Source organism: Helianthus annuus, chromosome 17 (assembly GCF_002127325.2).
Source record: "Helianthus annuus cultivar XRQ/B chromosome 17, HanXRQr2.0-SUNRISE, whole genome shotgun sequence".
Lineage (NCBI taxonomy): Eukaryota > Viridiplantae > Streptophyta > Magnoliopsida > Asterales > Asteraceae > Helianthus > Helianthus annuus.
Genome location: NC_035449.2, coordinates 189,426,849 through 189,498,937, shown reverse-complemented (window position 1 = coordinate 189,498,937; position 72,089 = coordinate 189,426,849). Strand labels below are relative to the sequence as shown.

Sequence of the window (72,089 nt, the reverse complement as noted above, 5' to 3'; positions counted from 1 at the left end):
CCGGTTCTCTCTCCCGCCTCGTTATCTCTCTCTCTCTCTCTCTCCGACTTTCTCCCTCTCTCGTCTGATATGATGATGAACCGGCTGTGGTGGCGGTGGTGGCAGGGCTGTGGTGGTGGTGGCAGGGCTGTGGTGGCGGTGGTGGTGGTGGTGGCAGCGGAGTGGTGGTGGTGGCAGGGCTGTGGTGGCGGTGGTGGTGGCAGCGGAGTGGTGGTGGTGTTTAATATTTACTTAAATGGTCCTTTATGTTACAAATTTATACAATCAGTCCTTATTTACTAACTGACTTAACTGGGTTATGATTTTTGGACTGAAATGGCACCTTTCCAGAACGTGGGGGACGAAAATGGCGCATTTTTGAAAAATGGACTGAAATGGCCAAAGTGACCAAACCACAGGGACGAAAATGGCAGTTAACTCTAATAATAATAAAAGAGGGGTATGTTTAGCAGCCCCGCTGCAAAATGGCCATATTAAGTTTGTAGACTAAAGTTTTAGGGGATACGGTGTGGATGCGGCAAGGGAGCGGCAAAGACGTTTGCCGCGCGGCAAACACCGCCGCGCGGCAAAGTTTGGTCGCGGCAAAAGTTTAAGAACGGTAAAGGTTTACCGAGTCGGGAAAATAAGAGAGAGAGGGTAGTGAGAGAGAGAGGGGGTATTGTGGGTGGGGTCCATTCCTATCTCAACCAATCACACCTTTTTCCTTTTTTTTTTTAAAAAATAGTTTACCACTTCACCAAGTGTTTAAACCATTGCCAACATTTTTCACCAAAGTTTAAACACTTTTGCCTAATTGACATGGCGCGCTCTCATTAGTCGGTTTTTTGGTTTGCCACTTTAAAGTGTTTAACCACTCCTTATACCCTTATATGCAAAAAAGTGATCTAGACAGAAAACACATGGCGGCAGGAGGTAAGAGACCTTTAAGAAGTTGACAATCCAATCATTGTGATTTGAAATGGATAATCATTGTTGGACATTTAGGCTTTAGCCCAAAAAAAACAGTAAATATGTTTATTGAAAATAATTATTTTTATAGTTGTAAAATATGTGAAAAATAACGAATTAGAATCGTCACAAAATGTTTTGAAATTACACGCTTTGCACTTTAAAAGAAAACTATAAGTAAGAAAAGAAATAAATAATATACTTAGAAAAAGGGGCCAGATATTGTACTTTCGAAATTTACTAGGATTTTGACCCGCCACGCGTTGCGGCGGCGTCGAAAGTTAAAGTAACTCGTATTTATACTGTATATTTGACCCGACTCTTTACTTAAAAAAATTACATCGCCATCGAATGAAAACGTATTATATTTGACCCGACTTGCTTTCCAATACAGTTTACGAACGTACACAAAATAAGTATATATATGGCTCGCTCGTTGCAGTGTAAAGTTGTAACAATATTTTAGACAACCGTGTATAATCGTAAAAGTAATTTAGACATTAATATGGTTAGACATAGATAAAAAAAAGTATACTAATGTGTGACGCTATGATCTAAAGTCGTAAAAACAATTCAAATAAAATGAGACGTTAAGTTATTAAGTAGAAAAAAGTTGGCAGATTAAAGTTATCAATTACCAAAAGTTAAAAGTGAATGCTTAAGTTAACTAGTTTGAAAGTGTGAATTGAAAGAACTAAAAGTATCGGGGTTAAAAAGTAAAAATGTAGGGATTATAATTGTAATATATGAAAATTGAAAGGAGATAAATGTATAGGGGCTAAGTGTGTATTTTTGTAAAAATTGAGGACTTAAAGACAAAGACCCTCCACCGACCTTTGTCTTTAACATTATACATAGATAAAAAAAAGTATAATAATTTGTCCATCTTGCGGTGTAAAGTCGTAAAAGTAATTTAAACAAAAGGAGGTCTCAAATTATTAAGTAGAAGAAGGTTAAGAAGGTTAAAGTTGTCAATTACTGAAAATTAAAAATGAATATGAAACTTAGTTAAAGAGAATGATTAATAGTGTTTCATAATAAAAAAAAAATTAAAAGCGTAAAATGAAAAAAGTTGAAAGTGTAGAAGTCAAAACTTTAATATATATATCATGTGTTCTTTTAGAAGTAGACTGTAGTAATTAATTGATAGTTGAATTCAAATAAAAGTCGTACAACTTTAAAGAAAAGAAATGTAGAAGTCAAAAAGTCAAAAACTTGATGCTTAAAAGAGAAAGGTCACCACCGACCTTTCTCTTTAATATATATATAATTTATTTATGAATACCAAGAAATTTCACAAAATCTTTATGCCTACTTCATGGTTGTATGGATGATAAAATTGTCTAAAAAATACATGTCATACTTTTTCTAAAAATTCATGGTTGTATGGATGATAAAATTGTCTAGAAAATACAGTATGATATTTTTTAAAAGGCGGCATTTCATTCAAACAGACAATAAACTAGTAAGACGTTAGACTTAGAAACAAAGACTTAAGAGAAAACAATAAAGCCCAACATGGCAACAAAATTAACAAAATTCAAAATTCTTCCGTCGCGACTCCTCTAAAGAATTAAGCTTAGATTGGCTTTTAACCTATACGAAGCTTAGCACCTTGGTCTCTTCAATAACATAGCTGACAAGCGTCTTTTATTTATTGAAGATCAAATTGTTACAATCTTTCCAGATAGCCTAACCGACTACAAACACAATATCATAGGTAATAACTACACAAAAAATAGATATGTTTATAGTTATAATTTCTCTAAATCAAAACATGTATACTCTTACAAGCATTACAAATTTTAGTATCTTAATAAAATAACCATTACCTGAAAATAGAAGAAATAAATAACATCGTAGATCATTTTAATATAGAAAGTAGACTTTTCTAACAAAACATTTTAATGCACACTACTTACCTTCAAGAGATTACACTCTAATAAATGTCAAATCATGTCAAGAATCCTTACTAGTGACCCGATTATGTCAAATCATGTTGGGGATCCCACAAACGAGTGAAGTTTATGTCGAATGGACGTGGAAACTTGCTCATTCAATTTACTTAAGCTCATATTTTTTTGACACTTACAAATTAAATATGAAAAAGTATCACTTTAAATAAAAAATACTACATAAGAAGTTTGATTGCCATTGGCATTAATTTTATACTTGGTCACCATTAAGCGCATATTTAATCCCATTAATCAAGGATTAGTTATACTGGTTCGACTAATTAGAGCTTGATACCTATCTTAGAAGAAAAAGTTAAGTATTCTCTAACTAGTGGATTATGAAAAGTGATAGAGACAAAAATTACAAGAAAAAAATATTAGGCAACATAAAGTTTAAGTAAAGGATCTCTCTCCTCCATCCAAGTTGGAGTAAAACCATATAAAAAGCAAGCTACAAACAAAAATTGTAAAGCATTGTGTTTTATTTATATTAATGTTTGATAGATGACCAATTTTAAGTATAAAAATTGTAATAACTCGTAGTGCCATAATATATTATGTAATTAGTTTTTTTTTAACAACCAAACGAAAACATATATTCCACCAAACAGGCCTCCTAATAGCATGGAGCTAAACAAAGGCCAAACACCAAATAGAAGCCAGTAAAACAGAAAAAAAAAAAAAAAAAAAAAAACAAAAGAACATGCCCACCCCAGATACCACACCAGGCAAACTAACCAAAATATAAATCGGAAAAAGAGGACCAGTTAACAATATCTGCACCCCTGATCTTCGATCTCTTAAGCACCTACCATAAAGTGTTCTCCTTGATATCTTGGAACATTTTAGATTGGGATGTATTAGACCCTTTAAACACCTTATCGTTTCTCCTTAGCCAAAGCCTCCATATCGTCATAAAAAAAAACGCTTGAATCACCTTTGTTTTTTTTCCTGACCCACCTTGGTTTAGCGAAAATTCTAGGACCTGCTGAAGTGATTCAAACCGAACAGGAATTGAGACCTTAAGCCACATACAAATCTGCCACCACAAGGATCTCGCCACAGAATAAGAAGCGAAAAGATGGTCCACTGTTCCAAAGAAATTCCGCAACCCACGCAACTACCATCCCCAAATACTATGCCTCTGTCTGCTAACGCCCCTGCTGTTGGGATCCTATTATTGACAACCCTCCATACAAAGTAGTTTATTTTAGGAGTTTCAATATAGTTCCATCCAAAACCCCCTATAGACCGAGCGACATTATTATACCTGAAGCATTCTTCCCTAACCTGTTTCAATGAGAACTCTTTCAGTCTCCCATCCGATTTCCACCACCACTCATCTTTATCTTCGGTTAATGTAATTAAATTATATACATCATAATTTTTATCAACAACTTTGCCGAAAAAGACGTTACATGTCGTCAAATGTTTGTCAAAAAGTTCTATTGATTTCTCAATTCTTCACTGAAGAAGAGCGCGTAAGCGTTGGAGGGAGCACTAGTTTTGGTAGGAGTGCTCGCGAGTGTAAGTTATGTGTTTCTAACACGTGTTAGTGAGCTTGTAATGTAATGAAGCTTGCGCATATAACATCTTACGAGCTGTAATGTAACGTAACCTATGCATATAGCGGTTTTACGAGCCGATGATGCAATCATCATAACAGATGCGTAGTCGTGGTCTTACCTTAATGTCATGCCAGATGTGTGGTCGAATAATGATGTGCCATGAAATGTAGTCCATAAATGATGGTACGAATATCCAAACAATAATGTAGTGTGTCCCAATAATTGTGCAACACTTCCTCATATGAAGATGTACTATGCATCCAGATAAAGATGTGGTGCACGACCCCATGATACTATGGCATGTAGCCAAATAAAGGTGTAGCGCGTATAATCAAATGAATACGATAGACACAACTTGATATATTGCACGACCCGTTATATATTTCACAGGTACACTATGTTGTATGCGCGGGGGTATGCAAACTGCGTTTAATGTTGGTCCAAGTAATGTTGCCAACACGCGGGAGGCATGCTCGGTGCGCCTCTTGCTAACTATCTCTCACTGACACGTGGGAGACATGCTCGTCGCATGTCGTGTAGACTAAGTGTAACCGGCACGCGGGAGGCATGCTCGTCGTGCGTCTTGCTGGCTAACTTCGCTCACAGGCAGGAGATGTGCTTGCCGCGTCTCGTATAGGCCAAGTGTCACGCACACGGGAGGCATGCTTGTCGCACGTCTTGCTGGTTAACTGTCATTGATACATGGGCGACATGTTCGCCACGTGTCCTATAGGCTAAGTGCCACCGGCACGCGGAAGCATCCTTGTCATGCGTGTTACTGACTAACTGTTACTTATAATGCTTCGCAGTTCTGCATTTTCCGTATATAGAAAGTTGTATTTGTATTTCTGTTATTGGAAACTTGTAATCGCATTCTATTTTCAACTCTTGTAACCTCGAGACTTTGATCATAATGGAAATACCTTTTATACATACACTTTTTATACATATACTTGTTTTATACGCGATATATCGTCAATTGCATGCTTATGTGTGAAACCAATACTTATAATGCTCAATACTATCATACATACATACAATATACTTATACTATGTTTACACATACTTAGAATACACTAAAACAAAAATCCATAACCCAAAATCCACCCTTTGAGCTGAAGGTGCACGAAGGCAACCTTCGTGGCCACCTTCGTCGTCCAAACGCACGAAGGTGACCTTCGTGGCCACCTTCGCCTCCCAAACCCACGAAGGAGTAACCTTCATGGTCACTTTCGTCCTTCAAGTGCATGAAGGTGCACGAAAGTGCCACCTTCGTGGACACCTTCACGGACAGACGCTGATGACGGGTTTCAGCAGAATGTGTTTTTTTAAAACACTCTTTTTCACCTTTTTCAACTTCCAAATACCAACTAATTTCATTTATTACCTAAACCCTAATCCCACCTTATAAATAGGTGTCTTCTACACCTTCTAAGCACTTTCCACACATCAAATCCTCTCTCAAACTCCCAAATTCTCTCAAAATCCTCAAGCAAGGCAGAAAGTTCTAAGTGATTTTAAGTGAGTTTTCACTCACTTTTCTTCTTCTTTCCTTCTCTCAGACTACATGGATAACCTCTAGGAAGGTTTCCACAAGTTTGCCTATAGCACGACTATAGGAGTAGCACACCGCCCTTGTTGGGTCTATGTTAAGTAATCATACACAACGGTCTTGTCGTTACGATGACAAGATTACGCTAGTGGAATCTTTGGGTTAACACGTATGTGATGCATGCTAGTTCGTATTATGTTATGCCTTAGTATACGTTTTTGCCATGTGGATTTCGTTGAAACTCGTTTATACATATGCTAGTACACTAAACTTGTATGCTCACCAATGATTTTGTGTTGACATGTTACTCTAATATATATTGCAGGAGCTTGATGTTGATGCGTTGAAAGAAATCTAGTATGATGGACTAGAAACGCACTTAGTTAAAATCTATGTTTTTGTTGTTTAAATTGTTACGCTCTAATCGTTGAAATTTCCTTTGAAACAATGTATTTCTTTTAGTATAAAATGAAAATCGTTACTTTAAATACTTGACACAAATAGTCGTTATGAAGTCTCTTGCAATCTCGTTTTCATCTCACTCTGATGTTTCCGCCATTGGTTGGGGTGTGACAAGTTGGTATCAGAGCCATAACTATAGGGAATTAAGCAAAATTGCCATGATTTGACCCAGTCTATAGTTTAAGAACCGACACTTGACCATTCTCGTGCTTATGCTTAAATTACTTAAATTCTCCCTACTTTGCTTTTTATCTTATCTTTTGTCTTAAAATATACAAGTCTTCCCTAAGATTAAAACAGTACACACATGAAGATGTGAAGACATTCTTATAATCACAAATGAGGCGATCTCACCAAAATAGGCGTGAAACCCCTCCCTTTTGGTGAGATTAATTTCTCACGAAATTACACACTCAAGTTAGGAGTGATTGCCACACCTTGATGGAGAATTTTCCATTCTTACTCTAGTGGACCCTTACCAACAAGTCGGAAACTTATTTCCTTATCTCGTTCGGTAAGTACTAACCACACTTAGGGTACGACGTTGTCAAGCTAGGGGTGATACCCGCATCTTGATAACTAGTCCTACTGTTTAATTTTCAATCCCGCCAAAGTCTCGAATTTCCGATTGACTAGGGCTATGTAGTAACCGGAAGGGTGAATATTGTTAACCAAAATTTCGGCGAGATTATTCTACCTATTAGGCCAAAGCATGTTTCTCTAACTCAAAAGTATTGTCGACCACTTTGGAATACTCTTAATTTTGTTCCGAGACACTCCAAGATTTTACATCGAATCTTTTTTATGCTATGTCCATCATAATGTGTTTTTATACTTGATACCTCGTTCATTTCAAATTCGAAGAACCAAATCGCACGTTACTCGCAATCTAAAACAATACTAATGTTCGAGAACAAACTAAATTTACAGCTCTTTCATTGTTGCTTGATTTTGCACATGATAATACGTGATATGCTTATGTGAACTACGTGAAACATACGTGCTATGTGACAAACTACCATGCCTATTTACACAGAGAAAATATTATTTTTCTAAACACTTTATGATTAAGTCTCATCCTTTACCCTTATTCAATCTAGTATACGTTTTTGCCATGTGGATTTCATTAAAACTCGTTTATATATATGCTAGTACACTAAACTTGTATGCTCACCAGTGCTTTTGTGTTGACATGTTACTTTATTATATATTACATGAGCTTGATGTTGATGTGTTGAAAGAAATCTAGTAGGATGGACTAGAAACGCACTTAGTTAAAATCTATGTTTTTTGTTGTTTAAATTGTTATGTTCTAATTGTTGTAACTTCCATTGAAACAATGTATTTCTTTTAGTATGAAATGAAAATCGTTACTTTAAATACTTGTCACTAATAGTCGTTATGAAGTCTCTTGCAATCTCGTTTTTGTCTCACTCTGATGTTTCTGCCATCGGTTGGGGTGTGACACCACTGATATGAGGGAGACATGCGCACTGCATGCCGTATAGGCTAAGTGTCATCGACACACGTAAGGCATACTTGGCGCGCGTCTTACCGGCCAACTGTTGTGACACGCGAGTGACATGTTGCCGCATCCATATAGGCTAACTTTCACCGGCACGCGAAAGTCATGTTCATCGCACGTCTTACCAGCTAAGTGTCACCGGCTTGCGGGAGGCATATGTCACCGGCACGTGGGAGGCATGTTAGTTGCGCGTCTTACAGGTTAATTGTCGCTGACACACGGGAGACATGCTTGACATGTGTCGTATAGGCTAAGTGTCATTCGCACGCAGTGTAGGATCATGTACGGACCCGAAACGAGTCGTTCAGAGGCGTTCTACTCAATATGAAAGGCGGAAACAAACATATCGAGTTTGATTCAGCTAGAATATCACTTTAAATGTCTTTCTAATTGAATTCACAAAGTTTTACAGCAAGACGACACTTCGGCAGCACTTCGGCTCCAGAAACACACATACATGACTGATTCAAACGAAATTACATGTCAGCTATTTATAGACAACTAATTCCGTACCAAACATGTTCAAGCGGAATTAGATCTCACACGGAATTATAGCTTCAAACGGAATTACATGCTAATTCCGTACGGAATTACTGGATGACCATTACAAGCGGAATTAGCTATCTCATGCGGAATTAGATTCTTGACTTGTTTTCTCGAACTTCGTGCCCTGAACCTTGCAAGACTCGATACAAGACGTAGTCGACAGACGTATGCACCAACAGACTCCCCCTCGGAGGTTGACGAGTCGTAAGTGTCAAGTCTTCAACGTCTTCAGTCTTTATCAGTCTGACTACTCTCTTTGAAGTATCTTGACAGTGTAAACCTTCTTCAATCTTCTCTTTACTCTCCTCTTCAGCACCAACACACTCCCCTCGAACGAATCCTTGGATGTTGATCTTCAAAGAGTTTCACAGGATCAGGATCGTGACCTGGCTCTATACTCAGACTCAGAATCCAGGCTATCCTGCACATTCTCTACCTAACAATAAATTTCACAAATTTAACATTTGACAAATTTATATATCTAGACTCCCTCTCAAATGTATCTAGAATGATTTGTCAATGATAATATCTGATGAACCACTTGAAAACAAACATTCAAAATATAATTGTTTAAGAACATAGACTCCCCCTCACAAAATGATCATCATGTTTAGCACTTGGAATTTTGAAAATCAGCTTTTCAACATCAGTTGTCGAATTTTTTTTTGAATTTTTCAAAAATTTTATGCTAAAACACACTGAAAATCTTTTTGAATTTTGCTTTAAATGAAATGCAGTAAAGAAATATTTACCGACAATATATTTGTGAGTTTGTGTAAGAGAATCATATAAGTTTTTGAGACAAATCACCAACACCGTTAAGCTTTAAGCATTTAAAGTTCTAAACAATTCACTTAGATTGTCAGTATACTAATCCGCTTAAATTTCCACACAAAGTTCCATTTTTTCGAGATACGAGATTAGTGTTTTAATGGACTTAAACTTATTCGCGCGTCCCACCACTTGAATATACTCCCGTATCCAGATCCCAATATTCAGTCTTACAGGTGAATATACCTAGATGATATCTGTAAAGGGTTAAATGCGAAACTGTGAGAGCTCAGGTCAGAACTTCCGTTCAGCAAAGAGATGACGACTCATCTGTTGGTGTGTTCCCTTTAGAGAATCTTTTCTTCAACAACACATGATTAGCATTTTTCAATGTTTCATCATTTTTGTACTGAGGGCAGCGCTATATTTCAAGCAAGTAGAAAGTATTATACGGGGACTAGGCCATTGCTTCCGCAAAATCAGAAGTCCCAGGATAATACCCCAGATATCACTGAGTATAAAGACCTAGTATCTCAGAAAGAGGGGCCTTTCAAACAAGATTTCGGGGGTTACCCATATATCCAAGAAATATTCCCCACGAGATAAGCAAGTTTGAAATTTAGGTTTATATCTCGAAAACAATTTACTGAATGTGCATAAACCTACTGGCACATCCACAGTGAGATTGCTTATCACATTTTCGACTTTCCAATTCTTTAGCGTGTTGTGATAGTCCACTGATGTGCTATCATTTCCTCTTTTTCTTCAACAAAACTCAGTTTTGAATTTTATCATGTTTTTGGCTTTTTCATTTTTCTAATGTTTTTGGATTTTCTGAAATTTTCTTACTCCCCCTAAAATTCAAAAACATTTAAAGAAACTTGAAAAACAAACTATACAAGTAAAATGACAATTGTTGTGAATTGCTTCAATTCGCCATTCACTTGGCATAAACAATCAGAACTCCCCCTTACAACAAACTATTTTCCTATTATGATTTCAAAACACTTAAGTTTGTTTTAATCAAAATGGTTTTTCCGGAAAATAAGTTTTGTTGATTTTCACAAACCATTTGTAGATTAGGGGATAAACTCATTATTTTGTTTTATTAACCACTTGGAAACATTTAACAATTTTAGGATTCATCAACACAATCACTTGTAGAAAATCAAGTACAACTTAATGTCCCTGATTTACCACTTGAATATCGAAAATATCACAGTTACCAACCTGTGAATTTCTTAAGAAAGATGCTGATTCCTATTCCCCAATTACCAACCTGGGAGTTCCGGCTAGTCAGGATTTTACTTGTGAAAAACTGCCATCCAAGCCTGACCAAAATTGGATGTTTCCTCCTCAACTTCACTTGGGTAATAAGTTGCTTTCTTTGTTTCATAAAAGTCCTTTACCCCTTTAGCCTTTCCCTCGACCATTTTTCCAAAAATCTTTCTAACATTTCCATTAAACACTTTCTCAACATCAAATTCATTCTTCTCGGAATAGAATTGATTAGAGATCTCAACCTTACCAACTTTTGATTTAAAATTCTCAGCCCTCAATGGTGGAAAATTAACATCATCCACTAGAGGCACTGAGTTTTCTTCTTTAACCTCAACTTGTGGCTCCTCTGACTTTGTGGAATCAGATTCATTACCAAATTTCTCAACAAACTTCTTAACAACCCACATTTGGTTGTCATGCTTAGCTCTCTTTTTATAAAATCTTGTCTTTGAACACTCACCAACTTCATATGTTGAATTTTCAAAAATTTTAAATTTGTCAGTTGATGGTTCATTTTTCTCAACAACTTTTTCTTTGAGTTTTTTAGAGACTTCCTGTTTTGTTTTTGTTGCTTGAGAACAGCTCCATGCAATGTGACCAACTTCATTGCATTTGTAACAGGTTCTTGTTTCCTTTCTTTGATAAGCTCCATTCTTCACTTTCTCTTGCTTCTTGGCAAGAAATTCTCTGTTCGATTGCTTCCAGAATGAGCTTTTTGATTCCTCTTCACAGCTTGTCCCTAGAACAATTTTTGTATTTGTTTTAGAAGTTTTTTCATGTTTATAATTTTCAGGTGGAATAAAACCAAGACCTTTCTTTTTGAAATTACCATTATGGTTTGGTTTCTGTTGAAAACCAGAATCAGAACTGTAACCTTTTTTCTTGTTTAACCGTTGTTGAACTCTTGAAGTGTATTTTTTAGGTTTTTCAGTAAGATTTACATCTTTTATTTCAGAAATATTAATTTCTGTTAGTTTGAAAACCTTTTTGATCTTGTCAACTTGAACACTTCTTATTGGAAATTCTTCATCAGAATATAATTTGTCAGAATCTATCAAAGTATATGCCACTTTGATTAGTTCGTCATTCAAATTAGATTTTGATAACAAAAACTCTTTACTATAAACCCGTTTAACCAACGTCTTTGAACAATTGACCAACGAACTCGAACTTCCAGACTTGGGGTTTGACTCAGACTCCTCATCTTTATCCAACACCTGATCGACCACCTTTTTTATTAACTCGGACTCATGATCAGTATCAGATGATGTAAAAGTAACGTCAATGTTTTCTGGTAAATCCTCAGTTATTTCAGACTTTAACTTTATATTGACTGCCTTTTGAACTTGTTCCTCATTTGGTTTTCTGGGAGAATATCCTTCCCAGATCAGATGCGAACACTTGTTATAACTAACACTCTGTTTCTTACCAGTATCCTTCTTCTTTGGTTTCTCATCATCTTGAAATGCTTCAAAACCTGCAACAGTTGGATAGATTCGATCAATCAAATAATCAGAACTAGAATAACTTTGCAGTAAACGTCTGATTCTTTCATTCTCAATCTTCTCTGTTTCCAACTCTTGTTTTAGCTTTGCACATTCCTCAATTTAATGGTTGATAGCTTTTTGCTTCGACATCATCACTGCATTCATCATAGTCAATGCATCTTATCTTTCAGAATTTGTCTTCTATAGACCAGTCACTGTTCTGTTTAACACGTCATACGACTCTTTCACATAATTGAGATTGAGCAGTAATTGTTCTTTCATCTTCTCAAACTCAGCCAACTTTTCATCTTTCTCTACACATAGCTTACAAGATTCCAAGCATTTTAGACACGGTTTGATGATCTCAACAATCTTTTCTACTTCAATGATCTTTTCAACTTCAACAACTTTCTCAACTTCAATCACCTTTTCTTCTTCAACTACTTGCTCAGCAAATTTAACTTCCTCACTATGTTCAGAATTCCTTTCTTGATCAACACTTTCACATTTCTTCTTTTTCTGTTCTTTTGCTGCTTGTCTCTCCTTCAGCTTCTCCAAGCGATCCGCAAAATAAAATTGAAAACTTTCAGGAGATAAATTTTTTTTTTGCAACATTAATATGCTTTTCTTCCTCTTCATCACCACTGTCATCAGTTGGTGATTGATCAAACTCTATCGTTTTTTCTGAATTATCATCTGAAGAACTAGAATCTGATGGTGATTGATAAAAAACTGTTGTTCTTTCTGAACTTTCATCTGATGAAACAGACTCTTTATCTTGATTCTTTTCATTAACACCAACCACTTTTATCCATTCTGTAAACAAATATGGTTCTTTAACAATTTTTGCAATAAGTGCTACTGTTTTTGAATCAGGTGGAATGTATTTATCCCAACTGAATCCTTCTGCCACTTTTTCATCATCTTGATTAATGATACCATAATAAGCTTTCTTATTTGCATCTTCGATCATTCTAGCATGAGCAGTTTGTGGTTTTTTTTGTTGATGCGGTTGATGAGCAACTTGTTGATATATGGCTTTCCGATAGTAATCATCTTTTCCAAACGGATTCTTTGCTCCACTAGCCTCTTGATTTTTGCATTCTCTCTTGAAATGACCTTTCTCCCTGCATCGAAAACAAATAACTTTAGATTTATCAAAACCCAAAGTAGAAACATGTGCATCCAAAAAATCATTTCTTCCTGTAATCATTTTGAACTTTTTTGCTCTCCTCAAGACACTAGCTAAGCACCATTTGATGTCCATGAGCTCCATCTCTTCTGCATCTATCTGATCGTAATCCTCTTTCGTCAGCATAGGATTTCCGATCCTTCCTGCAACCAATCCTTCATAAGATTCTAGCACTGTAGCAAGTAGTGCCATGTGATCTTTAGCAACGTCTTCAGAAAAACTTTGGCCATTTGGAAGATTCAATGCAATGTTGCATTGTATCACACAACCATTTCCACTTTTTGAGCTTTGAGACTGAAAACTTGAAGTTGAATTCTTTGGATTAACACTTGGATATGAAGAAACTCCACTGCTGCTGCTTGTACTTTGATTGATTGTTCCAGATGAATTTTCAGCACTAAGGCAATTTGAATTTTCGGACTTGCTTCAATATCCTGAACACCCCCTTTGAAGTACATCTTAACATCTTGTTGTGCACTTGGATTGCTCATTCTAGTAATATTCTGTTGCTCTAGATCTTGTCCTTCAATATTTTCGATGAACTGAGAAATTGTCAATCCATCATATTCTCCGGTGTTCTTTAAGATCATCAAAAATGTACCCCACTCTTTTTGTGGTAACGCATTAGCCAATTTGTCGACCCATTCATCTCGCTCTTTGGTGATATCTAACAATGACATTGACCATACTAAGTGACAGTATCTTTCAATCAATTTCTTTGTGTCTTCTCCCGGCAAACTTGTAAACAAATCAAATTCTTTCTTTAGCAACGCCTTTTTACTTTTGATCATTTTTTCACTTCCCGCAAACTTAATTCGAAGTGCTTCCCAAATTGAACGAGAAGTCTTATCATGTTGAAGCAATATGAAGATGTCTTCTTTAATAGCTTGCTGAAGTAAACTTATCATCATCTTTTCAGCTTTGTACATATCACGTTCTTTGTCTGTAAATTCAGAAATCTTCTTCTCAACTCCCAAATCTGTCCGTGGTAGCACATACTTTTTCTCGATACACTCCGAAGATCTCAAGTGATTTGCCTGAACACAATTCTCAAAACGATCTTTCCATCCATAGTACTCTTCAATGCCCATAAGCTTCGGGGGTTTTTGCATTGTTCCGGTTTCGTTTTCCATGTTCATGCTTTTAGCAATGGCAGCCGGAGTAGTCGGGGATGTGGCGAATGCGTTGTAGAATTCTTCTTCCATGATTCGGTAATAAAGTTATCAACACAAACACTTTCAAACGAAATTAGTGCTTTCAAACGAAATTACTTCAAGCGAAAATAACCTTCCCAAGCGAAATTACCTGCACAATCAACTTCAAACGGAATTATGACCTTCAAACGAAATTAGGAATTTCAAACGAAATTACCCAACGAAATTTAATTTCGTACGGAATTATCCACAAGTTCAAACGAAATTAAACTTTTGAAATGAAATTACAATTTCGTATGAAAACACTCAAGCGAAATTATAATTCCACGCGGAATTAGATGCAATTTCAAGCGAAATTAACTCTATAACGTAATTCCGTGCGAAATTAGATAACAATTTCAAACAAAATTATGCTGACATCATCTTGTTCGAACTGATTTTCAAGCGAAATTATAAATCTTATCAGTTTTAGCTCGAATTATAGTCCAATTCTCTCAATGCTTTGTTAAAACACTGTTCCGATTATAATGTGTGAAATTCAAACCATTTTAACCATGAAAACTTGTTCAATTTAGAAAAGAAGGTGTAGAAAATAGAAAATCTGATGAAATCAAGCTGAAATCGGTTGAACTCCTCCTCCTGTGCTCTGATACCACTTGTAGGATCGTGTACGGACCCGAAACGAGTCGTTCAGAGGCGTTCTACTCAATATGAAAGGCGGAAACAGACATATTGAGTTTGATTTAGCTAGAATGTCACTTTAGATGTCTTTCTGATTGAATTGACAAAGTTTTACAGCAAGACGACACTTCGGCAGCACTTCGGCTCCGGAAACACACATACATGACTGATTCAAACGAAATTACAAGTCAACTATTTATAGAAAACTAATTCCGCACCAAACATGTTCAAGCGGAATTACATCTCACACGGAATTATAGCTTCAAACGGAATTACATGCTAATTCCGTACAGAATTACTGGATAACCATTACAAGCGGAATTAGCTATCTCATGCGGAATTAGATTCTTGACTTGTTTTCTCGAACTTCGTGCCCTGAACCTTGCAAGACTCGATACAAGACGAAGTCGACAGACGTATGCACCAACACGCATGAGGCATTCTCGCCACACGTTTTACTGGCTAAGTTTCACGGACATGAGGGAGACATGCTTGTCGCATGCCATATATGCTAACTGATGTGTGTGAATGTGTACTCAAAGTCGGACCATGTTTTAAAGGATGGAATTACCTAAAAACTACACATAAATGGCAAGTGTACCAAACATGTATAGTATAGAAAGCAAGACTGGATATCGAACCTAGGGACTCTAATTTAGCAACTCTAAAATTCAACCTAAACCGAATTAATAGCCTAAAATTGATTTGATTTTTTTAATTGTGATTTCTAATTAACAAATAACCTAAAATTAACCTAACGAAAATGAAAACAAAGATGAGAGCAAAGAACACGCAAGATTGAGATCAGTCATGACAAACAGACTACCTAGGCAAGAATCCCTAATCACATGCAAGACCTCTATTGTTGAGAATTACCAAGTTTTCTGATTAGACCGACTACCTTCTAATTAAAGAAGAAAAATCCTATAGTAATTAGACTAGATGAATGTGACCCACACACAAAATCCTAGGAACCGATCTATGACGTGCAATCAGTCAGTGAATACAGTGCTAGATAGAAACGACTCGAGCAATCTAAACAAAATCACATAACTAAAGACATGAAAAGCAACACACTTTAACACTTTTTAACTATGATGATTGTAACGCCCAGCGTCCCTAAACTTTAGACACTTGGCAAGAACAGTCCCTGAACTTCTAATTAATTATCAATATTGGTCCCTGTAGTTTTATGGAGTTGATGTTTGACACTTTTGGTATGAATCTTGTTGATACTTGATGCTTGACACTATGATACTTGACTCTTTATTCTAAATGCTTGATTCTTGACACTTGAACTATGAGACTTGATACTAAATCTAGATACTTGACTCTTGATGCTTAATCTAGACACTTGATTCTAGATGATTAAACTAGATACTTAATTCTTGATTCATATGATTCTTGATACTTGATACTTGGACTCTTGATTATTGATGCTTGAGAAACAATGATTCTTGACCCTTGAGTCTTAAATTGGTGCTTGACCCCTTAGACTCGTGAAACTTGATTCTTGGTTGAACGAGAGACTGGAGCCTTATCACCGACGGAATCTATGAAACTTGGAAACTTTTGGATTCTAATATAATCTAGATACTTTACATAAACTATATGCAACACAACGCCTAACCTAACGCGTAAAACGAATCAAAATCGGGAACGCGAAAAAGATGGATTGGACAGAGTGGCCGTCCGATCGGATGACCACCCCAACGAGTGACCACCCTATCCATCTTGCACCGCCTTAACTCCCTTCCTCACTATAAATAGGCCTGTCATATCGCCATTTTGAGTGATGTGACAGCTCTGTTCGACCAGACACACGCACTCTTCATTTTCTTCCTATTCTTGCTGATTTCGGTACGTTTTAGACTAGATTCTTGTACTTTCTTGCTCTACACATCATTCTCTACGTGATTCTCACTTGAAATCACACTTCTCACCGTGAAATCTCTTGGATCTGAGTTCTTGAGGGTGATGTCATCATGTAGGTTTGTACAAACTGACATGTGACGGCATTTTAAGCAAGATCTAGCTCAGATCTAAGATGATTCATGCGTTTTTACACTAAATCTAAGCTAAATCTATACTCTTCATATAAAACTTGGGTTATTTTTCATCTTTTCATCAACTTTTGCCTTATTTTGGTAGAAACCAGATCTAAACAGGCTGTGGACTTGATGCATAGTATAAAGTCGGCTTGGATCTGAGTCATACCGGAGAAGACGAGCATGGGATGGATTCCAACATAATTTCGTTAAGGATAGGCGACTGATTGGACAGGGGTGATTCCCACCCGATCAGGACGGCCTTGTGCTAACAAGTTTACTGTTGTCAAAGTGCGTGTTATGCCGTCACCATTAAGCTAGAAACTTAGAGATTTTGCAAAATGATAAACAAGAACAAGGGTCGCCCGATCGAATGGCAACCCGATCGAACAGCAATCCGATCGGACAGCCACCCTCTCGAGTGACACTTGCCTTCTGTCTTGAAACTTTCAACACTTTGTAAACAAACAAAACTTGGAAGTCTGATCGCATGGCAACCCGATCGGACAGCCGTCCGATCGAGCAGCCATCCGATTGGATAATCAGAATACCTACACTCGGATCGAGCTGCTATCCGATCGGACAACCACCCCCCTTTCACTTATGCTTTCCACTCAAGTGGTAACCCAATCGGATGGCCATCCGATCGGGCAGCCATCTGTCTATTCACTACTACGTCATCCGACCGACTAGCACTCCGATCGGATAACCCTCCGATCGGACAGCCATCCGATCCAGTGACATGGATTGACACTTTATCCAATCTCGTTACTCTGCTCGACTCTTATCCTATTGTAATCTAATCAGGCTAAGTCTAAAAAGAGCTCCCTTTGATCCAATAACAGTTGCGACTGTTAAGCAATCACTGTGAGTATACTCGATCCCCTTTTACTTTAAACTTTTGGGGTGTAACATGTATTCTATGAAACTTATACTTGAATCTTTGAAACTCATACTCTATCCTATGTGAAACTTGTGATTCTTGATTCTTGATTCTTTGTGCTATGTGACGTTTAATCCAGAGTGTGTAGTTCCGCCTTAACAATAATAGCGCTATAGGAGATGCACCTCCCCCATTATTCTCGGGGGGTATTGTTAGGAGGATTCTAGTTTACCTTGAGTATTGGGTGAACATTAAAGCATCGGGATACTTGGGCTATCACTGGGTGGACTGCGACACTAGCACGGCTCAAACTATTCTAGTGTTTACACTCTGGATATGAGTTGTTTTAACCTATTATTCTATTATTAAACTTGTATACTCGCCAATACTTTTGTATTGATATTTTAATACATGTTGCAGGCTGATAGGATGCTTTGGAATGCATGGAATCAAGCTAGGAGATACTTAGAAATGTCGCCTAGTTAATTTAGTCTTTTGAACAATTCGAACAATTCATGATTTGGTTTGTAATGTGATACTTGTGATGACAAGGCTAGACAATTGCATGAAAACAATTAATCTCTATTGAAACAATAGTGTTATGGAAATTCTCATGAGCAATCTGAACGCTTAGTGCTCACACCCCCGATGTTTCCGCCATCGGTTGGGGTATGACAACGATAGTTCTAAATTGATACACCGAAAACCTAGAGTCACCTGGACGCGAATAAATAAGAAGACCTCGAGTTATCAAGAGCCTAACACTACCAGACAACGACTAGACAAACCCTAGCAACCCCAAATCATATCTCTAATCAATGGGAGTTGGATGCACACTTATTTCTACTGATTTTTGCTGATTAATTAACCTATATTATCTCTAATGACAGGGTTAAAAAGATAATTGGCCGGATTAACGTGTTAACTAGTGATTTTAATGTGTTTATGGTGAATCTCTTCTTTACAAACACATAAATTATAACAACCAACCAATATCAATCAGAAAACAATAACATACATGATCATAATAAGTAATAATAAGAACTATTTTACTTCAAACACATGAACAAGGTAAAAGTCAAACCGAAAAGTCAAACAATGTGAATTAGTTCATCAAAACCTAAAGAGGTTAAAAAACTTAGCCTTTAATCATGTTCACAAGAGTAAAACATAGTTTAGAAGTAGAAGACATGATGTTCATCAACTTGAAAAACAAAAAAAAACTAAGAACTTTGATGATACTAACCGAAAAGCAACTTCAAATCTCGAATCTCTAGCTCCCAATGCTTCCAATTAGCTCCAAGGTCTCTCTCCTATGCTCTTAGATTGTCTATGATGTTGTTATGTCGATTTAGGTTTTGCCTATGCTTAAATACCCAAAGATTGGCTCAAAACCGACTTAAACAAGTTTTTTCCCGATACTGATACCTGTCGCGTCGTGCAACAACATATCCTTCCCCTTTCGTGTGATCCCTTCCCTTAGACTTCTTCCTTGGCTCCCGATTCTTTGTTTCTTCATCGTTTTAGATCGTTTCTAACTTTTTTCCTCCCGAGACCTGCATATTCACCAACTAATCAAATACAAGCTAAAAACCTAACAAAACGACTCTAAAACTATACGAAATTATACAAAATATACAAGATAAATGCATGTGTTTTACAACACATCACTAACTGTCACTAACACACGAGAGACATGCTTATCGCATGCCATATAAGCTAATTATCGTTGACAGGCGAGAGACATGCTTGCCGCGTTCCATATAGGCTAAGTGTCATTGGTGCCTGGTGGGCTTTCAAACATGGGCTTGCCCAGGTTAGGCTTGTCTGACTTAAGCTTATCATGTTGGGCTTTTACCCATTTTGGACGGTACCTCTACGAATGAAGAAACAAATACCGAATTGGGTATGTTCTCCAGTGGTGATGAAGATGAACATGACCGCACTTTGTCTTCCCCGTATCGATCCAGATATGCAAGACATGAAGAACTCGTTAGAAGGGGTCAAAGACCGAGGTTTCTGGACCACCATCCAACGCTCAAGTTAGTATGCGATTCACCATGAATATGTATGTATATGTATGAAGGTGGTGGTGTGTAGAGACAAAGTTTTAGGGAGGATGAACCACCCCTTATGTTGATTAGCTCCCTATTTATTGGGGTGTGATGAATGTAAACCTAATGGGTCTTTCAACTAGGGGTTAATTGACTTAAACTCATCATGGTGGGCTTTTACCTATTTAGAACGGTAATTCTACAATCACAACATGGAAACATGTTAAATATACAATCAATGTAGTGAACTGCAACAACTGCTTATTAGATAAGTGAGGGAAAGAAAGTGAGACGTTTATACGTTAATTTAAAAAATTATTTTTTAAATCTAACGAGATTTTTTCTAATCTCATGTAATTAAACAACTACATTAACAATATTAGTAAACCAAGGAGTATGTCACAAGGAAGGTGTATATTTGTTTTTAATAGAAGTAGATTAGAAGTATGTTTAGTTTTTCGTTAAAAAACACTTTACAATATTAATGTTTGATTTGCTGGGGTTTTAAACACCAGAAATTTTGTAGGATCATATTAAATTTGTTTTCAAAAAGCCTTGTGGTTATTGATGTTAATAGTAATATAGATAAAGATGGGAGTTGAATGTGTGAATGGCCATTAGGCTTAGTGTGGGATAATATGACTCAACATTCACTTTATTGAAGCATTAGAAACCTACTCTACTTACTTTTAAACCCAACATTAACCATGATTCGCACTCACCTTCATTAATAAACCCAATATTCAACATGGTCATCCGGAATCAAATATTATAGTCTCTTATGAATGGTAATAGTATATATTTAACAGAAATTTTCCATCTCATGCTTTTAAGAATTTTTTAATAATAATTTTAAACTAACCAAACAACATTGGTAACAATATTATTCTTTTAGTATCTTATGGTTAATATAAAAGGTTATTGGATTTTAATAATTTTAAGTTTCACATGTTGCCGATAATAATCCCAACTCTATAAATTCACTCCAACAATCCCAACTTGTAAGAATTTAGCACCCATCAATCATTTTCAAACTGTAGGTGCACTTAATTCAATTAAAGAGGTTCTAGGTGCACTTGAATCTACCGAGGAGACCAAATTCTTATATGTTATAAAAGGATCAATGAGGGCCTAATTTTTACAAGTTAGAGTCGTTGAAGAGAAATTTTTAAGTTGAGATTATAATCAGTGAAACTTTGGATTATTAAAATCCAATAACCCTAATATAAACTAATCAAATAACATCGGTAACAACATTATTCTTTTAGTATGTCATGCTTAATATTTTTGCACTACTGGTATTGAATGAGTATTGCACCGTCATAACAAGTAGGATGTTTGATTTATATAATTTTACTCATTTTCATTTTCGTTGTTTATGGAACCAATACTAACACTTCTTTTTTCTAACACTCAAATATTTTTATTGAAAACACAGTTGTATTCAAAATAAAGTATATTTTGTAATTGTAAATTATGCTGACTACTACTGTACCGAAATGCACCGATACGGACCGAACAACATAGATATCGGTACCAACATTTGTCTATGTGGTTTTCAATTGATTTAAAACACACATCGATATCATATTAGGCATATCATGACTTATTTTTTTGGTTAGATAAGACAACTTTTATGTAAATAAATCTAATACCATTGTAGATAATTATTATTAATATCTATTAATAAAGCAACCCAAATGAACACTAGTTGTAGGTGGTGCCACTATTCTATTAGGCCAAGTTTTATAAGGCCACGCGTATGGCCTTTGTCAAATGTGTTTGACACGCATCTAAAACCACACCGCCCTTCTTCATTGTTCAAACCCATTGCATAAAAAGTCTGTTTGAGAGAGAGGGAGAGATGGAGAAGAGATGCGGAGTGGCCTTAACACGGGGGATCTGCCGCACATGGCGCTCCGGCGTCGAGATAATAGAGGGGATCCGCCGCATATGGCGGCGAAGTTTGTGGCGGCTCTCCGGCGTTGACAACAACAGTGAAGAGGTATCCACCGGCCGAGCCGGAGGTCTCACTCGAAGCAGTCTTTTATTTTAATTTGTAATATATACATATTTTCCGTTGTCGAGCCGGATGTCTCACTAGAAGCAGTCTTTCTATTTCTATGGGATAGAGATAAGGTTGTCTACATTTACCCTCCTCAGACTCTACCTTAGTTTTGATATCGATGAGATTTACAGAGTATGATGGCGGTGGTGATACAGATTTTCCGTTGAATCACAAAAGGATAATTTCTAGTAGTTAATTTTAATTTGTAATCTTGATGTAATATATTGTTGGAAAATATGTAACATGCCGTTGTAAAAAGATTTAAAAGCTAGATTTTTATGATTAAAAATTTGATGACTCATTACAATATGCCCTTACTAAAATGTTGAATGAAAAGTATGGTTGAAAATTTGAGCACAACGACATTGTTTTGAAAGTTGAAACTATACATTTACATGGTAAGATTACCCATTTGTTTATCTTAACAACCTTAAGGTTTTTTCTTTCTTTTTTTCAATACATTTTATGGTCACATGTGATTTATCTAGAAATTTTTGTTAGTGCTCGAATATATTTTGGTCAGGTTCAAATTAAGAAAGTAAACATGTCTAGTAAATGTAGCACCAGTTGTATATTTTTTTAGGGTCTATAAATAAAATTGGACTTTGAGAGTTTGCAGATAATATTATGTAGACATGTTAATACTTGAGATCATTTGACTTTTTATAGTTCCATAGGAGATATGATCAAATGGTCTGTCCGTACTATCAACTTTGTTATTCTTGTTGTCGAATAACAAAGACTGATGATCTATGCACGGTCATAACGTGCACCTAACTTGGTGCTTTTGGCTTCATTTTGATATTACATTTTGATATATCACTTCATTATTAGTTATGGGAGGCATATGTCATGAATATATAGATATCATCAAGTAGCATATGATTTATATGTAATATGGTCACTGATGTGATTCATCTAGTCATGAATAAAACGATTAATGATTTTAATAAATCTGGTAAACAAATGTTTTTTGTGGAATAAGAAATTAAGACTTGACAACCATCGGTTATAGAATTTTCATATGTTTTTCAATTTGTAAAGTGTTTTAAAGATATGAATAATAAAGATTTTTGCTAGTTATGATACACACAAATTCTACCCAGATGGAACAATTAAGCTCTGAGTTGTGGTAATGGATAAGAGAAAAGATATTTCTTGAACGGGTCCAACGGGTTGTTCACAACAACATTTCGTCTCCTAGAGATCGGGGTTTCGTTTTTACTAGGTTAGGTTTCGCTATTCAAAAGGGGGTAGCGGCGCAGCTTGTTGCCCGCTTACCGGCTATCTTGGTGTAATTGTCCTTAAAGTCTTTAATTCGGTATTAGTTTGATTTATTATAAAAATATATATATATATATATATATATATATATATATATATATATATATATATATATATATATATTATCTACATAATGTTTTTTATGAAAGATGTTAATTTTATTTGAAATTTAAAAAAAAATTGTGAACTAATTAAATGCTTTTGTTCAAATCGGCTATCTTTCCTTTTTCCGTTGTATTGCTATTTATAGGAATGTTCAAAGGATCAATAAACAATAATCAATAAACTATTGTTTATTGATCCTAATGACTAGTATGTCAATTTGAACTATTTCTTAGAAAGCATACACTTTGAGTCTTCCACTACCAGTAAGACTCCACATGTACTGATGTTAGTTCTCCTTGAATCATGTGTTTTTGTGTATACGTTGTTTCGACAACCTTGGCTGTAAGCTTTTTGCATCAGTTGGTTGCTGCTAATAATGCTAATAATACTTTAGTCCTGTTGAAGTTTAGTTCAGTCGTCTGATCCTTGCTGAAGTGCTTCAGATGTAGTAATTTGGTCATCAGTTGTAAGTTGCTGGAGATTTCGGCCAGTGGCGTCTCTAAGAATTCACGTACCCTGTTCGAGCTCGAAAAATGTGCCCATATACTTGAGACTTCACCAATTCTTCTGCTTGTTTCCTTTTTGACGTTTTTGCCATCCGGATGCTTGTTTAGAAGCCATTAATGTCTAAAAATAATAATCGATGTTCACTTAACAAGATACGGGTTCAATCAACAATTAACAATCACAACAATTAACCGACTAACAACAATCAACAATCAGAATCTGATGTTAACAAACAATTAACAATCACAACAATATCATCAAGTATCAGTGACAAATAACAATAATAACAATTATCGGACCTTTTAACTTCATGATGAAAACAACCAGCAATCAAACAGTGAAACAATTACGAACATATGAAATCAAACATTCAAACAGTGAAACAATTACCGAATTACGCACTGTACTGTCGAGTTCTGAACTATGATGTTCGTTCTATCTTCTCACTTCTGTGTTGTCGTTCAATGAATCAATGGCAGCCCTGCAATTCCTTTTGTCGTTCGGTGTTTCCAAATCCAATTGTCGTTTCAGTTTTTGTGTTTTTTTTATTTTTTATGTTTTAAAATCTTATTAGTATTGGATTGGGCCCAATAAACCTAATGTATTTGGGCTAAATTATAAAACATAAAAAAAGTATTTGATAATGGGCCTCTATATTGAATTTGGTATGTATTTATAATTTTTTAAAATAACATATATATATCGATTTTTTTTTAAAACCCGTGCCCCTAGAAATCGCGGGTCTTGTGTGGAAGTCCTCCGCACACACCATAAGAGTCGCCCCTGATTTCGGCTTTAGGATGAAATACATCAAATTTTTCTTGCTGAGTTCAACTGGACTTGTTCTTTAATCAATTGCAAACAATTTCTTAAAAATTTCTTTCAACACTTATCTAAAAATAGAATAACAAATATGTTTATATATTTTATAGTGGAGAGTTCAAATAAGAAGAAATTTTTTGTAAGAATAAAAAAGAAGAAATTTCAACCAATAAGAATGTTTCATTTTACTTTATTTAATTTTTGTATTTAATATTAGTGTAAGGGTATATTGGTAAACTTAGATGGATCATTAATTGGTAGTCTTTCTTTTTAATAGCTAACTATATCAAATTTGTAATTTATTTTCAAAAAAACATATTTTTTCAAAAAAAAAAAAAACAAATAATTATATAATTTAAAGTGTAGCATAAATTACGAGGTGCGGAGGATGAATTACGAGCTGTGTAGGATAAATTTCAATATGTGTAAGATAAATTTCAAAACGTGTAGGATAAATTTCGATGCGTGTAAGCAAAAATATAAGTGTGGAGGATGATAGTGTTTATGACTAATTAATTAGTCAAAGATAATAATAAATTAATCGAGAGAAAAACTATTTAATGTTTTACATTTGTACCCTTTGTTTTTTTTTCTTAATTTAATTTTCTTTTCAAATGAATTTTACTCATATTTTATATATTATTAAAATAGGTAAAGTGCGTTCAGATACATACACCAACACTAGGTTTATGACTATTATATCATGAAGCTTTGTTGATACACGACACTTTAGGCACGTAAAAATGTCTCTTTTTTATGAAATGACCTCTCAACACGTACAAAAATATATATATATTTTTTTCAAATTGCCAAATGTTTACTACCCATTGTTGTCTTCTTTTTACCAAATCACACATCTGTCAGGAGTTTTAGGAATAGATTGTACTATACTAGGATGGCGACTGGTTGCACAAGTTGAGCTTGACACCTCAATTGACATCTCTAACCTATCGTCCACATTTGTTATGGTTTTTTATAAGGTACGTTTGAAGAAAATAAGCAATTGGTGGCTAAGCCCTTTCAATTTATGTTTAAAGCTATTTAGTAATTATATCACATAAATCTAGTTTATTCTTGTAAAAAAATCAATAGAGTAAGTGATTGGAGGGTAAGTAAAGATTTGAACTGAGGTCATTGATCTCAACTTTTTTAAGGTCCGTGTGAAGAAAATAAGTACTTGGTGGCTGGTAGAGGATCCTGTAAAAAGTGCTCAAAGTGTGAGAAGTGTATTATAACACTATATATAATACTATATAACACGATATAAACACTGTATAACAATATGTAACACCATATAATACCATATAACACTATGTAACACTATATAACATTATATAACAAATATAACACTATAGTTTGTCTGATAGCATGTCTATGATAGAACCATATATGATGTTACATATTGTTATACGGTGTTTATATGGTGTTATATAGTATTATATATAGTGTTATAATACACTTCTCACACTTTAGACCATTTTTACACTATCCTTACCTGCTAAGCCTTTTAGATATATGTTTAAAGCTATTTAATAATTATATCAAATAAATCTAGTATATTCTTGTCAACTAGCTATAGCTCAACTGTCATTGGAGGGTAAGTGAAGATTTAGGCTGAGGTCACAGGTCTCAAGTTTGAATCTAATTCCAATGGGGTTTTACCGCAGTGGACCTTCAGGCAACGGGTTTCCCCGAACCTAGAGATGGTGGACTTGGGCTACCTACCATTGTCTGCAATCGCAAGCGTATGGGGTCATCTTTTGCCATTAGGTTACCTCGAGTAGCCGGACTTTTATTCGTTGTCCATTCAAAGAAAAGTTTATTCTTAAATCAAATCATGTGTAAGGAATATGTATTTTTTATAACTTTCGTAGTAGTAGTGTGTATATATTGTTTGTATTACAAGTGTGAATAACAAAAATATTAAATAATTAATAATGATCATTTAGGAATTATAAAAACTTCAAGATAAAATATGATTAATTTTTTAATCAACTTTTTATATTAAGAATAGAATAAGGGGTGAAATAAGAGAAGTGGACACAAGTATTTTGGGTCTACATAATTGTGACGCGAGACAACACGATATGGTTCACACAATTGTGACAAAAGAATTTTGGGCTTACATGAAAATGGCTCGGTATGATACGGTTTGACACTGAGAGCAATATGGTTTCGATACAAGGTACTATTTGCTCATTCCTACTTAACACAACCGGTTACCTCTATTTAATCATATTACAATGTTGTTCAAGATTTTTCCTTTTCAATATATTCTTGTATTTGTTAAATTTAATGTTAATTATTTCTAATTTATAGGTAAAAGTATAAGTTCATTTCAATTACTTTCATAACTCATCATTAGCATATTTGCTAAAAGGTATGTTAAGTTGTATCTTTTTTAATTTTAGCCATTAAACTAGTAGTTCTTGTTATTTATATTTGGTGTTTAGTGGTTGATCATTATCTCACCTTATATGACGCGTCTTTTGCCTATAAGTTCTCAAAAAGTTGATTATCCTTGCTTTTTATTTGTTTTCTCTTTAATTTATTGTTTTTATGCAAATTTTGTACTTTTCTTGTCATCTTTTTACCAAAATTATAGTCTTGGACTTATATATAGATTTCTTTTTCTTTTTTTTCCTTTGTAAATCTCAAAAATACACATTATTCAGTTCTATTAATGTTAACGAATGGTAACAAGACAAATAAACTTCTATTATGTGACAGTTTTTTATATATTATTTGATTTTATATCTAATTTGATTTTTCTTTAATAACTTGGCGTTTATTAACCTTTAAAAAAACACTACTACACACCTAAGTTTAAATTTTCTTTTGTCTAACACTTTGATATACATTTATTGAAAATGAAGTTTTATTCCAACCAATTTTCTTTGTATCGTAAACTAATGATTGACAATTTCTTTTACCAAGTACTAGTACCAAACCCATACCAACAAAACAATTATTTTACTATGTACTAGTACCATACTAGACTGATACCAACAATACAGAACATGAAAATATACATACCATATTTTGTGTGGTAAGGTAATACAAAGGTATCCTAATGCATCGTGCGGGGAGAACTTCTCGTCAGGGCCGGTCCTGTGAATTCATGTATCATGTTCGAGCTCGAAAAAACGTGCCCTTAGGCCTTAACGAAATTGGGTGTTGTAAGTGTCTAAAACTTTAAACCTAATGGCAATGGGCTAAATAACATATTTAAATCATAAAAATAGTTTTGTAAGTAGGCCAATGTTGATGTTTGTATGAGTATACCCTATTAATTTATTTATTTTTACATTTACATATCGAATTTTTTTTTAAAATAACGTGCTCGAAGTGTCGGGCCCTGGCCGGTGGTCCTCTCGGCCCAACCTAAGGGCCGGCCATGCTTCTCGTTCACCCAATAAACAAGTGATAACTTGGTATCGTACCCTAGAGGTGTACAAAAAAACCGGTTTTAGAACCGAAACCGGAAAAAAAACCGAAACCGGTTTTTTTTAACCGGTTTTTTTATAACCGGTCCGGTTTTATAACCGAACCGCCGGTTGGTGACCGGTTACTATTATTGATCCGAAAAACTGGTTAATAACCGAAACCGGTTTTAAGAAAACCGGTTAAAACCGGTAAAAAACCGGTTTGTTTGAAAAAAAAACTGGTTAAAAACCGGTCCCAACCGGTTACTGTTTTGGACTTGAAAAACCGGTTAGTAACCAAAACTGGTTATTAAAAAAACCAGTTTTTGTTTTGAACGAAAAAAACTGGTCCGGTTAATAACCGTAACCGGTTTTCCAAAAAAAACCGATTTGTACACCTCTATCGTACCCTATCGGTACTGGTAGGGTACCAAGCTTGTCCCTGGCGGTAAGGATGTTTTTAGTAGTTTGTTAGATTTAAAGGGTATGAAGAAGAAGAAGTTATAATGTTAAAGGGTAGAAGTGAAATATTCTGTATTTTTAATAGAGGAGAGAGGGGACCGTTGATGACTACTAGCTTGGTGCCGGCGCCAAATATTCTTCACTTATTGTTATAACAAACAAACTGCACCAATCTTCACACCCTAAAACTCACTCCATCAGACCTCCGGTTCCGGTCACCAGTCACTCCGGCAGAACTTTTCTCTGCTTATTTGACTGTTTTTTTTTTTTTTTTGCTGATGACGGAAGGAGTAAACGGGTTTTCATCGCCGAGATCGGATGTTTTTCCGGCAGGTCTTCGTGTACTTGTGGTTGATGATGATCCCACTTGGTTGAAGATTCTTGAGAAGATGCTCAAGAAGTGCTCCTATGAAGGTTCTTACCAGTTTCATCACTACTTGTTTTATTATATTTGTGTGAGAGCGGAAGCGAAAAAAAAAACAAGATTAATTTTTGAATGAAAAATACAATAATACATGAGGAGAATTATATCGGGTTTTCTAAATTTGGAAGGTTTACCAAATTTTCAAAAGTACAAACCGTTTTGGGACCATTAGGTTCCGAGTTCGATTCCCACAAGAGGTTTTTCCAGATTTATTGGTTTTCCTTCTGAATTGTTGTATAAACACTTTTGTGAGTGGTTTCGCTGGTGGCATGATATAATCTAGTGGTCTGTCAGTGATCCATAAAAACTTAAAGCACGTTAATCATTGATTTATGCGTTATTAGCTTAAAAGGAAAGTCCGGAAGATTGACGAAATTCGGGAAAATTCTTGATTGACGAAATCGGAGCCCAATTTAAAGTTTGGGCTTTTTTTTTGTCATGACAGATCCAAGGCTGCCCCTCTTATCTAGCTAGTTGATGTAGGAATGGGGCAGCTTTGGATCTGTTCCTCATCAAATAGTATGTGTGTTTATACATAAATGATCACAATTATACATGATTTTATCGGATTTTCTAAATTTGGAAGGTTTACCAAATTTTCTAATGTTTGTCTTCATTTTTGTTGATTATTGTTGTTTCAGTTACGACATGTGGACTAGCGATCGAGGCTTTGGATCTGCTTCGTGAGAGAAAAGACGGGTTCGACATTGTAATTAGTGATGTTAACATGCCTGACATGGATGGTTTCAAGCTTTTAGAGCATGTTGGACTTGAGATGGATCTTCCTGTCATAAGTCAGTTCACTCTTCCTAATACACACATACATACATACATATATATATATATATATATATATATATATATATATATATATATATATATATATATATATATATATATATATATACACAATCACTAGTATTGATTCTGCTGATGTTCAATGAACTGTATGCAGTGATGTCTGTTGATGGAGAAACGCGCAGAGTTATGAGAGGTGTGCAGCACGGGGCATGCGATTATCTTCTAAAACCGATACGAATGAAGGAGTTAAGAAACATATGGCAGCATGTTTACCGAAAGAAGATTCACGAGGTGAGAGATACGGAAAGTCACGAAGGTCTTGAAGAGATTCTGATGATGAGAAATGTGTCGGAACAACAACAATCTGACGACGGGTACTTGTTTTGTGGGGGTGATATGACACCAGGTAGTAGTAGGAAAAGAAAAGATTCCGAACATAAGTATGAAGATAATAAAGAGTTTGCGGATCATTCTTCTTCGGTCAAGAAAGCGCGAGTTGTTTGGACCGTTGATCTTCATCAGAAATTTGTCAAAGCTGTCAATCTTATTGGTTTTGAAAGTGAGTACATTTAACATTTTACATGTTTTACGGTTTTATTTTGCGTTACTTTTCGTGTAAATTTGAGTCTTTTAAGTATGGCTTTGTCCCATTCGGGTCGTTACATGGTATTTTTATGGCAGAAGTCGGTCCTAAGAAAATACTTGACCTCATGAACGTGCCGTGGTTAACGAGAGAGAATGTTGCAAGCCACTTGCAGGTATTTCTTCAACTCTTGGCAATGGAAATTTTTCATTTTTTTTTGTAATAATTACAAAAATCGTCCTTTATGTATGTCACTTAGTGCAAACTGTGTCCTTTATCTTCAATAATTACAGAAAACGTACTCGATGTTTGCAAACCTTGCAAGTTATGTCCTTTAGCCTTAACTCAGTTAATTTTTGTGGTTAAATCTGACCAAATGGACCCCACGTGAGGGTATTTTTGTGGTTAAATCTGACCAAATAGACTTCACATGAGAGTAAAATGACCAAAATACCCTCATTTGGGGTCCATTTGGTCAGATTTAGCCCCAAAAAATTAACTGAGTTAGGGCTAAAGGACATAACTTGCAAGGGTTTGTAAACATTGAGTACGTTTTCTGTAATTATTGAAGATAAAGGACACAGTTTGTAATAAGTGACATACATAGACGATTTTTGTAAGTTTTCTTTTGATAATTTATTTGTTACCCAAACATTATGCCAAGTTTTCTCATAAATTGTCTTTAAATAGTGCAGAAATATCGTCTCTACTTAACTAGGCTACAAAAAGATGATCTTAAAACTTCGTCTAGTGGGCCAAAACACCCGGATCTTCCTCCAAGAGACGCCGCACCTGAAAACTGTACCGAATCTACAAAAGTTCAACAAAACGAAGTCGTCAGCAGCCACCGAACTCCCAACAACCTTAATATCCAAAACTCCAATCCGACGATCCATAAAGTTGATATCAAAAGTAATGCTTCATTGCAGCCGATAAAACCCAAGAAAATATTAACCGGTTATGCAGCCAAGACGGAAATGAGCCACCCTTTTGAGTCAACTCAGTACCCGCCATTTAACTCAATGTTGCCGACTCAGTACTCTTGGGGTGGAGGTTCTAAGGAAATACAATTCAAACAGGAACACAACCCTCCACAGTTTCAAGTACAAAACGGTTTTTTCACTGGTCTCGGACTGCCAGCTCAGCAGAACACTATGCCAAGTTTCCAACCACCTGATCCAGTCACCGGTCCCACATGGAGCCTGAAAGACCATCCAAATAATATGGAATTATCACCTTTTTTGCTTCAGGGTCAACATTTTTCTTCAACAAACGTTGACCATCAATACAAAGGAGTACTTTCCGAGTGTAACGATCAAGAGTTCTTATACGATACACTGAGATTCGACTATGAGTATTCTACTGACCCGTTGGAATGGCCTGTAATAGATCAAGGTCTATTCATACAATGATCATGCCACGTCATCATATGGAACGGATAGTTGAAACATGATACAGGGGCTAGAGAGATGGATCCTCGTCAGCAAAAATTTAAGGTGTGCTACTAATTTTGTTTTGGGGTACATAAATTGATCCTTTGGAACAAATTACGTTAGAAACTTGTTTCTTTTACGATAGAATAATAATAATAATACTTTATACCTTGCATACAAAACTAGTATTATTATGACAATCTTGCTTGTAAATAAGCAACTATGCATTACCGGCTATTACATTATAAGGAATATAATCAATTTCGGGTGTCATGCGATTTCCTACTTCGCAAAAAAGCCATGGAACTACTTAACATTTTCTTATTAAGTTCTATAAAATTCTTTGGCTTCGTTCCAAGCTTTTGTGACGTTTGTGTTGCTTGTACCTGCATAATCTGAGAAACGGTTAATGATTCGACACATGCTTATACAAACAACTTATTTTGAGTGTATTTCTTTACCTTCTGTAACTTATTAGTTGGACCTTTTGTTTCGCTTGTAAATGGTTTAGCTTCTACAGCCGTGCTCCAACGCAACTTTTTATCATCACTCCTAGCTTTTTCCTGTAGAAGAATGCTATTCTGTCATAACCGAAGGTTACTATAGACGTTTCATAAAAAATGAGGGACTATATAGTTAAAATACCTTCAATTTTGGTTTTTCTTCTAACTTCTGAAAGAACTGTGTCAATAATAAAAAAAAAAAAAAAAACATAATTTATTTCAAGAACACATAAATATTAGTTTTGGTTCGTGACTTCACGAAATTCGGACTTACCTGTTTTCTTTTTGCCGCTCTTTCGTCACTTTTAAAGCTAAAAGATGATGGCACTGTAACAGATGTTGGTTTCTTTGTAGACGCGATTGATGCATCAGAATGGCTGGTGTAAAATATTTAAAATATTTCTTGTTATTATTACTATGGAAGATAAAGTATTTAAGAATATGCAACATTGATGAAGGTTCTTACTTTGTTGAATTGGCCTTCGGGACGACTGTTTTGTTGCCATTGACCAAACGCTCAAGTAGTGGTCTAGACCTGTAAAGTTAAGGTAAAGTTATATACGATAAAATTCGACTTCTTTTAAGCATAGTAGCATATTTACCTTTTGTTTTCTGATTTTGGGAGTGCATGAGTATTTTTCTTTACCCCGTTGACTGATGAAACCTGCAAATCAAAACAATCGATCAACCCCCATCGATACTAAATTTAAGCCAGGCAATACGACCGGGTCAACTAACTGGTCAAACTGGGTCCGGGTCAACTAACTGGTCAAACTGGATCTGGGTCAACTAACTGGTCAAACTGGGTACGGGTCAAAATGGGATCAGGTTGAATTTTTATTATATGATTTTTTGTAAATTTTTAAGTATAGGGTTACGTTACTTGGAAGCACGTGTTGTTATTCTTTTGGGTATTATAGGAAGCAGTACCGATATACGTTTGTATGGTTTTCAATCGATGTAAAACACGTGTCGATATTCTTTTGGGCATATCACAATTTTATTTTTTGGGTTTTATCTTTCGGTTGTTGTACCGAGTTGCGGTACTGTACCGATACCGTAACACACCGAATCGTTACCGACCAAATTCCCGCCGCAGCCCACAGGGAAATTTTACTAGTTTATATAAGGATGGGTAAATGATTGCCAGGTTAACAATAATAATAAGAATAATAAATCAAAACTTAATGAAAGAAAGTTATATTACCATGGGATTGTGCTTAAAGATTTGATTTTTAGGGTGAATTTCAGGAATCGGTGCTTTTCTACTTGAAGATTTAACCGAAGAAATTTCGGTTTTTGTCTGTGTTGCTTTTTTATCCTGTAAACAACATAATTTAACATTAGCAAAACAAACACATGTCAGTTTCAATAATATAAGAGCATGCATACCTTGATTTGTCTTTTCTTATTTCGGTCAACATGACCAGACTGGTTTGAAATCTTGACGTCGGAACAATGTTTCTCCGAGGAAACATTTTCGGTTGATGTTTTTTCCTGTTCCATTTGTCCACCACTCGAGATGATGTCATCGATATTCTTAACTTCTGAGAAAACAAGATTAGTAGTAGATGAGCAGACATCTTTCTTTGATGTTGTTTCCTCTTCTGTCCCTTTGTCACTCGACACGTTTTCCTCAACGTCGCTAATGTTTTCCTCGCCTAGATTAGTACTAGGTTTTTCATCAACATTCGCGATTTCGTCAACATCTCGTTCCATGTCTGTGTTACTCGGAACTATAGGTGAGGAAACATTTTCGGTTAATGTTTTTTCTTGTTCCACGAGGCAAGTATTCGAGATAATGTCATCGACATTCTCGGTTTTCGGCAAAAGAGGACTAGGTGAGGAAACATCTTGGTTTGATGTTATTTCTGATTCGGCCCCTTTGTTACGCATGTTTTCATCGGTAGCAACCGTCGGTGGATGATTTTCTTTATTGTTTGATATAGTAACAGGGCTAACATGTGTTTGAGGGGAGTAATTAGGAGGTCTGTTTTCCTTTTTAGGTGGTTTTGCGGATTTTTTGGATGCAAATCTATTGAAATAAGCTTCGAAAAACGCTTTTTTCTCAGCAACGGCACCTGGTCTAGAGTGTTTCTGAACGTCTTCTCGGATTCGATTATGAGAAAATGAAGACCATCTTTCCCAATCCAAGGGTTCGTTCATGAACCGCCCAAATGATACCGATGTTGTTAGGGCTCGAAGTGGGTCTCCCTGTATTAGGTAGTGATGTATCTGAGTCAATAACCAATTCATTGACCCTCCAAAAAAGTCAAAAATCGACCTTTTCGAAGGTGGTCATATCGAATATCACATATATATACATACAGAATCTGTCATAAAAAATATGATTTGACCCTCAAAAGTTCAAAAGTTTGACTTTTGTGACACACATGACTTGTTTACAAAAAGTAAGTATACAGGCAGAATCTTGAGCCAAAGGCTACTAAACAAGCCAACAACTTTGACTCCTAATTGGAATGCTTTGACTCTGAAAGTCAAATTTTGACTCTATCAGGACATAAAGCTAATAAACATGACACATACAAGTGATGCTCAACAGTTCAAGAAAATCAGAACTGAAAGCAAAGATCACAGGTATAATAGTCAAATACTTAACAATTACAATGTTTGACTCTAATAAAGTCAAATTCAGACTTTTTTAGAACAGAAGTCCTGATAAACACCAGAAATTAAGAATCTTGATTCAACCCATGAAATTTCAAGAAACTATAAACAAACAAATGCTACAAATCATAATCAAAAACCCTGAAAACCAATCAAAATTCAGGGTTTTTTTCTCAAGAAAATTTTGCACATAAACCCTAAATCCAATTAAAAAACAGAAATGAAAAATACCCTGCAAGTGAAAATCAAGCAAACCCTAGAAACAAACATAAAAATCGGAACTTTTTGTCTTTTTTAATATCAAATTCTTGAACTATAAACAAATGCCATGAAATTTCAAGAAACTATAAACAAACAAATGCCACAAATCATAATCAAAACCCCTAAAAACCAATCAAAATTCAGGGTTTTTATCTCAAGAAAATCTTGCACATAAACCCTAAATCTAATTAAAAAACAGAAATGAAAAATACCCTGCAAGTGAAAATCAAGCAAACCCTAGAAACAAACATAAAAATCGGAACTTTTTATCTTTTTTAATATCAAATTCTTGAACTATAAACAAATGCCATGAAATTTAAAGAAACTATAAACAAACAAATGCCACAAATCATAATTGGAAACCTTAAAAACTAATCAAAATTCAGGGTTTTTCTCTAAAGAAAATCTTGCACATAAACCCTAAATCCAATTAAAAAAACAGAAATGAAAAATACCCTGCAAGTGAAAATCAAGCAAACCCTAGAAACAAACATAAAAATCAAAACTTTTTATCTTTTCGATATCAAATTCTTGAGCCAACTAACCTCTTTGAATTCGCGAGAAGCGAATAACGGTTGCGAAACCGAACGCATCAAACACGGAGCTGCTGCTGTTGCTGCTGCTGCTGCTGCTTCAGCCATTGCCATTATTCTAGAGAGAGAAAGAAGAGAGAGAGAGAAATTAAACTGGAATAAAAATGTCTGCTGTGTTTGTAAACAATTTAAAGGGACGAGTGTGATATGAAGTTGATAGGAGATCTTCTAACGTCTATGTGTTTAATTTGCTGGTTTGTTTGTTTTACTGACTAATTAAAAATGGAAATCTTAATGTTTAAATGCGGGCCCCACGCATTTCCTAACGGCTATAAATTTATAACAATGGAAACTTTGCACTCTGGTCCATAACTTTGTTTAAGGTTAAATTAAGGTTTTGAGGAAAATTTGGTAGTGTATCAAAACTGCTATTAGCTTTTAATCTGGTCTAGAAAGGTAACTTATTTATTAAAGAGTAAACTGCCATTTTGGTCCCTGTGATTTAGGCACTTTTGCCATTTTAGTCTAAATCTCAAACTTTTTACATCTGGGTCCCTGTGGTTTGCATTTTGTTGCCATTTTAGTCCAAAATCCAAAAAACCCCTATTTTGACTGTTGAAACCTGATTGTTTTGTCTTCTTGTACATGGGCATTTTGGTCATTTTAAAATTATTATAACATATCTGCAGACAAACCACATCTCCACCCTCACTTTCAACCCAAACAAACCCAAACTCTGAATTCCCCTTGTTCTTGCACAAATTCAGTGTTCTGATCTTGTTTGTGTTCAAATGTTACCTTCCAAAGGTGGAGCTCCTCCACCGCCTTTACCCCCTGACCCAGATTTGCAGCCTAACCCCTCAGAAATTTCTCTTCGCCATTTCTCTACCAGGTCTAGTAGTGCCGCCAAAAATGCCAGAGAGCAATCCGGTGCCCTAGCTTCCTCAGGTGTCTCTATTGGCTCCAGCAAAGGAGTTCACAAGGCGTCAAAGGGTGAAAAGGGGCGTACTCCCTTGGCCAATATCAGTGTGAACGATTTACTTCATGGAAATTCGATTGCGGCCATGGAAGTTGAGGGTGCTGTCTTGCAACCTACACCTGGAGGTATTGACCCATCTGTCAAGAAATCGATGTCAAATCCAGATGACCCAGGTATAATCCCCCCTGTTTCTTGTTCTACACCCTCTAAATCTCCGTGCACAACAAATTCAATGTCAAGTGTCGACACCTGTTAAGATCCTTAATTTTGACGATATGGGGAATTTAGAGGATGGTGGTTGGGTTTCGGAAGAAGAAGAGGTAGTCGAGGGACAAGATTCTCCTCATCAGCTAGAAAACATGGATGCTATGGCAACAGTCCCACCACCATCTCCCACTACCACCACCACAACCATCTGCCACCACCTCATTCTTCACCGTCCACCTGCCACCGCCACCACCCGCAACCCACCTGCCATCAACACACCTAGCACCATCACCACCAACAACACCGACCGCCCCCACCCACACCATCTATCACCGTCCACCAACCTCCTACCACCACCACCACAACCACTTCGTCGCCGCCCACCCCAACCCTAACCAAACACCCACAAACACCCAAAATTTCAACCTTTCAACTGGAAATTACATTCACAAGTGGTTATCCACAAATGGCGAGCTTAGGTTTCGATTTGGCACCTGGAGTCTTAATTTCGATTTAGAAAAATACAGATATGGTGGAGGAGAAGCAAGCATCTAAACTAGGTTTATATTTAGATAGAGAGAGAGAGAGGTGGGAGACTTTAGAGAGAGAGAGGAGGTTTTAATCTGGGGAAAGATGAAGATGCTTTTATTTAGTTATAATAATTTAAAATGACCAAAATACCCCTGAGGGTAAGGATTTAACAGGAGGTTTTAATTTGGTGATTCTGGTCAAATATCACTTTTGGACCAAAATGGCAACAAAATGCAAACCACAGGGACCCAGATGTTAAAAGTTTGAGATTTGGACTAAAATGGCAAAACTGGCCAAACCACAGGGACCAAAATGGCAGTTTACTCTTTATTAAAATATTTGGAAATATATTCGGATATATAATGGTATTGTGTTGACATTTAACCAATGTTTTAAAAACCGGTTCAAACTGGCCGGTAGTATCGGTTGAACTCTTCGGTAGAACCGGTAAACCGCCCGACTGAACCACCCGATACACCCGGTTAAACCGTGTCAAAACTCAGAGATCAAAACTGAACCAAATGCTTTTTATTATGATTTAGGACAAATACAAAGTGACTATAGAACCAGTCATCACAGATTGAAACAAAGGATTGTGAATACAGAAAATATAAGAACAAGACTGCACTCCTCACGAATTGTACTTGTGAGGATGAAGGAAACAAGTGAGCTTGATTGCTGTGAAAGGGAAGATTCCAGAGATGATGAATGACAGCACCGGACCAACATCAAGATATATACACGCACACTCCTTAGACAGCTATGACCCAGCTGGGACTCCAGCCTGTAACCAGCAATAAGCCCAAGCCCAAAGGAAAGCAGCCCAGCACATCTCGCACAAAGGAAAAGACAGAAAGATAATTAGGACCAAAAATAGAATAGGAAATATAATGCACATTTATACTGTGATTTTAACATCCCCCTCAGTTTAAATGTGCAAACAAGTTAATAAGCCCTAATGACTTACACATTTCAGTGTGAACTTTTGGCAGAAGGCCCTTGGTGAACACATCAGCTAACTGGTGCTCAGTTTTGACCCCATGAGTCTTGATTAAGCCCGAGGCAATTTTTTCCCTCAAGAAGAATAGATCAATTTCAAAATGTTTGGTTTTATCGTGAAACACCGGGTTGGCTGCAATAGATAAGGCAGCAGTACTGTCACACTTTAATACCACGGGAATGTCAACATTAACCTGAAGCTCCCTTAAAATGTTTATCAGCCATAAAACTTCGCAAGTAGCACTGCACATTGCTCTGTATTCTGCCTCGGCAGAGGATCTGGCCACTACACTTTGTTTCTTACTTTTCCATGAAATCAAGGATGCTCCAAGAAAAATGCAATACCCAGTGACTGACCTTCTGCTGTCGACACACTTGGCCCAATCCGAGTCAGCGAAGGCAGTCAAATGAAAAGAATTGCCTTTTTGGAACAAGATTCCAGTACCAGGTGCCCCTTTCAGGTATCTTAGAACTTTAAAGGCAATTTGAGTATGAGCTTCAGTAGGTTTGTGCATGAACTGCGACAAGTAGTGAACTGAATATGCAATGTCAGGTCAGGTGTGAGACAGGTAAATCAGTTTACCAACCAATTTTTGATATTGGGTAGCATCAACAGATTTGGTGTCCTTATTTGTTAAATTGGTTAAAATGTGATTTTGTTCAATGGGGCAACTGGTTGGTTTACTTCCACGCATCCCATACTCGTTAAGTAAATCCATGCAGTACTTTCTTTGGGACAGACATACCCCGTTATTTGTTTTAATTGCCTCAATTCCAAGGAAAAATTTTAATAGACCAAGGTCTTTAATTAAAAACTCAGTTTTTAAGAAATCTTTAACCTTTTTAATTTCCCCCTCATTGTTCCCAGTTAACACAATGTCATCAACGTAGACAAGGAGAACAATAAAGATAGATTTTTCAGATTTAATAAACATGGAGTGGTCACACTTGGACTGTATAAAGCCAATTTTGACCAGAGCCTAAATGAGCCTTTCATTCCACATGCGTGGAGCTTGTTTCAAGCCATACAATGATTTGTTCAATTTGCAAACTTTATTCTTATTTTCAAGACTCGGACCGTCGGGAAGGGTCATATAGACCTCTTCTCTAAGACTGCCATACAAGAAGGCATTATTAACGTCAAGTTGGTATAAAGGCCAGCTATTTTGAACAGATAAGCTAATAACACACCTTACAGTAACCATTTTAACGACAGGAGAGAAGGTTTCTTCAAAATCTATACCTTCTCGTTGATTAAAACCTTTTGCAACTAACCTAGCTTTGAATCTATCAACTTCACCTGTGGATTTGTATTTTACCTTAAAGACCCATTTACACCTAATAGGCCTTTTTTCACTAGGTAAATCTACAATGTCCCAGGTATTGTTCCGGTAAAGGGCAGATAATTCTTCATTCATTGCATCAATCCATCTTTTATCTTTTATAGCATCTTTATAGGTACAAGGTTCAAAGATTTTATTGATGTTAGCAGCAAAGCAAATATTCTCCTTAGGCAGATTTGAATAATCAACAAACTTATCATAACTATATCTAGCATTACCAACAACGAAGTCATTAAACCTTTTTGGAACAGAAACAGATCTAGTAGATCTTCTAGTTGTTTGAATACCCTCAGGAAGGTTTGGTTCATCATTTACACTACTAGACTCAGCCCTCACGGAACTAGTTTCAACATTTATTGACTCATGATTACCAGCCGTGCCAACAGTTTCTGATGGCTGCTGTGTATCATCATCATTGATAGTTTCAACTGGATTACTGTGTTGCTGTGTCACAGTAGTTGACTCAATAAAATCCTTCTCTTCATCATTGGGATTTACATCACTTGAAAATTCATAATTATCGAAAAAGTTTAATTGATTTAAGTTAACAGACTTATCTAGGCCAGCATATGATTCAATTTTAAAGGGAAAGGTTGTTTCATGGAAGCTGACATCCCTTGAAAAAATGAATCTTTTTTGGTCTAGACTCCAAACTTTGTAACCCTTTTTAACATTTGAATATCCCATGAAAACACATTTTTCAGCTCTTTCTTCAAGTTTATCAGGATTATTTAAGACTGTAAAATAGCAAAGGCACCCACAAATTTTCAAGTGATCAAGAGAAGGTTTAAAACCAAACAACATTTCATAAGGAGAACAGCCATGTAACACAGAAGAAGGAAGCCTGTTAATCAAGTAAGAGGCAGTAAGAATGCATTCAGACCAGAACCTAAGGGGAACATTGGACTGAAATAGTAAAGCTCTTGCAATGTTTAACAAGTGTCTATGTTTTCTTTCCACAACACCGTTTTGTTGAGGTGTATAGGTGCAAGAAGTTTGATGTATGAATCCCTTTTGTTTGGTAAAAGTAGACATTTGTGAGTTTGTGAACTCAGAACCGTTATCTCTTCTAAACATTTTAATATTAACTTCAAACTGAGTTTGAACAAGATTGTAAAAGCTTTGTATATTTTCAAGAACCTCAGATTTTGATTTCATTAGATAAACCCAAACAGATCGCGTGAAATCATCAACTACAGTGAGAAAGTATTTGTACCCGTCCACACTAGTGACCTTGTATGGACCCCATACATCAAGATGAATGAGATCTCCTATCTTGGTTGATGTATGGTCACTGAGTGGGAAGGGAACTCTGTGTTGTTTGGCCTTGTGACAAATATCACAAGGTTTAGTAGTTGACTCAGATTTAATTGGAAGGACGTTTAACACTTGTTCGGCAGGATGACCTAGCCTAGAATGCCAGAGCTTTACATTTTCAGCTTTACTTAGACAAGAAAAACCAAAACTAAGAGAGTTACCACAGAAATATAAACCCTCAGTTTGTCTACCAGTCACCAGGGTTTTCTTTGAGAATAAATCCTGAATATAGCAAGTATTTTCATCAAAAACAACTCTAAGCTTATTGTCTTTAGCAAGTTTATACACAGAAATGAGGTTCACAAAATATTCAGGTACAACAAATACATCTTTCAATATCACAGAATCGGATAGTTTAAAGCAGCCAATTTGAGTGACCTTAGCATTAGTTCCGTTTGGGTGCTTAACCGTTATATTATATTCTGAAACATCGACCAAATTGAACATATTTTTGCTGGACATAACCATATGTTGGTTTGCACCAGAGTCTATAATCCAATTTAGATTCTGTGTTGAAAAAATTTTTGAGTTGAAACAAAAGATGTTCTTGTACCATTCAGAAGGGGAGAAGGAACTAAAACATTTACCTCCTACATTAGACTTATTTGTGTCCTCAGATTTATTCTCATTCAGCATACCTAGCAGCTTAGAAAACTGATCAGCAGTTAAAGAGTTCAAGGAGCTAGCATTTTTATCATTCACAGATTCACCACCATTGCTAGATGAATTGTTAGATCTAGCCCACTGGTGATTACTTGGGTTTGGTTTTTGTCTGTAACTAGGCGGATATCCGTGCAGTTCGAAGCATTTATCAACCGTGTGCCCAATCTTATTGCAATGAGAGCACTTTAGATTAGGATTAGGACCCTTGGTAAATTTTTTCTTATTGTCATTGAAGTTGTTTGTTTTTGCAGCAAACCCAACATTTGGGTTTTTTGAAGTATTGTTTGAACCTCTGTGAGATTCCTCTCTAGAGATAATTGAAAAAGCAGTTTTGATAGTGGGTAATGGGTCTCTCGTCAAAAGATTGGTTCTAACAGGTTGATAAATGTCATCCAACCCCATTAAGAATTGCATGAGCTTAATTAATTGATTGAATTCATTAAACTTAGTGGAGGCATTGCAAGTGCAGGAAGGTAATTGAAGCATGGCATCAAATTGTTTCCACATAGTGTTAATTTTATGATAATATTCTGAAACACTAGCACCATTTTGACTCACTGAATTGATTTTTTGATATAAACCAAACACAACAGATCCATCTACTTTATCATAAGTATCCTTTAAATCATCCCAGACCTCAGAAGCAAGTTTAGAAAAGACTTGTCCAACATACAATTCATCAGAAACTGAGTTCAAAATCCATGTTAACACAATAGAATTGCAACGATCCCATTGACTGGCTAGGACATCATCAGTTTTAGATCTATTACATGTGCCATCAATAAAACCTAGTTTGTTTTTTGCCATTAGAGCCAGCTTCATAGCATTTGACCAAACCACGTAATTTTCAGTTCCTTTTAATTTAATACTCACAATAGTAAGACCACTGGAATCACTGGCATGCAGATAAAGAGGATCACTAGCATCAAGCTTACTAACCAAGGTAACAGATGAATTAGTTTTATCAGGCATCTTTGGCAAAAAGGCACAGAAAGTAACACAGGAAATAAACACAGGCAGAGAGTTAAAAACTCAACCAACAAATCACAAGCACCGGCGAAGCCTGGACAGAGGTCCGATCAGAGGTTCGTCACTCAAGGTGCCTCCGCAGACGTAATCCAGGGAGCCACAACACAACTGACCAACAAAATGCAACAGAGTGGACCCTCTCTGTGTCCCAACAAATCAAACCGGTAAGCCTAAAAACCGGTATCAAGATGCCTAGACTCAAAGCAGTTAAAGTGATGCAGAGAGAAATTAAAAGGAAGAGATGGAACGGACTCACAGTGGGTGCAAAATCTCCGGCCAATCAGGGTTGTAACCTTCACTTAGGGTTACAAGCTTTCTGATCAAAGAACCAAGAACACAGTCTGTTGGTTTACCCTAAAGAGGGACCAACAAGAGTCTTCTTCAAGAGAGATGCAAAAGCCCCAAAAATTAGGGTTTCAACCTTCAAGAGCAGATCCGTCTCCAGGAAGTCAAAAAACCTCGGAAACAGAAGAGAGCCACAAACCCTAGAACTTAGGGTTTCACGAACAGCAGCAAGACCAGAAACACGAGCAGCAGAAGATCACCAGAGCACCGGTTTAACCTCAGAGCTCTGATACCATGTCAAAACTCAGAGATCAAAACTGAACCAAATGCTTTTTATTATGATTTAGGACAAATACAAAGTGACTGTAGAACCAGTCATCACAGATTGAAACAAAGGATTGTGAATACAGAAAATATAAGAACAAGACTGCACTCCTCACGAATTGTACTTGTGAGGATGAAGGAAACAAGTGAGCTTGATTGCTAAGAAAGGGAAGATTCCAGAGATGATGAATGATGAATGACAGCACCGGACCAACATCAAGATATATACACGCACACTCCTTAGACAGCTATGACCCAGCTGGGACTCCAGCCTGTAACCAGCAATAAGCCCAAGCCCAAAGGAAAGCAGCCCAGCACATCTCGCACAAAGGAAAAGACAGAAAGATAATTAGGACCAAAAATAGAATAGGAAATATAATGCACATTTATACTGTGATTTTAACAAACCGTTTATGAGCTCAATCCGGTACGGTATAAAAACCGGATTTTAAAACATTGCATTTAACTATATTCCGGTTACAGAATCTTAAAACTATTTTAAAAAGTCACAGACTTCTTGATTTCAAATTAACCTTATTTTAAAAAGTCATACACTTCTTGATTTCAAATTAACCTTAAATGCTCAGTTAAATTTATTTTTGTAAATGTTATATGTTTATAGTGATTGATATATGATCATTAACTTGTTTATTTCTTGAAAAGTTGATTTTTAGAATGGTGTTTATGTTGATAGTGTTTGATATTTGAACGTTAACTTGTTCACATATATAAAGTTTTCTCTCTTTTTTTTCATATGTATAACAAAATAAAGAACCATGGATCACACACCGGAGAATACCCAGACTAGATTTATTTAACCCAAAATGTTTTATCATAAAGAACAAATTTGCGATTTTTTACATATCAATATGACGTAAAGACGATCCAAAATACAATACAATTAAACAACTATGACACAAATCGATTGGAACCCTAACAATACTCTGGATTAAACTGTAAACACAAAGATTGTAGGTTGAAGACAACGATATAATCTTCGAAAAGGGAGAGGAGATGCTGTGTATATATCAACCATATTTGCAACTCCAACTGTAACACCCCAACCCAGAATGGGCTGACATGTCACTCATACAGATATCAAAACTAAAACCAATCCATAACGTTGAAAACAAAAGATCCTAATTATATTTTAATTACATTACCGAAATAAAAATAAATCTTTATCTTCACGACACTCTTCACTTATCCCACACGTTTCCCAATTTACCTGTCAAACAAATAAGACAAACACAAGAAAGAAAATACGGCTGAGCCAAAAAGTTGCCCAGTAACGAAGAAATCAACAGTACATGTAAAGACGAACAAAAGGGAACGAAACACCACATAACGGAAGCTGAACTGAGACTGACATTGAACCACATTTAAAAGTAAAACAATTTTCCTTCTTTCAAATAGTTATACTTATAATATAATATTGTAAAAAAAAAATCCCAATTCTTTTAAAACAAGAAAAATATCGAAATTACTATATTGTGAATAAACATTTAGGTTTAGATCAAAATCTAATGATAACTCAAATTTCTTAGCAAAACATTATCTAACCAAAACAACTATATTTCTAATTTGAAAATATATATATTTAATCAACAAAATAGTTTAGATAACCTGAGTTTGAAAACATGGTAATCTAATACTTGTAGAGATTATGCAACCCGATACTGGTAACAAAACAGTTCTAAAACAAATACTGAGGCGGACACCGGACAAATGTTGAAAACAGAGATTGAAATTCTGGCACTGAAACAGATACTTACATAACTTGAATCCCAAAACTTATACTGAACAGATAACAGATACTGAACATAAACAGATGCATATAAACATATCAACATATCATAACAGAGACAAGACATACGTGACATCATATAACAACACATAACAATAAAGCAAGTCACGTAATATAGAAGCACCCACGAGCCTAAACAGAGGCATGCATGGCTATAGTCCATGCGCCGAGATGGTGCGTGTAGGCGCACACACATTATTCCATCTCAACAGGTGTCAGGAGTCAGAGCTAAGATCGATCTTGTCACACCCCAACCGATGGCGGAAACATCGGGATGAGACGTACAAATTGCTCAAAACAACATAACACTAAACGTGACAATATAAATTAAATCATTTTATTAAAACTAAAGGGTAATACAAAGTTTCAAACATCCAAATATAAATTCAAACAATAGTTTATTTCTAAAATGAGTTTCTAGGCCATCCTAGCTTGCTTTCTTGTATCTTGATAAATCAACCTGCAATATGTATTAAAATAAAGTCAACAAAAGCATGTTGGCGAGTATACAAGTTTTCATACATAGCATAGTACGTGTTTAAAATGTTGCTCATATCCAAATGTGAATACAATACCATGTTAACAGTATACTCGAAACGATGTTACTCTACGTGTCCAAACCAAAGTTTAACGCAATTAACGTGCCTACCCAAAAGAGTATGGGTGGTTTTAACATAGTTTAACCTAACAATACCCGTTAATATAACGGGAGGGGCGTTTCTCAACCTATAGCGCTACCATTGTTAGGGGAGGCTTGTACGAAGTTAATGAACACATAGTCATGAAAGTTTACATTAGCATAACATGTCTAACATGATTAAAATGTATCACATAGAGTAAGGATAGAGTGTGCATAAAATGTTTGATGTGATTGTGATGTTTGATATAGAATACATATTGCACCCAAAAGTGGAAAATAGAAAATGGGTCATGTATACTCACAGTGGTTGCGTTGCATTTTCTTGTAAGAACGTACGAGTATGATTGGGGAAATCCAAGAGAACGAATAAAGCGATTCTCCTAAATATGAAGTACCAAAATAGAGACGATCACTATAAGTTTAATCTGATATCTATAATTTATCTAATTTATCTAATTGTTATAATGTCATAAAATTATAAAAAGAATTTATTTATGTTATTAATAAATTTAGAGAAAAAGAATTAAAAGGATAATAAAAGATAATTAGTTGTGTTATTAATGGGTTTAAAGTTTTATTTGGATAAATGTCATTCACATTTCTTATTTTCTTCTCGATTATATAGATATATACTACAAATAAGAATAATATATTTTTGTATTAAAATAAGCAAAACCCTACTAATTATGGTTTATATGTTAACTATTCGTATATTATAATTCTTCTTATAGTATGCCTTTAGTGATATATAAGGATTATAATTGAATCGTTGTTAATTAATTTTATTAACCAAGTTCTAAATGTTTTATAAGACTAAAAAGAATTAAAAGAATAAATAACACATTAACACACGCAACTGTTATATGTGTACGATTTGAACATTGCCAATTATACCTCATTGGTTTTATATTTTATATTAACTCAATCTAAAAGTCATCTTCTTCATTCTATTTAACTCAACATTGTGTAATACTTTTCCACCATTTTTATTTGATCATAAGCTTATCATTGAGAAGAGTAATGGTTTTTAACAGTGAAGTTACATGAAAACAATCGATAAACAGAACGTATACCGAAACTAGTCGAAGTGATCTACGATGTTTTAACCCAACCCGAACACTAATCCGCATTGTTACCGTTTGATAAAAACTCAAAGTTTTAATTCTCATATTACTTAAATTCATGTTCTAAAATAACACTTCTTCATTTAAAAGAAACAAGGAAAAACCCATCTGTAGTTTGATATAACTATGAGAAAAAAAAATAACAAATGAAATCTATCAATATAACATACGTAAACTGCTTGTTTATTTGTTTCATATATATTAGTTGTTTAGGAAGTTGTATAACATAACATATCAACAGTTGATCGAACAAGAAAACTAAGATTAAAGGAATGTATACCGGAGAGCGTACGAGACCCGGTTTAGCTTTTGACGGAACTCCACGTCCCGACTCCGAGTGCGGCGAACGGCGGAGGTTTGGGTTCCGGCGAAACTTCGGGTCGTATGGTAAAGATTCCGGTGACTCCGGTGAGAGGGTGTAAATGGTGTGTAATGGTGTCGAAATAGAATGATGTGTGTACCGAACAGGTTTCGAGAATGGCTGTGTGCGTGTGTGGAGATATCGCGGCTGGAAGTTCGGTTTATATAGCATTCAAGGTGTCTCGTAAGTATGGAAGATGAAATGATCGACTGAAATAGATTGTTGATTGGACCCGAAAATGGAAACGCGGAATTGTTTTTCAATCCCGAAATCAGTGATCGAGAAAAGGAAACTTCTTCAAAGAAAAAAGGAAATATGGTTGTGAGCTTTCTGTTTTGGCGGCACTTTTTGTTTCAAAAGATAATGATCAGATTAGATACATATCATAGCATATATGTGAAGCAAATAGAGACAAGCGTAAACTATGATGGATGACAATTGTGTCATTTTTTGGTGAGTGGTTATATATAGTTGGTAGGTTTTGTAGGTATATTTTTTTACCTTTTTATAAAAAATTAAACTTGGGATGGTCATGAAGTGGAATGCATAATTTGCAAGATGAGCAACATAAATTGTAACGTTTAATTTTAAATATACTATACATATATATTAATCATATGAATTTATTTATATTTGAAACTAACTTAATCATATTAACTTTAAAGATTTTAGTCGATATTTTAATTAAGTTACTTATTTAAATAAGTAAATAAATAAATAGATAGATCGATCGATAAATGGGTTAAATTCCTTCGACGGTTAATTATTTTCGCGAAAAATTCTGAGGTTTCAACATTAGGATCCGAATTTCGAAACGGGTCGGATTTTGGATATCCGTTTTTATGGATGTTACAGATCTATTCGCCTCTAGGGGCCATGTGCTACACAAGCACAAACTAGAAACGCCGTGAACTTTAGTTACGCACCGTCACGATGAGTGCCATGTCGTTGACGCCCCAACGACAAGTCAGAAGCGCTCGGGTGACAGAGTACAAAGCCGTATCAGAAATAAAATGTATTTTAACATAAGTTTAGAGGGAACATGCAATAACGAGCACAAGGTATAAGGTCTATTGCATGCTACAATATATACTAGTTACGAAACAGAAACAACTAGCGAAATATCCGTACTACAAAGTAACGGACTTGAATAATAATACTATGATGAAAAGAAAACAGAATCCGTACCTTATTAGCAAGCAAAGCAAGAATAATCAAGTCGTCCTCAAATAGTACGCAAACCTATATATTCATTATTGTCGTGTTATTTTTTTCGAAACATTATATTGGTTATCCGGTTCGTTAACTTATTGGTTTCCGGCGACGGAGACTTTTACGACACTTGAAAAAAAAATTCAAAGTTGTATTCTAGTAAATTGTATTCATCTAAAGAAGCTTAGTACCCCATAAATTTATTAACAAAATAACACACGCTTATATTATCATATTTTATAGAGTAAATTTCAAAGTTCGTCCTTTATGTATGTCTAATATATCAAAGTATGTCCTTTATCTTTAATAAGCTCAGAAAACATCCTTAATGTTTGAAAAACCAATCAGGTTATGTCCTTTACCCTAAACCTTGTTTGTTTTCCCAGTTAAGTCAGGTCACATGTGAAGCACATGAGGGCATTATTGTCATTCTACCTACCAATATATATATATACACCCACACATACATTCAGAACACACACTCTCATCTTTCTCTCTGCTCTCTCTCTCTCTCTCTCTACTACCACCACCACCACCACGATGAATCAGGTGAAGGGCAATCCAACTGCAGAGCCTTCTTTCCCTCACTCAAAACTCAATCTCCTTCCCTGTATCTTCTCCCTCTCTCTCTACAAACTCTAACTCTCTCTATACAATCTAGGCAACAACCACCCTTAGCACCATCATGGCCATCACATAACCACCGCCCATAGCTCCTCCGCCATCGCACCACCACCGCTATAGCACCACTGCCAACACATCACCACCCACCACCAAGCCAACCACCATCAGACCAGCCAACCACCACCACACAACCACCGTCGTTTCTGTTCCAATAGTTCAATTCAATGCTAACATCTCTTACAACAACAGACTAAAAAAGACTGAATTTAAACTACTAACCTGAGTCAACGATGAATCAAGTGAAGGGCAATCCAACTGCAGAGCCTTCTTTCCCCCAATTTCTTGAGTCATAGATGATTCAATCGCCATTTTTAAGCCCCTAATAGTCTGAATCAACAATATCCAGATAGAAAGGTTCAATCTTTATGACAAAAGATTCTTGAAACCTCTCGATTCAGTTCATAAATTAAAGAAATATGAACCACCAATTGTTTGGTTCTTCAATACCTAGATGAAAAGTTTCAATCTGTATGACAAAAGATTCTTGATTTTCTTAGATCTAGACACGCAGGTTTGTTTGAACCACCGCCACCATCGTTGCTTCTGTTCTGTTCGAACCACCGCCACCGTCGCCCAATTTGCTCGAATTTGAACACATAGGTTGATGTCGATGGGGTCACCGACCGGATTGTCTTGTCGGAGTGAATATGGGGTCGCCGGATTTTCTAAGATTTGGACACACAGGTTGTTATCTGCTTGTGGTGAGTATATATGGTGGTTGCCCAGATTGTAGAGAGAGAGTGTGAGAGTTTGTAGAGAGAGAGGATACAAGGAAGGAGACTGAGATTTGAGTGAGGGTTTTCTTTTATTATTTTTTATTTTTTGTTATAAGTATTTTTGGTAAAATGACTAAAATATCCTTATGTGGGGTCTATTTTGTAAGATTTAACTATAGAAACTAACTCAGTTAGGGCTAAAGGACGTAATGTGCAAGGGTTTGCAAACATTAAGTACATTTTCTGAGCTTATTAAAGATAAAGGACATACTTTGTAATAAATGACATACATAAAGGACGAACTTTGTAATTTACTCTATTTTATAATTGGACGTCAAATTATATATTTTTATGCTTCAAAATCGGTTCATATACTTACATGACTAGCTTAAAGCCAACTATCCAACTAAATTAAAATCATATTATATATTCTATAATACTATTCGAAATAGTCAGATTGGTGTATATGATAAAAGAATAATTAAATAGCAACTTAATTAGGAGCCCACCCATGACGTTGTCATCTTCAACAAAATTATACAGTGGCATGAAAAGAGTTTTTTATATATAAACCACAACACTAGAGATATCAAGCTCAAGATAATATTTTCCATTGTTATTTGCAAAATAGCATTACAAACAGGAGTTTAAAAATCCTTCTTCGTTTATATTCCATAAGAACTTAATCAAATCAGAAAAGGGTTCACTATGATACCTTAATCCGAAACAATTCAGAGAGTGAGACCAGAATGATGGTATCGGAACATTTAACCGGGGCTGCGTAAATCATTGGAACCGTTAACAAGATACGAAACAAAGTTTGAAAGAGAGACCTGACCGTGAATCGAACTGAACTAACCTGAATGGAATGGAATGCGAAGGGTGCGGTGTCGGTCACGGTGGCGAACGAAGGTGCGACGGTAGTTAATACTGGTTCGACGGCAGCAACCGATTGGGTTCGTGGCAGCAACAGTGACGACGAGAAGAACACGGCGGCAGTTGCGGTTTAAATCAGAGAGTGCGGAGGGGCTGGTTCATAGCGTAATAGCTCGACGTTTCAGAAGCGATCCCGGATCGTATGCAAGGTCAAGGTTTAAAAAAAATGGGAATCCATAATGGATATATACCGAGATCCCGTAACTTCGGCAGTTTGTTATCGAAAAACTAATGTTGGATGAGTAGCAATAGAAATAGCTTAACCGGTGAGGATGGAGTAGTTACATTCAAATATTAATCAAGTTCTTTTACTAAATAACTATTTATATAATCTTAAAACAAAAGGTCGGTGGTATGCCACCGACCAATTGTCTTTTTGTGTAATAGTTAGGTCTAGGTGTTTTTATTTGATTGGTCCAAGCTCTTATTTTTGGGGTTGCAAATTCAAGTGACAGTCTTGAGACAGGTGGCAGTGATCATGTATATTACAGACGGCTGTAAGTAATTAAAATTTCATTTAAAGCTACTTTTTATTTTTTATTTTTTATTTTTCTTAATGGAAAAAAATCTACCATATAAATACTGACTACTGAGTATAAACGGTAATTTTGTATTCTAATGCCACACCCTAATAGTAACAAAATTCCACTACATAAATACACTACTCAATATAAATTTACCTTTGAAATTTCTTTGTGAAACAATAATGTTAATTATATTATATTATATTATATTATATTATATATAATTTAAAAATATGGATCAACTGTTTTTTATTCACAGCATTAAACTTTAAACTTTTGATATGAAAATTTATTAGTCCTTATCTTTAGATAAGTTAGAGCATTCACAATGGATTTGGTATATTTGTGTGAGTGGGTTTGGTATATTATAAGAAATGGTTTTAATGGTTGTGAGTAAGGAGAGAGAAAATGTTACTGTTCATCTGAAAATATATAGGAACACTGTTCATCTCTTAGGCTATAAGGTGTGGAGATCATGATTGGGACATAATTTGCCACCTAGGAACATGAATGGAAGGCTACACCACCCCATTGATTGATCCACCATGGTTTGCATGGATTAAACCATGGCAACCATGGTCATCCTTTCCATTTTTCAACAAATCATTTCCTTTTTGTTTAGACAAAGATAATAAATAAGGAGCTAATGGTTTGGGTCATGACCACACCCTTAGGGTAGTGGTTTTGGATGGTGGATTAAAGATGAGTTACATGGCACTAACATGGAGGGTCATGGTGGTCATGAGAGTCATGACCACACCCTATAGCCTTATAAATCTTTTAATATTTTTGAAAGTGGTTGTAGAGGTGTACAAATCGGTTAATCGGTTTTTAAAAAACCGGTTAAAAAAAAAACCGGTTTTTTTCACCCAAAATAAAAACCGGTTTTTTTAATAACCGGTTCGGTTAATAACCGGTTTTTGAGGTCCAAAACAATAACCGGTATAACCGGTTGGGACCGGTTTTTAACCGGTTTTTCCTAAAAAAACCGGTTTTTTTCCGGTTTTAACCGGTTTTTTAATAACCGGTTCGGTTAATAACCGGTTTTTGAAATCAAGAATAGTAACCGGTATAAAAACCGGCGGTTAAAAAAAACCGGTTAAAAAAAAACCGGTTATAAAAAAAACCGGTTAAAAAAAAAACCAGTTTCGGTTTTTTTTCCGGTTTCGATTCTAAAACCAGTTTTTTTGTACACCTCTAAGTGGTTGTGAGTGGATGAGGAGAAAATGTAATGATAAAGGTATAAAAAATTATTTAATAGAAAAGGAGAGAGAGAAAAAGTAGTGTGTTTTAACGTAATTATAAGGATAAGGAAAAGGAAACCAATGTGAATGCTCTTAGATATTCTCTTCTAAATTTTGGTAATTGATAACTTTAACCCTCCAATCTTTTCTACTTAATAACTTAACACATTCTTACTTTTATGACTTTACAACACTGTCTAAATTACTTATACGACTTTACATTGTAACGTCCGAGACACTCTTTTTTATTTATGTCTAATAACGTTAACGTCACGAACGTAACGTGTGTAACAAAGTAAAAAAAATACAATGCCTTAATAATTTGACACCTCCTTCTGTTTAAATTACTTTTACGACTTTATACCACAACGAGCGACGTATTATCACTTTTTTTCTATGCCTAACCACGTTAATATCTAAATTACTTTTACGACTTTACGCCGCAACGTCTTAGACATACTCATTTTTATATATGTCTAATGATGTTAGTGTCGTGAACATAATGTGTGTAAGAAAGTAATAACGCGTAATGTCACACGTGCGCACCACACGTTAATGCGCGAACACTAATGTCATCATCGTTATGCATGTAACAAAGTCACAAACGTGACAGTGCCGCCGCAACGCGCGCACGGGCCAAAATTCTAGTTGTAACTAAAATAAAAAGCCTTTTCTTATATATATCCCAACCTGTTGATATAATGACACAACATATGTATATTAATTTAATGTAGAAATATCCTATAATACATAACTATATATACCCACATATTAGATTTAAGAATTTATTTGATACAACTATTTAATTTATTGATTCGTCACTTTAACAAATACATCAATTATGGTCGATAAAATCATTATTATTATCATAAGATATTGAGGTATTACACCAACCTACCGCTTCCAAATTATTTCTATTTAGCCCTTGTGTATATTCATCTTTTTTACACGATAAACAGTGGCGAAACTTGAAAATTTCCACCGGGGGGTAGAAAGTCACCGGACCTAAAAATTATGTATAAGTAAATTTTATTTTTATAAAACCGGGGGTCGAAAACGTCTATACCTAAAAAATTCTATATGAAACGTACATACATAACACTACTGAGCGAAAAATTCGGGGGGTCGGGCACCCCTCCCGGTCCCTTGAAAGCTACGCCCCTGACGATAAACCCCCAAAATATTATTATACACAAAACAAACAACCAATTAAAAAAATAATAAATCTATCAAACAATACTTTTTCATACAGTTCATTTTTTTTTATCTTAAACTTACCTTAACGGTGAAATCTATTTTATAGAATTGTACACAATTATTTACATGGGGAAGAAACACATAAACAATTGATTAAATAGCATATGTATATAATGAACGTGGTAATAAAATTAGCCCCATGGACAAAATAATTACCGAAACTTAATTGAGTTTTTTAATGCGTTAAAAATTAGATTAAGATCACATAAATCGATACGTTTAACAATCAGGATCCGTGGCGCAATGGTAGCGCGTCTGACTCCAGATCAGAAGGTTGCGTGTTCGATTCACGTCGGGTTCAAATCCCTTGAATATCCTGATTTTTTTTTTTATTTTGAAAAGTTTGCAAGTTTTCTGCGAGGAATTTCACCAAACAGTTCGTGTGTTCTGCCAGACTTAAATACTAGTAAACAATGTTTTAAAAACCGGTAAATACCGGCCGGTTATACCGGTATTACCGTTTTCGGATGAAAATCCGGTCCGAAACACTCCGGTAAGTTGGAGAAACGGCGTAGACTTTGTACCGCCGGTAAAATCCGGTATACCGGTTTGAACCGTTATACCGGTACTGTTTCAGGTCTGTTTTTAGGTTAGGATTTTACTTTTTATCGTCTCATCTCCATGTTTACTCTTAGCTTTAACCTAACAACTTTTAATATTTTATCTCCATCGATCAAAATTCAAAACTTGCTTCATCACTCCATCATTCGTGACTTGTTCCATTTAATATTTTATCTCCATCAATCAAAATTCAAAACTTGCTTCATCAGAGCTCAATCATTCGTGACTTGTTCCAGACTTCGATCACCCCATCGTTCGTTCCAGATTTCCATTTTAATCCAGTTTGGGTTATTTTTTGAGTTAATGTTGTGATTTATGAAATTATACAATTAACTATTTAACCCGGTTGAACCGCCCGGCACAACCCGGTTCAACCGGTTAAACCATTTTTGTGCCTAATCCAGTATGATTAAAAAACCGGATTTTAAAACATTGCTAGTAAATTAAATCAAAATCAGATAGCCACTGGTTATTGTTATTCAAATTCCCTAAATTTGAAAATTTTTTTCCTTTTTAATCAAACTAGTGAACTACGTCCTATAGGAAAAAGTTATATGAATCGGTTCTAAACCAGCATCAGCATTAGCATCAGACCATCATAGAAGTGGATAATAATTCATATTAATTTTCATTTTTTGAAACTGTTGGACTCTGTTTAAATCTAGATTGTGAAACATTGAATAATATAAGGTGTTACGTACGCTTTGAAAATAATAATAATATAAGATTTTAGATACCCATCATGTTCTATTCGTTCAAGCTTCGTATTGTAAACGTGTTTTGTAGTACCAATTAGTTTGTGTACCTCAAATTGAATACCTCTTCAGACATGACACGACTATATATATTTTTAGCCGAAATTATACACATATTCTGTTAACACTATCCAACTGTATTCTAAATCCCCTATAATCCAAGGACACTCGAGCCATTTCATTTTAAGCACATCTTCTTCTCAGGTGGGATACATGAATCCACTCATTTAATGAAATAGTTTTAAAACAATACATCTTTTTTGGTATCAGACACTTTATTGGTGCTTCACACATTGTAAAATGAATTCATAGGAGATTTCTCTACCAAAATTTCAATCATGTCAGGAATTTAGGATCAAGTATATCCCAAGTTCTTGAATCAAATATTTCATCATGATACCTTATCATCAACATTAATAACACCATCTTCATTATCATTATCATTGTCATCAACATGATCTCCCATGGGTGAAGCTTTTAAGGGGCGGGAGGGGGTGGCCGACCCCCTGAACTTTTCGCCCAATAGAGTAGTGGAGAGTATGTAGTTTTCGTATAGAAATTTTTGAGTATATACGTTTTCGACCCCCACAGTTTTATAAAATTTTTTAGGTCCGGTGACTTCCGCCCCCATCGGTTGGAAATCTCAAGCTTCGCCACTGTGATCTCCATCAACAATTGCATCTTCAACATCAGCAACACAATCTCCATCAACATTTTCATCATAAACAATAACATCACCAACTTGATCTTCATCCACACCCACATATTGAGAAAAATCTTGAGGGAGGCTTATACATCTATCTACAACCCAAGTTTGAGACTTTCTTAGTTTGGCATCTATTTTACTATCGGATAGTTGTTTAGAAGACATAACTTCTGAATAATCTTATAACCGATAGAAATCTAATATAAAGCCAAAAGCTATGCAGTTAATCTCGGCGATATCTCGGTGATATCTCGGCGATACCTCGGTTATCGGCCCCTCACCAAAATATCGGTTTCCAATATCGGTCATATATCGGTCAACGATAATGTCGGTGGTCAACGCCGATGCCGATATCTTGCAAAACCGTATCGTTTGTCTCGGCGATATCTCGGCTGGGCCAATTTTGTATAAAAAATTCTGAATTTCAGCAAAAAAACGAAGTTAAATATGGTGTAAAAACTGCCTCACGCGGTACCACCTCTTGTATATATATAAATATATATATTTATGCATGATATTAGACTTCTAGTATATATATAGGCTCTAGATATGAATATAAATATAAATATATATATTTATGCATGATATTAGAAATTACCGATATCTCACCGATATCTCACCGCGATAAACAATATCTCATATATCGGTCCTTAACCGATAACCGATATTTTTCCGCATTAACTACATAGGCCAAAAGTATAAAAATCCCTACTAAAATGGGCCTTCTACAGTCGCCCACCCGACACCCCACAAGAGTGGCACAACAGATGGTAGCTAGTTACTATTGCCTGCTAGCCTTCTATACGAGTCGTGAAACAGTTTGTCATACCATGTATTGTTGTTCTTGACAATTGTCGATATGGCCTTTTTGTTAAATCTGAACACAAGTCTTTTGACTTTACTTTTACATGATTATTCTTTACGAACAAATATTCCCCGCTTTGCCACCATAAACTTGTAGATCTGTTTTTGCGACTCGGGCCCTGATGAGCCTTGATGGTATCGGATACAATAAGTTATCGTTACTTTATCATAAGTTCAGTTTTATTTTATATAAACGTATATATATCTAATTTAAAACATATAATTGAGTCGCAAAATTTTTCAACGTTAGCTTTACTTTACGACAAACACACCGGCGTGGATAAAAGATACTCGGACAAATTCTTTCGAACTTGGGATGTTTTATCTTTCTTAAAGGTTTCCCCCTTTGGAAATTCAGGTTTCAGATACAGATAAAAAAAGGCCAAAGAATATGTGTGTTGTGATGATGTAAAAGATTTTAGAAACCTGGAAAATGCATCAAGTTTATTACAATTTGGAATTAAAAACATTCCTGATTAATTTACAACTCCCCCCATTCAACACAACTTGACTTGATCATCAAACACATTACTTGGCTGGTTTTTTGGAGTTGTTTATTCGGCGTTTCTTCACGAAAGCTTGACCCAAGTCCTGATTAACATATAAATTGGTTACTCTTAATAGACTAATATAAAAATATAACATGTCAGAAAACCTAATTACTTCACACAGCTAGACTAGCGGCTCGTATACTACCTGAGACTGGTTAACTAGAAAATCAAACCGAGACGAGCTTAAATTAGCCGAAGCTCGAGCCTAAATTGGAGCCCATTTAAAAAAACAACCCCGGGCTTCATATACCAAGCTAAATCAAGCTTGCGAGGCTATTATTAAAATTAATATAACTAACTTTATTTCTGTATAACTAGATAATATATAGAGTTAAATGCCATTTTAGTCCCTGTGGTTTGGGCCATTTTGCCAGTTTAGTCCAAAGGTTTCATTTTTAACATGTGGGTCCAAAAAGGTTTCACAGTTGCCATTTTAGTTCACTGGGTTAACTTCATCAATTTTTTTGTTAACGAGGAGGCTAATTCGGTCATTTTATATGACTGAATTGCCCTTTTAGTTAACAGAATTACATACAAAATGACCGAATTGGCCTTTTCGTTAACAGAAAAAATGGATGAAGTTAACCCAGTGGACTAAAATGGCAACTGTGAAACCTTTTTGGACCCACAGGTTAAAAATGAAACATTTGGACTAAACTGGCAAAATGGGCCAAACCACAGGGACTAAAATGGCATTTAACTATAATATATAATATGCTATATATGAGTGTGTGTATATATATAAAAGCTTATAACTACAAATACATATAAAAATAATTATATATGCATATACATAAAGAATTAATTAATAATAAAAGAGCCGGGCTTGAGCTTGAAAGATGACTTCATGACTTACAAGCCTAACTCAAGTATTTTATTTAGAGCTCAAAATAAGCCGAGATCAAGCTCGATCTCTGTTAAGTTAAACTAGTTGAGCTCGAGCTCAGCTCGGCTCGTTTACACGCCTACTTGTATAGTTGTATTTACCTGACTTTGACTTTGGTCATTAGTTGACTCTTTTGAAGTCCATAGCTGCTCCAAGTTGTAATAAGCTCTTGCTTTCTCATCAAGAGCATGGACTATTAATGAACCTGAAAAAGATAACCATCACTTATTATTTAACTTCTTAATATAAATATATATCAAAGAGTATTCCCATATAATGAATACCTGAATCAATGACAATCCAGTTTCCTCCTTCTTGCCCTTCTACACTTGGTAGCAACATTCTCTTTGCTCCTGTTTGTTTTTGCTTCACCTGATCCAAAGATCAAATCACTCTTATTACATGAATACACAAGGGATTTTTCATGCTTTTGTCAGCGTATGTAGTGGGCTACTTTTTAACAATGATGTATCTGGAGGCCCACAAGCATATAGTGGCATACATAGTTCCTACATCAAATGTGTATAAAAAATAGTTTGTTACACAGAATGGGGAAAATGTAAAACTCGTCATATTCTGTTGTACTAAACCCGTCAATATTGAACATTAAAATTCAATATTATGTTGAAGCAGAATGCCTTGTTTAACTCCAATGTTTTCAGAACCGGACCGGACATCGAACCGGTCGCCTTACCGGTTCACTGGTCCGACCGGTCGAACCAGATTTAAGAACCGGATAACATAATAAAAAATATAAATATAACAAATATATAGAAAACAATGATAATGTCAGATAGTTCTAATTTTACATTAAATTTCAACTGTATACGTGTTATAATGCTACATAAACTTTTTATTCATATGTAAATTGATTATTCTTCCAAGGTTAAATCAGTAAACACTTAATACTAAAGGATTTAATGAGTCAAAGCTATTTCTAAAAGGGGTTCATTGTAAATATAAGTTAACCCTAACCAATTTAGATAAAAAGAAAAGTTGCAGCAGCCGCAAGTCTTGTCTTTCTACTCTGTTTCTTTTCCTTCTTCTTCTTTGCAAAGATAAGGTTTTTGAATGACAAACCTCCATTTTTATCTTTAAATGTCACATTCTGTAGTCTATATGCTTCTATTTTGAAGGGAAATATTGTCTTCAATCTTGAATTTGTTAGTCGGAGCAAATACGATTCAAACTGAAAAACTTGAAAAGTGCTCTGTCGATTCAAACTGAAAAACCTCATGGAGTTGAACTTGAATTGAAGATGAAGAAGGAACCGGCCCGAATATAAACGACGACCCGCCGGCCCGACCGCCCGGCTCCCGGCCCAACAGCCGGGTTAATGTTGGAACGGTTTTATGGCCTGAACCGGCCCGGTAGAAGCTCCGGATCCCGGCCGAACCAGTCCGACCGGCCGGTCCGGTCCGGTTTTAAAAACATTGTTTAACTCACTAATGCAAACAACTTTCTCGCAGCCTACTTAAGTGGTACAAATTAGTCATAATAAAATCTAAACTCAAAACTATTTTATTGGGCATTTGGGCTTCTAAGTTCTAGACTTCTAGTTCCATTTCTTCCTACAACAAAAGATTTTCAACAATATGGACTTTTGGAGATAGGAAGCCAAAATATTGGAGTGATGATCATCCAAAAAAATATCACATGCTTAGAGATTATAAGAAAACTTAAATGATACTAGAAAACTTTGATGAAACCACATTTAAACAAAAAAAAAACTATATGTAGGTTTCGATTTACATATATGTATAATATCGTAAGCTACATATATATAACTTGTAAGAGACACATATATGAAACTCAGTGAGCTACATATACAGAGTTTTGCAAGCTACATATATATTTTTATTTAATTACAATACTAACGTTATAACTAAAACAAACGAGAATAAAATCAACCAAAAGTTGATTTATTGGCAGTAGTTTCCTCAGTTTTGAAGTTTTTGGCGATTTTCTCATGAACCTAACCTTAATACACAATGTGTCACAAAATCACATGTGATTTTTACAAGAACACCTACAACTAGGGGTGTGCAATAACCGAACCGAAAACCAACGAAACCATACTGAAATTAACCGAAACCGAATTAACCAAAAGTCGGTTATCGGTTATTTTTTTTTACCATCGTTAACCGAACTAAACCATTTATATTTTCATATATTTCTAGCTTTTATACCTCCACTTAATTTATTTATACCTCCATTTCATGTATTTATACCTCCATTACATGTATTTCTAAGCAAAATTTTTAGCCCTTGTTTGATTTGATTATTAACCGAACGGATTAACTGATGACTTCAGTTACGGTTAATGCTGATAACCGAAGCGAAGCGAACCGTGCACGCCCAACAACTGATAGAGATAAGTAAATCACAAATATCACCACACTTTTCAAACTAAACTGTTCCATGAACTAATAATAATCGATCGGAAGAAATGCGTATAATAAACAATTGCAGTAAATAAAAAAAAACATGCCTTGTAAATTAGGGCTTGAGCGATATTACGAACATGCCATTGGGAGCGGCCGGTGGCAACAACAACGAAATTGGCAAACTCCGACTGTTTTGTGACCGGTATGATTCTGACGTCATCTGCTCGAACGTCTGTGAGAATCTTCTCCACCTCCTCTAGGTTCAGTAATTCAACAACCTGATTTCCATTGGCGTTTGTAGAGTTGATTAGAGAGGAACAAAAGGAGCGATTGATGCATGATTTCCATTGGTTAATAGTTGCGGAAAGAGCTCGGTTTCTCACGGATGACCACATGAGTGATGAGATCGGGAAACCGTCGGTTCTGGTTGTGGAGGCGGTGGTGGTGGCTGTGGATTCGGAAGATGGTTTGATAAGTTTTGGGCCGGTTTGAAGAAAATAAGCTGGGCTGGGCTGGGCTAAGCTGGGCTCACGAACCAAGTAAAGTTAATTGACTTTTGACGATAATAGGTGTAGAAAAAGTCAAAAACACCGGGCTGGGAATCGGACTTGGTTAAAACCCGGTTTGGCCCTGTAGTGAATGATAGGGTTGAAATTGGTTTGTAACTATTGAAGTGGTTTGGAACAGCCGAACAGGAAAACCAGGTTTTACCGCAGTGGGTCTCCGAGCGCACGGGTTTTCCCCGGAATTGATGGCTTGGTGGCTCGGGAATGCATTCAACTCTAAACCGTTATGGAGGAAGGGATGCATTTGCTCGATTGAAAGCATCCAGGATGCTTATCTGGTGATTTAGTTAGTTGTTCAAAAAAAAAAAAAAAAATCCTAACTGATGGTTAAAGTGTCAAACGTGAAACCCCCCCCCCCCCAAAAAAAAAAAGTTGAAACACAAACCGGCTTCACCAAAACCCGGGTTTGACAATGTTTGACCCAAACCAAATTGGTTTAGGCTCTAATGCTTGTGATAAAAATGAGATTACTTATTTATTTGATACAAATCAGTTCCGATTAAAATAAAATATTAAAAGAACATGGATAGTTGAATCATGGTTTATACTACCATTATGTATAACTGTACTTTTTTTAATAATCATGTGTTTATTTGATTTTCGTATTTATTTTTCAAATTTGTTTAGTAATAAACGTGTCTTCAAGCGCAGATTCAAGGTACTGGCAGGGGTAGCTCGTGTTACCCTTAAATCCGTCTTCGTAGTGTAATTTTTTTTTCCCATTTTATACAAAGGATATATCTGGAAGAAAAATAGAATACTGAATTTAATATAAGCCTAAATTTTATCTTAGGTGTTTTTTTAACCTTTATTTATTATCATCACAAATGTATAAATGTAAAATAATAACTTTTTTTTTTTTTTTGATACCTCTGATTTTATTTATTAGATTCATCATTGCATGTCTCACTCCAAAATTGTTGACATGTTTAGAATCTTTGAGAAAAAAAAGTAACAATTATATAGAATGTAATAATCACTAAATTATGTATTTTTAATGAAATTCCGTAGATTATAAATTATTCTTTTAGTTGCAAAAAGAACAACGATGTTAAGTAAGCGTTCGCCATCTTTGGTAGTTGTATGGTTTAATGGAATGTCAACTTTCCTGTTTTTATAAAGCATTCCATTATTGAATTTATTGACCAAATTTATTTATTCATCATCAAAAACATTAATAATTAGTTATACTTTTATTATCTGTAGAAGGAATCACTAATTATATGATTTATATTAAAAAACTGTATAATTATATTAAAAATATTATCTGTAGAAGGAACCACTAGTTATATAATTTATATTAAAAAATTCTATAATTATATAATTATATTAAAAATGTAATTTAAATATGGCTCTTGCAAGAAACGTACACCTAAAAAGGGAAGGAAATTAATTATATAATTATACTAGGTTAGTTCCCCGTGTGTTACACGGGTTGAACAATTTAAACTTTATAATAAATATTTCTTATAAATGCAAATTAAAGACGGAGACATTAATATACCTAGAATTAGTAGTTTTACACTTTTACCCCGTCTCTACTTTTAATTATTAATAATGTCAGATACAATTAACCATGGGTGAATCCAGTAATGCTAAAAACAAACCAACATTGGATAATATTAATAAAAAAAGTAGACAATGTGTTAAGGGGGTAAAAAAAACCCGATGGACTAAATGAGACCCTCAAACACTATACTAATTAGCTACCGAACGGCGACGACCATTTAGAAAAAAAAAATTAAAATTAAACCAATAAAAAACTAAACTTGTTAAAAGAAAACTCTAAAGTTAACTATGAAAAAAAAGTACAAAAGACAAAAAAAAAAACTTACTATTCATTAGGTTGATGGAAATTAATACATATAGAGAATATTACTTTTTGTCATATTATGTATAACAACATTAAATATAAGTAGAAAGTATAACAATATTAATAAAATGTAATCAATATTAATAAGATATCATCGTATTAATTTGATTTTGAAAATTAAAATTTGGATAAAAATATTAAGTAGAGATTAATTTATTTTTCCCAAGATTTAATGATTAATTTTTTTAATTTAGGATTAACTAATGAAACTAAAAGGATTATGTTTAAGACGGGAAAATAGAATTCCAGATTGCCTCAATGATTGTCATGTGTCTCAAATTGGTTTACTTATATGTATAGATAGATTATAGTACATTTTTCAATCCTAAAAAAAAAAAAAAAAAAAAACGAAATATATAACTTAGTAAATCAACTAAATAAAACCCAAAATGAATTGAAACTTTAACTTAGTAAAATTAGTTGATAGACAATGTATAATCTTTTCGTAACATGTTATCATGATTAACAATATATCATCGTATTAATTTGATTTTGAAAATTAAAATTTGGATAAAAATATTAAGTAGGGATTAATTTATTTTTTCCAAGATTTAAGGATTAATTTTTTTTTTGAATTTAGGATTAACTAATGAAATTAAAAGGATTATGTTTAAGGCGGGAAAAAAGAATTCTAGATAGTCTCAATGATTGCCATGTGTCTCAAATTGGTTTACTTTATTATATGTATAGATTAAAAATATTATATTAAAAATATAATTTTAATAAGGCTCTATGCAAGAAACGTACACCTAAAAAGGGAATATGGCTATTTTATTTTAATGTTTTTTTTTTTCTATTTTCTATTTAAATTAAAGTTATCAAAACAACAAACTTCTTAATGTTTGTTTTTCTATTTTCTATTTAAACTAAAGTTATCAAAACAACAAACTACGAAACAAGAAGAATCTGTGATTCTCGCATTTACCTAAAAGCAGCGGATCTAAAAAATTCGTATAGAGATAACGTTTCAATAAAAAGGGGTAACGAAATCAAAAAAATGTTAGATTTTTCTAAAATTTACACTACCGTCAGAGCATCACCGTCGAAGGGCAACTAGGGTTACCACTTGTAACACTATAGGCCCGCCCTTGCCTACAAACCTAGAAACTATGAATTAACCTATACATTAAAAACACAAGTGATTGAACAGTAATAATAATAATATAATAATATTACAAATAGAAAACAGTAATAAAAACAGAAATGAATGAATAGTATCGGGTACCGGTATCGGTATTAAATTTACCAAACTAAGTGTATTCTCGGTATCTGTTCGGCACCGGTATTCATCTGGTTTTACCCTCAAATACCGGTGTCGTACCAGTACCGACCGTATCAAGCCATACTGTACCAGGTATATTTGGTACCGATACCCACTTTTGGGGATTTCGGTAACGATATTTTCGGTACCGATTTGTACCGAGCTCATCAAATCCTGTAGCAACGTAGCTTGCACAGTTTAGATTACTTTTCATACACACAGTAAGTAAACTGTATATCGTAATGAGGTTTTATATACACAACAACTTATTTTGCCTTATTTTTTTTTTGTCTTTTTTACATAATATAACAACCCTCGGTAAAACCGACATCCTCATAATATTTCTGACACCCTAATATATCTTAAAATATATCAATATGTCTTTATATGCACCCTGTATGTGAAAAACCGAGCCCAAAGTAGATTATATATATATATATAGTAAATTAAAAACAATAAAAATTAAGTTGAGGCGGGCCGCATGGGACCTCACCTCAATATAACGCGGGCCGCGCAAGGGTGTAACCAGACTTCTCTTAAATCATAAGTTCATGCGGGCCGCGTACAAGTTTGGTTAAGTTAAAGCGGGCCGCGAGTGTCCAGAATTGTGGCATAGCCCGGTGCGGCCACGTGTCCGATGCGTGTCGAGCCTATATGGTGACCGGACCAAGCTACGCCGTTGACCCAGGTTGACGCGGGCCGCGTAAGGGTTGGCCTGTTCTTTACGCGGGCCGCGTGGAGACGCGATTACAGCCCTATATAAGAAGGCAACGGGCTTTCAGTTTCCGTCGTTCATTTCCTTTCTTTCTTTCTTAATTTCTGTAGTGGCGTTACTATACCCGGGCATTATACCCCCTAAAATAGCGAGGTTCTGCTACGATGTAAGTATTATAACCCCTGGAGACGTATTAGATACGCTGCCCGATTGATCTAGGGTTCCGTAACGGCTGTCGTGGTTCTGCCCGACGTAGTCGTTGGAATGCCGTCTCGGGGAGGGTATTACTAATGTTAAAATGGGTTATTATACTAACACACGTGCATTTGTGTAAATTATAGATATTCACCAGGAAACCCTAAAGAATAACCTAAAACAGCAATGTGAGTTATCCTCTTTTTGTTAAATGCTTTTACAAAACCTTACATTTTTTCCATGCGAATGACAGTTATTGAGTATTTGTAAGAATACAATTATCGTGGGTATGTTGGGGTTTTGTATACAAAATTGGTTACAACCTGGTTAAGGAGTAACATTTCCACAAGTCGGGTGTCGACAGTACCAATGGGTGATAATTGATATAACTTGGAAACAAATGTAATTGCGGGATCGCCCTCAATACTGTTCACTGTGAATTTTATTTAAACTTGATTAAACTGGGATTCACTCACCAGTATTTCCCACTGACAAAATGTTTTTAAAACGCGTTTCAGGTAACAAAATGTGAAAGCCAAATAGAAGCCAGCTGGACAGCACTGGAGGCTTGGAAAAGTGGCAATAAAGTTACCTAAAAATAAAACAAAATGTTTTTATTAAATAAATAGGATTTATGGATGCTTTGACAATGTTGAATGCTACAATGATGTCGAAACAGAAAGCTATAAATTTCTACATCGAAGAAAGTGCTAAATGGAAGCAAGAGTTGGAAACTGAAAAGATCAAGAATGAGAGAATCAGACGTTTATTGCAGAGTTACTCTAGTTCTGATTATCTTATTGATAGAATTTATCCAACTGTTGCAGGTATGGAAGCTTTCCAAGACGACAAGCCAAAGAAGAAGGATACTGGTAAGAAACCGACTGTTAGCTATAACAAGTGTCCGCCTCCGATATGGGAAGGGTATTCTCCTAGAAAACCAAATGAGGAGCAACTTGAAAAAGCAGTCAATATAAATTTAAAAACCGACACAACTGATGATTTACCAGAAAACATTGACGTCACTTTCACATCGTCTGACACTGATCATGAGTCTGAGTTAATCAAAAAGGTGGTCGATTAGGTGTTGGATACTGATGAGGAGTCAGAGTCAAAGTCTGAGTCTGGAGGTTCAAGTTCGTCAGTCAACAGTCAAAAGTCGTCGGCTAAACGGGCATATAGTAAAGAGTTTTTGTTATCAAAGAAAAATTTGGATGATGAAACATTTGAAGTTGCTTACACTTTAAATGATTCTGACAAATTATACTATGACAAAGAGTTTCCAATAAGAAGTGTCTGTTTTGAAATGATCAAAAAGGTTTTCAAAATGACAGAAATTAATATTTCTGAAATAAAAGATTTAAATCTTACTGGAAAACCTAAAAAATACACTTCAAGAGTTCAACAACGGTTAAACATGAAAAAGGGTTACAATTCTGGTGCTGGTTTTCAAAAGAAACCAAACCATAATGGTAGCTACAAAAAGAAAGGTTTAGGTTTTATTCCACCAGAAAACTATAAAAATGAGAAAAATTCTAAAACAAAAACATAATTTGTTTCAGGTGGAAGTGCAGAAGATGAACAGAAGAAACCGTTCTGGAAACAATCTAACCAGGAGTTTCTTGCTGAAAAGAAAAGGAATGGAACTGGAGTGTTTCATCCAAAAGAAACTCGAACCTGTTTCAAATGCAATGAAGTTGGTCACATTGCATGGAATTGTCCAAAGAATATCAAGACAAAACAGGGAGTTTCTGAAAAACTAAAAGAAAAAGTGGTTGATGTCGAACCACCAACTGAAAACTTTAAAATTTTTGAAAACTCTACTTATGAAGTTGGTGAGTGTTCAAAGAAAAATGTTTACAAAAAGAAAGCCAAAGACAACCAAGTGTGGGTTGTTAAAAGGGTTGATGAGAAAGTCGGCGATGAATCTGGTTCCACAAAGCCAGAAGAGCCACAGGTTGAGGTAAAAAATTCAGTGAATGATGATGAATTTCCATCACTGAAGTTTGAAGAAATTTAACAGAAAGTTGGTAAGGTTGAGATCTCGGATCAGTTCTACTCCGAGAAGAATGAGTTTGATGTCGAGAAAGTTTTCAATGGAAATGTTAAGAAAATTTTTGGGAAATGTTAGATGGGAAAGTTAAAGGGGTTAAAGATTTCTATGCAACTAAAAAGGCAACTTACAACCCTACTGAGCAAGAATTGAAAACACTTAAGTCTGAAAAGACTTGGGTCGAAATTCTCTTTCCCTGAACATAAGGACTATGCCGGAGATCCCAAGTTTGTAATTGTGGATCAGGAATCGGTATCATTCATGTTTAATTAGATTGTTTAAAAAGTTTTTGAAATTGTTGAAATTTTACAGGTTGAAGGACTACGCCGGAGCTTCCAGGTGGGTAATTGCGAAGCAGGAATCGGCATCCGAGTTGGTAAAATGGTTTATGTAGATGTGATATTCCTACAACTGGTATTGTTTTTGTTCTTACTAGTGGCATAAGTGATTCGTCAAGGTCATTAATTTGAACTTGATGTAATCTGTATACAAATGTTTGAAAGACAAGATGATGAACCATATCCCCGAATCTACTAATGGTAAACCTACAAGTGGTAAAAACAAACTCATTTTTCGGAAAAATCATTTTGGTTAAAACAAACTTAAGTGTTTTGAAATCTAAATGAGAAAATGGTTTGTTGAAAGGGGGAGTTCTGATTGTTGATGCCAAGTGGATGGCGAATTGATGCGATTCAATGTCGGTTGTTAATTTTCTGTACAGTTTGTTTTCAAATTTTTCTTTAATGTGTTTGCATTTTAGGGGGAGTAGAAAATTTCAGAAAATCCAAAAACATTAGAAAATTTGAAAAATACAAAAACATGATGAAATCAAAAATGAGTTTTTGTTGTGAAAAAGAGGAAATGATAGTACATCAGTGGACTGTCACAACATGCTAAAGAAATGGAAAGTTAAAATGTGATAAACAATCTCACTGCGGATATGCCAGTAGGTTTTTGCACTTTTAGTAAATTGTGACGAGATATAAACCTAAATTCAAACTTGCTTAGTTCGTGGGGAACAACTTCTTGGATATATGGGTAACCCCCGAAATCTTATTTGAAAGGTCCCTCTTTCTGAGATACTAGGTCTTTATACTCAGTGATATCTGGGGTATTATTCCGGGAATTCTGCTGAATGGAAATTCTGACCAAGTCCCCGAATAATACTTTCTGCAAATGCTTGAAAAATAGCACAACCCTCAGCTTAAAAAAATGATGAACCATTTAAAAAATGCTAATCATGAGCTATTGAAGAAAAGATACTCTAAAGGGGACACACCAAAAGTCGAAGTCGTCATCTCTCTGCGTATACGGAAGTATCGACCTGAGCTCTCACGGCCCTCGCAATTTAACCCTTTTACAGATATCATCCGTGGTATACTTGTAACAACTGCCACTAAAATCCATAATTAGGACGATAATTAGTCAACAAGAAAACCCTAATTGAGACACCCAAGTAATTCTGCACAAACCCTGAAAGTTTCAGAACAATCGGAATCAGGATCAGGGCCCCTAAAACTCAGGGGGGGTATTTCCTAGTTATTATTTCTCAAACTGTTTTTGATAGAAATCGAATTTTCTCGAACCGTCGACTCACCCAAACTACTGGGACGCGTGGCTACCTCATATTAAAAGTGACCCGTCGCGCCACGCGCCAGGACCATGTTTTCCTGTCGTGACACGCGAGGGAGACCAAATTTCAGATATAAATAGAGGAGTTTGGCACTTGATTTCCTGCGTTAGTTCGACGAGAGAATTCGTTCTGTACGTCGAGATATCACCAAATTACTTCAATTAACACACACACGTCACGAAACGCTGCCGCAATCAGGGTAATAACTCGATCGCTATTACGATCCAACGTCCGATCGATTATAACTATCCAACGATAGTCCGGGTGCTGCTCAATTGAGCTTGTACTTTGATTATTCGTCGTGATTTCGACTTGAATATTAGAGTGCTGTTCGAATTCGGACTATGCTCTGTTATTCGTTGTGAATCCGATTGAATTATCGAGTATTGCACTGATTAATCGCTGTGAAGGTTTAATCTCGTGAATTGACGTAACTGCTGTATTAAGTTACCTACCTAGTTGTGTGCACTAGATTACAAAGCTAAATCAATAGGCTAAGCTCTACCTGTATAAATCTGCAATATATCAAGGCTTATCTGTAGACTAAACTTTGGCCGTATGAATCTGCATGATTATAATGTGAGTCATTCTTCTTTTTAAATTGTTTTCTCACAGTTTGTGAGTAAGTATTACAATACCTCAAATTATTTTCAAAGGTTATAATTACAGGGATTAAGTCTTTGTAATCACCAAATTACAGCTGGTATGTGGGGTAATTGTGCACATTACTTTTATTATCACTCTATGTGAGTGAATATAACTCTATGTGAGTTATTTCTACTCTGTGTGAGTACACCGTCACTATATGGGCAACGGGACCCAATAGTGGTATGACCACAGTCACGGAAATGAATCGAGTGACAAATACCCATTCTTGATAATTGGTTGATAGAAACATTGTAATCGCTCTTAATACTGTGAATTATAACTCACGGGTCGTTTTAGAAAACAGAATGATTCACTCAGTATTTCCCGCTGACAAAACATTTTTAAAACACATTTCAGGTAATTACAGTAGATTGGAGTAAGGATTAGATCCAGCACCGAAGGGATCAAGAAGTGGCTTATTTCATTAATTAAATCAAATTAAGAAATATCGTTTTTATATTAAAAGCTACCTTTGTAAAATATGGGTTTATCCCATCTATTTAATCAATAAAATCCGGTGTTTCTAAACTCTGATATTTTTCCTAACTCACGGTCCTGATGAAATTTCCGCTGCAATGTTTTTCAAAATAAAAATAATCACCGGTACCACGGGACTGCTCACGGCACCCGATTCCGTCCAGGGTGGGTCGGGGGTCGTGACAGAAGGTGGTATCAGAGCTAAGCCACTGCTTTAAGCCTATAAGTGTTGTGATAATAATACTTAAGTTTAAATAAAAAGAGTTAGGAGATTTCTATTAAATGGTAGCACAACTGAAAGCAGTTAGACTTGAATATAAGAAAAGATGCCTTAGTATAAGCTAAGCCACTGGTTTACACAATTAGGTATTATAATAATACCTAAGTGAAACGGAGAATTAGAAACTTAATATTATCTGATGGCACTCTGGATGGTATTTAGACTTGAATTTAAGAATTTTGCCTTGAAATAAATTCTAAGGTAAATTACTTATATAAGTATAATGTAATGGATACTGGTATGACGGTTAGCAGGCAATAGCACTTAATTGCTATTTATTCTTGCTTATTGATATTATTTGGTCTAGAATAAGATATGTTATGGGAATACAAATTTCCTTGATAAAAGCCCTAATAAAAGAGGCACTTCTTGAAAAGATACTATTTATGGGAAATAGAAAATTTTCTCCGGCAAAACTGGGTATAGAGTAGCAGACTCTCCAGCTTGACCGGACATATTGAGATTACCGCTCCAGCGCGAACTGGATAAGACGGGGTAAATGATATGTCAAATCAGTGACAAGATTTCCCTAAATAGTATCATGACCAAATACCTGAGTGGTTCTTGGAAATATGAATCTGTTAAATACATTGACCTGATAAATGGTATGTTTATTTCAGCATGTGAAATATGTGATTATATAGATAGGTATATCTATAAGCAAATTCCAAAAACCCATACGGATTGACAAATTGAAATAAAGTACAAGCATCCGTGTCTAGAATTCTCTATCAGGAATCTCTTTTCCAATATCAAACATTATTTTGTTTGATCATTTACCTCGTAACTCATACAATGAACCCTTTAAAGAAGGGATATCATCGAAAGTATAAAAAAAAAAAAATTTACAATACACAAGTAAGAAACATATAAAGTTGTGCTAACGCACAAGAAAACACATGAAACTTAAAATATACGTCCACAGACGTTGAAATATATCACACACGACTTTCCAAGGCAAGAACTTTGAAAAGTATAAATTGGGCACGATGACACCAATACTAATTCTGTCAGTAGAAAACTACTAATTAGGAAGAAACACTCTTGCCATATGATTCTACCAACGACACAGATCTCGCTAAGGTATGTTCCATAATCACACTGCAAAAAGGAATCATATACCTTTGTAAATTCTCTATTTTATTTTTTTTCGACATTCCATAATAACATCACACTAGTATCACACGGAAATCCAAGTAAAGTTTTTATATTATTAAAACTCTGACTTCTGCCTATAGTAAGTTAACTCTCCTGTTTCTACTCCTTCTCATAGGCATCATACCATGAGGATTTCCTTCATAGTAGCAAATTTTTACATTTCTTGGTAAATTCACATGTTCATTGTACTTATGGTTCATTCAAATTAGGAAGACCATAGGAGGACATTATACCAATTGTTGTTTAATCAAAAGTTCAAATATCATTTCACTATAGTTGATCTTTGCATAGTAAAATCTCGTTTTACAAAACAATGACTCTTTAATATCAAATCAATGAATTTCTTGAAAAACTCGATTTTCCATGGTTTCTGTTATAAAGATGTCCGAACT

The 72,089-nt window shown here is 35.3% G+C and overlaps 3 protein-coding genes and 1 non-coding gene across 7 annotated transcripts; 2 read left to right on the top strand and 2 right to left on the bottom strand.

Moving 5' to 3' along the window:
• Positions 1-28,897: 28,897 nt before the first annotated feature.
• LOC110920591 (two-component response regulator ORR26) lies at positions 28,898-32,299 on the top strand. Of its 2 annotated transcripts, none has more exons than XM_022164755.2 (5): positions 28,898-29,194; positions 29,846-29,998; positions 30,160-30,564; positions 30,687-30,763; positions 31,284-32,299. In XM_022164755.2, exons 1-5 carry the CDS (start codon positions 29,059-29,061, stop codon positions 31,998-32,000), a joined length of 1,488 nt encoding a protein of 495 aa, XP_022020447.1. In that variant the 5' UTR covers positions 28,898-29,058; the 3' UTR covers positions 32,001-32,299. The 2 variants fall into 2 exon arrangements, with proteins under 2 accessions (XP_022020447.1, XP_022020448.1); XM_022164756.2 differs by having other exon boundaries at positions 28,904-29,194; positions 30,690-30,763; positions 31,284-32,204.
• On the bottom strand, positions 32,172-36,196 carry LOC110920590 (protein WVD2-like 7). Of its 3 annotated transcripts, none has more exons than XM_022164752.2 (9): positions 35,959-36,196; positions 33,917-34,738; positions 33,732-33,845; positions 33,127-33,188; positions 32,991-33,059; positions 32,799-32,901; positions 32,667-32,702; positions 32,483-32,584; positions 32,172-32,407 (listed from the first exon to the last, which is right to left on the bottom strand). In XM_022164752.2, exons 1-9 carry the CDS (start codon positions 36,058-36,060, stop codon positions 32,279-32,281), a joined length of 1,539 nt encoding a protein of 512 aa, XP_022020444.1. In that variant the 5' UTR covers positions 36,061-36,196; the 3' UTR covers positions 32,172-32,278. The 3 variants fall into 3 exon arrangements, with proteins under 3 accessions (XP_022020444.1, XP_022020443.1, XP_022020445.1); XM_022164751.2 differs by having other exon boundaries at positions 32,172-32,416; positions 35,959-36,195; XM_022164753.2 differs by lacking the exon at positions 32,667-32,702 and having other exon boundaries at positions 32,172-32,416.
• Positions 36,197-54,357: 18,161 nt separating this feature from the next.
• TRNAW-CCA lies at positions 54,358-54,429 on the top strand. The gene has a single exon. It is a non-coding gene; the product is annotated as a tRNA-Trp (tRNA).
• Positions 54,430-57,314: 2,885 nt separating this feature from the next.
• Positions 57,315-61,314, bottom strand: LOC110922147 (protein Iojap-related, mitochondrial). The gene is made up of 4 exons (XM_022166462.2): positions 60,943-61,314; positions 58,736-58,823; positions 58,553-58,656; positions 57,315-57,605 (listed from the first exon to the last, which is right to left on the bottom strand). Exons 1-4 carry the CDS (start codon positions 61,231-61,233, stop codon positions 57,543-57,545), a joined length of 546 nt encoding a protein of 181 aa, XP_022022154.1. The 5' UTR covers positions 61,234-61,314; the 3' UTR covers positions 57,315-57,542.
• Between the last annotated feature and the right edge of the window lie 10,775 nt (positions 61,315-72,089).

What these genes read in the sequence shown, in the direction of transcription:
- LOC110920591 (XM_022164755.2), top strand. Translation starts at nt 29,059, where the DNA reads ATGACGGAAGGAGTAAACGGGTTTTCATCGCCGAGATCGGATGTTTTT. An exon ending in GATGGATCTTCCTGTCATAA is followed by an intron (nt 29,999 to 30,159) that starts GTCAGTTCACTC and finishes AACTGTATGCAG; the next exon opens with TGATGTCTGTTGATGGAGAA. An exon ending in ATGTTGCAAGCCACTTGCAG is followed by an intron (nt 30,764 to 31,283) that starts GTATTTCTTCAA and finishes TAAATAGTGCAG; the next exon opens with AAATATCGTCTCTACTTAAC.
- LOC110920590 (XM_022164751.2), bottom strand. Translation starts at nt 36,060, where the DNA reads ATGGCAATGGCTGAAGCAGCAGCAGCAGCAGCAACAGCAGCAGCTCCG. An exon ending in ATAAGAAAAGACAAATCAAG is followed by an intron (nt 33,846 to 33,916) that starts GTATGCATGCTC and finishes TGTTGTTTACAG; the next exon opens with GATAAAAAAGCAACACAGAC. An exon ending in CCAAAATCAGAAAACAAAAG is followed by an intron (nt 33,060 to 33,126) that starts GTAAATATGCTA and finishes TTAACTTTACAG; the next exon opens with GTCTAGACCACTACTTGAGC.
- LOC110922147 (XM_022166462.2), bottom strand. Translation starts at nt 61,233, where the DNA reads ATGTGGTCATCCGTGAGAAACCGAGCTCTTTCCGCAACTATTAACCAA. An exon ending in CTCAAGCCCTAATTTACAAG is followed by an intron (nt 58,824 to 60,942) that starts GCATGTTTTTTT and finishes TCTTTGGATCAG; the next exon opens with GTGAAGCAAAAACAAACAGG. An exon ending in CTGGATTGTCATTGATTCAG is followed by an intron (nt 58,657 to 58,735) that starts GTATTCATTATA and finishes TATCTTTTTCAG; the next exon opens with GTTCATTAATAGTCCATGCT.